At 38.7% G+C, this 72,089-nt stretch overlaps 1 protein-coding gene across 1 annotated transcript; it reads right to left on the bottom strand.

Annotated features, from left to right (window-relative positions):
* Positions 1-23,706: 23,706 nt before the first annotated feature.
* Znf287 (zinc finger protein 287) lies at positions 23,707-39,962 on the bottom strand. Its single transcript, XM_027924106.2, has 6 exons — positions 39,734-39,962; positions 38,122-38,638; positions 37,049-37,146; positions 35,141-35,267; positions 34,579-34,665; positions 23,707-25,367 (listed from the first exon to the last, which is right to left on the bottom strand). The coding sequence occupies exons 2-6, from the start codon at positions 38,522-38,524 to the stop codon at positions 23,797-23,799; spliced, it is 2,286 nt and encodes a 761-aa protein (XP_027779907.1). The 5' UTR covers positions 38,525-38,638; positions 39,734-39,962; the 3' UTR covers positions 23,707-23,796.
* Between the last annotated feature and the right edge of the window lie 32,127 nt (positions 39,963-72,089).

Raw genomic sequence — 72,089 nt, 5'->3', positions numbered from 1 at the left:
TTCCTTGCCCAACATTCCTTTCTGCTTTGCCCTCATATCCTTCAAACTAGTGCCACCCTAATTGTACCTTGGGAAATAACCTGTTCCCCTTGGAAGGGGCCTCTGCCTGAATGTGAGCCTGTTTAAGCAGAAAGTTATGAAATGTCTGATGGGAGATTCTTCATTAAAGATGTGGACATTGAGGCTCAGGGAGAGCAGGGGATTTGCCAGACGTCACTGGCCTGCCATCTGGTGGATGGATAAGAGGATTATGAAGAGTCCTCACCAGCCAGGGCTGCCCAGCATCTTTGGAGGATAAGAGAGGGGGAAAGCAGTTTGTTAAATGCACTGTCATTATTCTATATTAAAGCATAATCCAGAGCAGCAGGCTCCCAGTTGCTTGAGCTACATAATCAGTTGTTGTACAGAAATCTCTGTAACTTTTGGCAACTGCAAAGAAACTACATCAATTTTCTCTAGGTGATCAGCTCCAAATGCCATTAGAAGTTGCATTTTGGAAATGTCATAATTCATAGGCAATAGTTCCCCCCCTCCCCTTATTTTTGGTCAACTATGGTCAAAAAATGTTAAATGGAAAATTTCAGAAATAAACAATTCATAAGTTTTTAATTGTGCATTGTTCTGAATACTGTGATAAAATCTGGTGCCATACTTCTGTGTCTCACCCAGGATATGAATCATCCCTTTGACCAATATATCCACATTGTATACACTGCTACCTGTCTCAGTTATCAGATTGACTGACATGATATTGCAGTACTTGTGTTCAGTAACCTGTATATAATAATGGCTTCAAAGCACAAGAGTCGCAATGCTGACAATTTTATTTCAGTATATTGCTATAACTGTTCTATTTTACTATTAGTTATTTATTAATCTTATTACTGTGCCTAGCTTATAAATTAAACTTTATTATAGATATGTATTGAAAAATCAGCATGTATATAAAGGTTTGGCACTACCCTTTGTTTCAAACATCTACTGGGGGGTCTTCGAATGTATATCCCTCAGATAAGTAGGTACAACTCTGCTCACAATTCACTGGTTCTTTTTTATTTTGGTGATGAGGAGGGTTACAAAGGTTCACTCTGGAAAAGTGCTTTTTCTGAATCTGTTTAGCTTGAGAAATATGAAGCTCTGAAACTAAAAAAAAATTATGCTGAGAACTTTGGACATTCTAAAGGTGATTACTGAATTGCTTCCACTTATTGGGAACTGTACTCCTAGAATTGGTGCAGAAAGAGAGAGATTAGTGTGACAGAGTAGCTGGGAGAGGGAGAAAGATGAGAAAGTTCAAGTTCCCCTAAAAATTGGTTCCTGTGGCAAACAAGAACAACAGCAATAACTAGTAAGCATCAGTCAGGAGAGGTTAGGTCCAAGATGAGCAAAACTGGACATTAGTCAAAGTGGTAAGGGCAGGTTTTATTCAGTAATACTATTGCAATATAGAAGAGGTTCTGGCAGGAACCGAACTCAGCTTCTCTGAAGCAAAAGACTGAAATTTTTAAAAGATGCTGATGTGTTAAGGGAAAGACATTGAAGGTATTAAAGGCGTTGGTCCCTGTGACTGGGCCACCTGGATTTGTTGGCTGGTGCTTGTCTTGAGGAGCATCAGACTTTTCTTTGTGATGGGGCAGTGAGGCAGTATGGAGCAAAGCACCTACATTTATATCCTCAGCTTCCTGCAGAGTCTGGGTGAGAGAGAAGAGTTATCTCCCTGAACACCTAAATTATAAAGAGGTAGATCTCAGAAAAGAGTTTTGAGTGGTAGTTCTACATCTCAAAGATCAGAAAAAGTTTTTTTTTTAAAAATAATTGCAAACTTTCTAAAGTAATTGTAATGCTAAGGGTAATTTTGGTTCTATTTGCCTCTATGTTGTGACTGGAATAAACAGTGAATTCTGCTGACAGCCTAGAACTTTCTCAGGAAGGTCTTTTAATGAGGGCCAGGATCATCCTAGGGTCAGGGTCACATGCTGCCAGAAGCCATGCTAAAATCTGGCTGTCTCTCAGTGCAGAGGTCTGGATGGAGTCATGATGTGCTAAGAGTTCTACAGTTCTCAATATTGGACCCTAGAAATTCTCAGCTAAGAGGTCAGCAGGGGCTTATCTTCTTGTAGCCTCATAAAAGATGTATTTTAGTGCAGGTTCTGCAGGCAATTTTGTCATTAGAGAGGCTGGGAAAGGAGAGGGGAGCTCGTGTAGGCTTTAAAACTTCTGCCTGCGTCATAGAAGTATGCTTGAGTTAAGCAGGGTGGAGGTGTATAAATCTGCCAAAAGAGGCACTTAATATTTATGAGCCATGGCAGTCAAGTTCACTAACATTCATTGACCCCTCCTTATATTAGGTTAGCATTTTTTATTAGTTTGATTTTTGGGAAAACTTTTTTGTTGCTGTTATGGTAAAATTTGCAAACCACAAAATTTATCATTTTAATCATAGTTAAGTGACATTAAGCACATTCACATTGTTGTGCAACTATTCTCATCATTCATCTTCAGAATGCTTTTTTATCTTTTCTAACTCTGCTTGTCAGTTTTTTGTTACTGTGACAAAATACCTGAGAAAATCAATTTATAAGGAGGAATTATTTATTATGGCTTCTGATTTCAGAGGTTTCAGTCCATAGTCTGTTGGTTTTAGACCTGTGGGAAGGTAGAACATCATGGTGGTAAATTCTTGGGGGAGCAAAGCTGTTCATATCATGGCATCTAGAAATCAAAGAGAAAAAGAGGAAGGGACTGGGCAGGCCTCCAGTGACCTAACTAATTTCTATTTGTTTTCACCCCCCACCTTTTTTTTTTTTTGGTACCATGGATGGAACCTGAGGGCACTTTACCACTGAGCCACTTCTCCAGCCCTTTTTATTTTTTATTTTGAGACAGGGTCTCACTAAGTTGATTAGAGCCTCGCTAAATTGCAGAGGCTGGCCTCAAACTTGTGATGTTCCTGCCTCAACCTCCTGAGCTGCTGGGATTACTAGCATGTGCCACCACATCTAGCTGGTTCTATCTTTTAAAGACTTCCCCATAGTGCCACACACTTGCAACCAAGTCTTTAACACACAAGCTTTTGAGGGATACGTCAGATCCAAACTATAACACCCACTGAAACTCTACCCATCAAACAATTCCCCATCTGTGTCTTTCCCCAGCCCCTTGTAACCACTATTCTACTTTCTGTTTCTGTGCATTTGACCCCTCTATGTACCTCCTGTCAGTGGAATTGTGTACATGTCCTATAGTGATTGGTTTATTTCAATCAGTATAATGTCATCAAGGTTCATCCTCCTTAAATATCCTTCCTTTATATTGCTTTATATACATTCCATTGTATGTATAAACCACATCTTGTTTATCTACTCATCCATTGTTGGACACTTGGGTTTCTTTCTTGTGAATACATTTATGACATGGGTGTGTAAGTATCTGTTTAAGTGTGTGCTTTCAATCTTTTGAGGATATACTCAGATATAAAATTTCTGGATCATATGGTAATTCTAATTTTAATTTTTGAGGATCTGCCATACTATCCCAGATTAGCACTGTACACATTCTATACATTTTTGTCATTTAAAACATTTTATCATATTTGCTTTGGTTAGAATGTAAAATGGTAGCTGGTTGTGGTGTGCATGACTGTAATACAGCTATTCAGGGGGCTAAAGCAGGAAGATAATAAATTTGAGGTCAGCTGGGAAACTTAGCATGGCCCTGTCCAAAAAAAAAAAAAAAAAATCAAAGAAAAAGCAGTTGCAGTCACATTTATAAGAAAGTGAAATGGTGCAGATATACCTCAAAGAACTGAAACCAGATATTTTAAAGAAATTGAATGTGAATGTTCATAGCAATACTATTCCCAATAGCCTACAGATGGAAATAACCCAAATGTTCATCAACTGATTCTATTAATATAACGGAACAGTATTCAGCAGTAAAAGGAATGAAGTGTTGGTACCTGCTATAACATGGATGAACCTCAAAAGAAGAGGTTCTAACTGAAAGAAGCTAGTCACAAAAGGCCACATATTGTTATGATTCCACTTACATTAAGGTCTGAGAATAGGTAAATCCATAGAGACAGAAAACAGATTATTGGTTGCTTGGTGAGGGAAGATTGAGAAGTGACCACCTAGTGACTAGGGCTTCCATATGAATTAATGAAAATGCTGTGGAAGTAGATAGTGGTGATGGTTTTCACAACATTGGGAATGTACCAAAAACCATAGCATTGTAATCTTAAAATAGTTAGAATGTTGCATTTTATGTTATGTGTATATTACTCCCTTCATATATATACACACAGAGACAACCATTGCAGGCTTTTTGGTAAGAGTACCACTTGAAAACTGATATCAGAAAAAATTATCACAGAAAGATTGATTCAGAATAAATTACCACAGAATGGTTGAATCTGAGCCATTTTCCTATTCTGTTCTAATAATTTTGAATACAGCTTTGATTACAAAGTATTTCACACATTCTGAAACCCACAGAAATTAAGACACCCACATACCTGTCACATAGATGTAGCAGAGGTTAACATTTTGTCATATTTGCTTTGGATTTCTCCATTCTAAAAATCAATCATTACAAATAAAGACTTAAGGGCTGGGGTTGTGGCTCAGCAGTAGAGTGCTCACCTAGCACATGCGAGGCCCTGGGTTCGATCCCTAGCACCACATAAAAAAAAAATAAATAAATAAATAAAGGTTTTGTGTTCAACTACAACTAAAAAATAAAATATTTTTTTAAAAAACAAAGACTTAGGGCTGGGGATGTGGCTCAAGCGGTAGCACGCTCGCCTCGCCTGGCATGTGTGCGTCCCGGGTTCAATCCTCAGCACCACATACAAACAAAGATGTTGTCCGCCGAAAACTAAAAAAAAAAAATAAATATTAAAATTCTCGGGCTGGGGCTGTAGTTCAGTGGTACAGCACTTGCCTAGCATGTGCGAGGCACTGGGTTTGATTCTCAGCACCATGTATAAATAAATGAACAAAATAAAGGCCCATCAACAACTTAAAAAAAAAAAACAAAGACTTAATCTAACAGCTATACATACACAAATGATAGATATTCAAGCAGCATTATTTATGATAGTAAAGAATTGGGGACAATCTAAGCATCTATTGATAGGAAACTGGTTAAATGAACTCCAGAAGTTTACATTCCAAGTTGTTAAAATTGCTTTCTTTAAATGACAGTAGGGCTGCCAAGGGAGAGAATGAGCTATGATGATGAAATCGCTGTTTTGTTTTATAATTTTCATTGATCATTGTATTAGTATACTAGGGCTGCTGTAACAAGTGCCATACACTGGGCAACTTAAAACAACACAAATTTATTCTCCCACAGTTCTGGAGGCAAGAAGTCTGAAATCAAGATGCCAGCATTCCTTCTATAGGCTCTGAGTCCAGTATCTGGTGGCTGCCATCAACCTGGGGAGCTTCTTTACTTGTAGATGAGCACTGGATCTCTGCTTCTGCCATGACTGGCCTCCTCCCTGTGTGTCTTCTTTTTTTCAATATTTATTTTTTAGTTGTAGTTGGACACAATACCTTTATTTTATGTATTTATTTTTATGTGGTGCTGAGGTTTGAGCCCAGTGCCTCACAAGTGCTAGGCGATGGCTCTACCACTGAGCCCCAGCCCCAGCCCCATGTATACCTTCTTCACATGGTGTCTGTGTCCAAATTCCCTTCATTTCATAAGGACACAGCCATTGGATTAAGGCTCAAGCTAATCCAGTAAAATCTCATTTTAACTAGCTTACAACTGCAAAGACTATTTCCAAACTAGATCTCATTCACTGGTACTGAGGATTAGGGCTGCAACATATCTTCTATTGGGGGATACAATTCAACCCATATCAACCATGTGTTCTCATTTGTAGCCCAGCGGAGAGCATGTGTGAGGTCCTGGTTTGACCCCCAGCACATATCTCTCTCACTCTCTCTCTCTCTCACACACACACATAGACACACACAGTCTCTCTCTCTCTCTCTCAAATGAATCAAAGGTTATTTCTACTGAATAAATGATAAAAACTCATTAGATAGAAAATAGAGATAAGAGAGAATATAAGCAAAGTCAATTAAAAGGAAGAAATAAAAACTGAGGGGGCTGGGGATGTGGCTCAAGTGGTAGCGTGCTCGCCTGGCATGCGTGCGGCCCGGGTTCGATCCTCAGCACCACATACAAACAAAGATGTTGTGTTCACCGAAAAATAAATAAATAAATATTTAAAAAAAAACAAACTGAGAAGATGGCTGGGCACAGTGGCCCACACCTGTAATCCCAGCTGCGTGGGAGGCTGAGTCAGGAGGATTGAGAGTTCAAAACCAGACTCAGCAACGGTGAGATGCTAAGCAACTCAGTGAGACCCTGTCTCTAAATAAAATACAAAATAGGACTGGGGATGTGGCTCAGTAGTCTAGTGCCCCTGAGTTCAATCCCTGGTACCCCCCCCCCAAAAAAAAATTGGGAGGAGATGAAATGGAGAGATGTTGGTCATAGGGTAAAAACTGTCAGTTATAAGATAAACCAGTTCTGGGAATCTAGTGTATTTAACACATGGGTGGTGATGGATATATTAATTAATTTGTGGTAATCATTACACTATATATATAAAATCATCAAATTATAACCCTTGAATATATCCAACCTTCATCTTACAATGAAATACTTAAAATTAAATTAAAAAAACCACATCCTGGACATGAAAATAAAGCTCCTAGGAAAGCCATAATTACAAGGTAGGTATTGCCAGCAGATTTTTTTTAATAAAACTTTTTTTCTGCCTCTGCTTTTATTTATTTATTTTTATGTGGTGCTGAGGATCGAATCCAGGGCCTCCCACACACTAGGCGAGGGCTCTACCGCTGAGCCACAACCCCAGCCCCCAGATTTTTTTTGTTAGATATATTCCTTCTTCTCAAACTAGTCTTTGCTTGCTAGAAATTAATATCATTTGCATTTAAAAAATTGAGAGGAGATGAGTCATAGGGAATGAGAAATATATAAAAGGCAACCCAATTCATTCCACAGTACTATGACTGTGCAAATATTGTGATTCCATAGGCAGATGGGAAAGAGGAAAGGAGAGTTTGGAAAAGGCTGCAGGTCTGAGAATCCCAAACTGAGAATTGTCAGCAGAGAATTGAGGACCAAATTGGACATAAATTTCAAATAAGCTTTGAAAGGGAGTAACTGAAGAGAGAAAAAGAGCAGAAAAACCTCTGGGAAGGGGGACACGTGTAAAAATAGGTGGGAAGATGTGATAAGGGAGGTGAGGACTGTTACAGGGAAGGGATTCCAAAAGTGAACAGAGGCAGGAGCATCAGGAGAAGGGAAGTCAATACCATACCCCACTCTGAGTTTTAACAATGGGAAGAGGTGAGGAGACAGAAGATGCTCAAATGCCACTGGTTTCATCAAGGAAGTCAGTGTTGATTAGAAGACAACTCTTTGGTGGAGTAAAGGAATTAGTGTTGAAAAATAGAGTTCCTATAATTTGATAAAGAGTCTCTGCTTGGCCAAATTTTAGTCAGCCCTGACATATGGACTTGTGTGAGGAGAGATCAGTGGAAAGTGTTTAAATATTTGTTAAATTTTTATTTTTAAAAGAGTATTGGTTCTGGAACAAGACAGGGATGCCCTCTCTCACCACTTCTGTTCAACATAGTTCTCGAAACACTGGCCAGAGCAATTAGACAGACGAAAGAAATTAAAGGCATCAAAATAGGAAAAGAAGAACTTAAATTATCACTATTTGCAGATGACATGATTCTATACCTAGCAGACCCAAAAGGGTCTACAAAGAAACTATTAGAGCTAATAAATGAATTCAGCAAAGTGGCAGGATATAAAATCAACACGCATAAATCAAAGGCATTCCTGTATATCAGCAACAAATCCTCTGAAATGGAAATGAGGACAACCACTCCATTCACAATATCTTCAAAAAAAATAAAATACTTGGGAATCAACCTAACAAAAGAGGTGAAAGACTTATACAATGAAAACTACAGAACCCTAAAGAGAGAAATAGAAGAAGATCTTAGAAGATGGAAAAATATACCCTGTTCATGGATAGGCAGAACTAACATCATCAAAATGGCGATATTACCAAAAGTTCTCTATAGGTTTAATGCAATGCCAATCAAAATCCCAACGGCATTTCTTGTAGAAATAGAGAAAGCAATCATGAAATTCATATGGAAAAATAAAAGACCCAGAATAGCAAAAACAATGCTAAGCAGGAAGTGTGAATCAGGCGGTATAGCGATACCAGACTTCAAACTATACTACAGAGCAATAGTAACAAAAACAGCATGGTACTGGTACCAAAACAGGCGGGTGGACCAATGGTACAGAATAGAGGACACAGAAACCAATCCACAAAACTACAACTATCTTATATTTGATAAAGGGGCTAAAAGCATGCAATGGAGGAAGGATAGCATCTTCAACAAATGGTGCTGGGAAAACTGGAAATCCATATGCAACAAAATGAAACTGAATCCCTTTCTCTCGCCATGCACAAAAGTGAATTCAAAATGGATCAAGGAGCTTGATATCAAATCAGAGACACGGCGTCTGATAGAAGAAAAAGTTGGCTACGATCTACATACTGTGGGGTCGGGCTCCAAATTCCTCAATAGGACACCCATAGCACAAAAGTTAATAACTAGAATCAACAAATGGGACTTACTCAAACTAAAAAGTTTTTTCTCAGCAAAAGAAACAATAAGAGAGGTAAATAGAGAGCCTACATCCTGGGAACAAATCTTTACTCCTCACACCTCAGATAGAGCCCTAATATCCAGAGTATACAAAGAACTCAAAAAATTAGACAATAAGAGAACAAACAACCCAATCAACAAATGGGCCAAGGACCTGAACAGACACTTCTCAGAGGAGGACATACAATCAATCAACAAGTACATGAAAAAATGCTCACCATCTCTAGCTGTCAGAGAAATGCAAATCAAAACCACCCTAAGATACCATCTCACTCCAGTTAGATTGGCAGCCATTATGAAGTCAAACAACAACAAGTGCTGGCGAGGATGTGGGGAAAAGGGTACACTTGTACATTGCTGGTGGGACTGCAAATTGGTGCAGCCAATTTGGAAAGCAGTATGGAGATTTCTTGGAAAGCTGGGAATGGAGCCACCATTTGACCCAGCTATTCCCCTTCTGGGTCTATTCCCTACAGACCTAAAAAGAGCATGCTACAGGGACACTGCTACATCGATGTTCAAGCAGCACAATTCACAATAGCAAGACTGTGGAACCAACCTAGATGTCCTTCAATAGATGAATGGATAAAAAAAATGTGGCATTTATACACAATGGAGTATTACTCTGCATTAAAAAATGACAAAATCATAGAATTTACAGGGAAATGGATGGCATTAGAGCAGATTATGCTAAGTGAAGCTAGCCAATCCCTAAAAAACAAATGCCAAATGTCTTCTTTGATATAAGGAGAGTAACTAAGAACAGAATAGGGTCGAAGAGCATGAGAAGAAGATTAACATTAAACAGGGATGAGAGGTGGGAGGGAAAGGGAGAGAGAAGGGAAATTGCATGGAAATGGAAGGAGACCCTCAGAGTTATACAAAAGTACATACAAGAGGAAGTGAGGGGAAAGGGAAAAATAATACAAGGGGGACAAATGAATGTCAGTAGAGGGGGCAGAGAGAGAAGAGGGGAGGGGAGGGGAGGGGAGGGGGGATAGTAGAGGATAGGAAAGGCAGCAGAACACAACAGACACTAGTATGGCAATATGTAAATCAATGGATGTGTAACTGATGTGATTCTGCAATCTGTATATGGGGTAAAAATGGGAGCTCATAACCCACTTGAATCAAAGTGTGAAATATGATATATCAAGAACTATGTAATGTTTTGAACAGCCAACAATAAAAAATTAAAAAAAAAAAGAGTATTGGTGAGGGCTGGCATATTATAGGACAGGAATCTATAGAAACCTCTAAAATTCCCCAACTTGTGTGCAAAGTGTGACAGTGGTGGTGGGACAGTAGTTAGAAGCTGGTAATAAACAACATGGATGGCTAAGAGAGATGAGAGGGAACTGTGATCAGCCCAGTCACATTCCAGAGAAGATGACTGAGTGTCCCCAAAGTGTCCATTTTGATTAAAGTCTTGACCCTTAGGGTGGCACTACTGGGAGGTGGTGGAACCCTTGGGAGGTAGAGCCTAGTGGAGGGTCCTTGGGTCTCTGGATGCATGCATGTTCTCATAAAATAATTCTCAAGCAACCCCTGTGTCCTTGAGAGGTTTGGTGTAAGAAGCAAGCCTGGTCCCTCCTAGCCTCTCTGTTTCCTAACTGGAGATGTGACCACTTGCCCCACTGTTGCCATCCACCATCCACTATCCACAAACCACCATCTCTCGTCCACTATTCACCATGAGGCCCTCACCAGAACTGAGCCCATGCAAGGACTATGACCTTGAAATTGGTGAGCTAAATAAACAAACCTCTTCTCCTTACCAAGTGGCTCGGCTTGTGTATTTTGTTATGGTAATCAAAACTGACTAACACATCACCTTCAGATATCTGCTTTCTTCAATCCTGCTATCAAATGGTATACTGCTTGGAAACTTTCTACGATCATTTAATAATTCATTTTTATTTTTGATCTGACTCTTGTTTGATTCATAAGATGCCTTTCCTATAGCTCCTAAAAGATGGATGGCTTTGAATGGTTCTTTGCAACTCTTTGGGAAGCAGCAATGGTCCAGGGCCCCAGGGTACCCTTTCAATCTTGCGTGCTACCAACTTAATGCTTAGAAGTTTGTCACTGTACTTAAAGAAAAAAAAAACTTTTCTTTTTGATTTCACCCTTTTTGGTAAAAGAGGATGCCTTTACCCCTTTGGCAAGCTTCACAGGGGACAGAAACAGCAGCCTCCAAGGCACTGGAAAATTCTGTGGTCTTTACCTTTTCTTTCTTGGGTTTCAAGGGTGCCCAGACACTTCAAAAGGAGTAATAATGACTTCCAGTCAGAAAACCACTGGGAAGAGAGAAACTTTTATGAGAAGGTTTTATGTCTTAATGACATCTGAGGCCAGTGGGCAGGATTAAGAATGGACAAGACAAACTGCTGGGTACATTGGTTTGTCGTGCACTTCACATTTCAATAGATTTCAGGTTTGTAACTTAAAACATGCAAAAGAGAATATAACTTTAAAAAATAATGGGGGAAAAAGGACTAGTTTCTCCCCTTCCCCCTCAGATTAGCGTGATAAAATTTTACAAAACTGTAAAATAGCTGAGTATAATGAGAAGTAGTGAGGTGAGAGCAGGGATACCAAGTTCCTTATTTTCCCAAAAAGAGAAGAGTCTTTTTTCTTTTTTTTTTTTTTTGCAGTGTGGGGGATTAAACCTGGGGTCTTTTACATGCCAGGCAAATGATACCACTAGGCTATACTCCTATTCCAAAAAGAGAGTTAAAATTTGGTAATTTTGTACTTTTGATAATACAGTAGTCCCCCGCTTATCAGGTTGCTTTCCATGGTTTCAGTTACCTGAGGTCAGCTCAGTTCAAAAATATTAAATGGGAAATTTCAGCAACAAACAATTGACAAGTTATAAACTGTACATTATTCTGAGTAGCATAATGAAATCTGGTCCATCCTGCCCAGGATGTGAACCATCCCTCTGTCCAACATATCCATGCTGTGTATGCTGCCTTCCCCCGTTAGTTACTTAGTAACCATCTTGGCTATCAGATCCACTGTCATAGTATCAATGATTGTGTTCAATGACCCTTATTTTACTTAATAATGACCCCCAAAGCATAACAAGAGTGATGTTGGAAATTCAGATATGCCAAAGATAAGCCATGGAGTGCTTCCTTTAAGCAAAAAGGGAAAGTATAATAAGACAGTTTGAGGGAGGGAGGAAAGAAGGAGAGAGAGAAAGACAGAGACCAAATTCATGTAACTTATTACTGTATATTGTTGTAATCATTCTATTTTATTTGTAATTATTGTTGTTAATTATTACTGTGCCTAATTAAAAAAACTTTATCATAGTTATGTGTGTATAAAAAAATACAGGGGGCTGGGATTGTGGCTCAGTGGTAGTGTGCTTGCCTAGCATGCACACTAGAGGCACTGGGTTCGATTCTCAGCACCACATACAAATAAATAAAATAAAGGTCCATCAACAACTAATTAAAAAAAAAAAGAAAGAAAGAAAAGACAGAGTACACATAGGGTTTTGTACTATTCACAGCCTCAGGGATCTAGTGGGTTCTTAGAACATATCCTTGGCAGATATTGGGGGAACTACTGTAGAGCATTTTACATATATTTGTTCAAAGATTTTTATAAAAAAATTAATTTCCATGGAAGTAAAAGTTCAAACAATTAAGGAAAGTCCAAATGAAAGCAACTTATGCAATTATTCGTACAGTATAATCACATTCTTTAAACCATTTATATTTTTACTGTTTTAAAAAATTGGTTTGCTTTATCAAGTACTGAGATATATAGTAAGTTATTATATTATGATTGAGGTTTATTTATTTCTCCTTTTAATTTTGACATTTTCTGCTTTATATATTTTGGGGTTATGTTTCACAAAATGCTTCTCAAATTCAGAATTGTTATATCTTTCTGGTGGACTCATATCAGGAAATATCACTCTTGTTTCTAGTAATCCCTTCTCTCTTAACATTGCTTTTGGGTGGTATTAATATAACACCATCAACTTTCTTTTAATTAGTTCTTGCATTAATTTTTAGCATATTTTACTATCTCTTTTTGTGCTTTATATATTTCAATGAATTCTGTCACTTGACTGGTTTCTTGATTTTTTGAATTTATTTTTATTAGTGTATTATAGTTATACATAATATTGGGGTTCATTTGGACATAATCATACAAACATGGATTATAATTTGCTCCACTTCAGTCTCTAGTACTTCCTTTTCTATTCCCATTCCCTTTCTCCTACTCTATTGGTCTTATTTCTATTTACTTATGGTTTTTAAAATTAATGCTTTATAGATATACATAAAGGTGAAATTCATTGTGGTATATTCACGTATGTACATAGTATAGTTTGTTCAGTTTCACTCCACCATTCCTGTCTTTTCCTGTCTTCCTGCTCCCCCAATCTCTTTCCTCTGTTCCACTGATCTTTCTTCTATTTTCATGGGACTCCCCCACCCCAACTTTGATCTAGTTTACGCATACAAGAGAAAATATTTGATCCTTGACTTTCTGAGTCTGGCTTATTTCACTTAGCACAACATTTTCCTTTCCATCCATTTACCAGCAAATCCTGTAATTTCATTCTTATTTTATAACTGAGTAAAACTCCATTGTGTATATATACCACATTTTCTCTAACCATTCATCTACTGATGAATTGTTTTGTGCACTTATATTTAAAGCGCCCTTCCTCATCTGTACTCACATGTTTATTGAAGCACTGTCCTTAATTGCAAAGATGTGAAATCAACCTAGGTGTCCACTGACAGGTGAATGGATAAAGAAAATGTGGTTAAAAAATTAAAAAAAAAAAAAAAAAAAAAAAAAAAAAAAAAAAAAGAAAATGTGGTATATATACACAATGGAATATTATTCATTTGTATAAATAAAATTCTGTCATTTGCAGCAACACAGATACAAATGGAGGATGTTATGTTAAGTAAAATAAGTCAGGCACAGAAAGAGAAATACTGCATTTTTTCACTTATATGTGGAAGCAAAAAAGTTGATATCAAAAGATAGAAAATAGAATATTGTAATAAAATATTGGTTACCAGAGCCTGGTAAAGGTTTGTGAGTGGGAAGGGTACAGTCGGATAGGAGGAATGACTTCTAATGCTCTCTAGAACAGAAGGATAATTATACTTGACAACAACTAATAGAATATTTCAAAATAGAATGAAAGAAATAATATATGCCTGATCTGATCATTAAACATTGTATACAGGTACTGAAATGTTACACTGTTGTATGGTCTCAATTAGAAATAAAAATAAAGTATAAAGTGCATCTCTTTTAAATAGGATATTAAAATAACCCTAGTCTGATGAGCTTATTCCATTAGTATTTAATGTAATCATATGTATTTGGATTGCTTGCTATTTGTTTTCTACTTTTCCCACCTAATTTCTTTTACTCTTTTTCCTTGTCTCCTTTTGGAAACTCTCCAAATGTCTATCATTAAAGGACTGGTGCAATAGACTCTGCTGCATCCAAATAGTTGAGTAATTTGCAGCTAAAAGAAGTGAGAAATACCTCTGTGATCTTTAGGATATATTTTATGAGGAAAAATCAAGGTAGAGAAATGTCTATACAGTATGCTATATTTTATCTAAGAGTATAGGGGATATAAGTATATGTGTATATATTTCTTTGTGTTGAAAAGAAAATAAATCGTAAAATTAAAACAATGGTTAAGTATGGATGTGGAAGGGAACTGGGTTAAGAAATGGTTGAGTCCAGGTCCAGGGCAGGAAGTGTGCAAGATGAACCTGGTATACCCCATCATTTCAGAAAAAGAAGCAGTAAAGACAACTAGGGTTATGTCAAAGGGTTCAGGAACCAACCTAAAGGAAAAAAAAAAAAAAAACTTCCACAGGTCAAAGATAAAATGGTTTAAATATCAGTAATAATAATAACTACAATGACTTTGAAATACATGTCAGGTGAACCAATGACACTTAACAAGCAAGAGAACAAACAACTAAACAAGGGAACAAACAACTAAATTAACAAAAGCCTCATTGGTCAGTTTTGGAGTATCCTAGGGAACAAAACGGTTAAGGAACAAATCAAATACTTATAATATTCTCATGTAAATTGTACTCTAGAGTAATCAACGAATTGATGAAGGAAGTTTCTTTGTAGGAATAATAAGTTTCTTTGTAAGTGGCTGCTGTTTATAAATGAAGGAGTGATAGGTTTTTGCAATGCCTAATGAACTAAATGTAATGATTATTAATATTATCAATTTTTGCTTACATCACAAAAAGAGAAATTCAGACATCATGTGCCTTTGGATAGAGCACAAATATCTTATGAAATATTTTTGCCAAAAATTTGAACTGGATCAATTTTATTGTGCTATTACTTAATAGCAAACACATGGGGCAAATCAGCATGTAAAATAGAGCCCAGGTTAATCATCAAGGTCTTTGTTGCTGGAAGCTCACTGGGACAAACAACCATCACCTCAATCCGAGGGTCCTCAAGACAAATATTGAAAGAAATGTCAGAATTTACAGAGTGAAGAAAGAGACCTAAGTGACATACCAATTATTTTCAGGGTGTGGAACATATTTGGATTCTGATTCAAATAAACTGAAAAAAGGCCAAAATTTTTATCAATCATGGAAATCTCACTTGATAGTCAATAACATTGTGATTATTTTTAGTTTTATTATTGTGAAATAAGTTACAATATTCTGTCTCTATCCTTAGAATTTGGTACCGAAATGTTTACATATGAAGTAATATGTGCGTCAAAATAACGGGTGGAAAGCTGGGTGTGGTGGCACAACTATAGTCCTAGCTACTGGAGAAGCTGCGGTCAGATGATCACTTGAGACCAAGAGTAAACCAGCTATGGCAATATAGAGAGAGATGTCTCGAAAAATTAAAAAAGACAGATAATAAACAGGGCGGGTGGCGGTGGTGGTGTGACGGAGTAGAGGTTAGGCCATCAGAGAACTTTTAAAACAGGCCCGTGAGGATTCACTTAGAGACAATAAGGAGGCTGCTGCAATCCTCAGGTAGTGGGGCAGAGATGATGATAGTTGCTAAAATGGGGGCCAGGGCGGTTACTTCGAGAAACCACACAGTGGTTTCAGTCCCTTGAAAGCAGAGCTCCTTAAAGTAACAAGCTGATGTCCACGTGTGCACCTAGGGCCACGTGTGGGCCTTTCGCTTTCTTTAGCTCCAGATCTCCTCCTTCCAGGAAGATCTTATACAAAGTATACCTCTCATTTAAAGACGTAGTCAACATTAAATAAACCCGTTCACCCCTACCACATCACGGTCAGCAGGTCCAGGAGGGTTGGTCACCAAGGCTGGAAAAGCCAGCGTTCACCTGCCGCCCCTCCTCTCAGCACCAGGGGGCGCGCGCAGATGCTCCAGAACAGCCTCCCCGAGAGGCCCGCGCGCCGTGTGGGGCGGGGCCACGGCGACGCGGCGGTGCGCCTGCGCAGCGGAGGCTGCAGCCCCCTTTCCCAGGAACGCAGGCGCTGCGGCCCCGCTCAGCGCCCCAGAAGCCCCTTCGAGGCGGAAGCTGGGATTCTCCCGTTGTTTCTCTCTGGGTCGGGGAGCTGTCATTAGTTCTGAAGGGTATGGAGTCATAGTTCAGGGAGGGGCAGCTCTCGTAATGGGTGTGTGTGTGTGCATTTTGAACCAGCTTTAGGGCTATAGGAGGTGAGATTGGTCCCTTGGCTGTCACGTTTCAGTGGGTCTCTGGGGCTGGGAGCGTCACCTCTATGAATAGCGAAGCAGCCCGCAGGAGACTGGAGGGTTGGGCATTATTGGTAAGGAGTGGGCGAGGGGGTGTACAAAAAGGAGGTTCATTGTTAAGAATGAAAAGGGTCTCATTCCCGAGAAGCTGCGCATCTTTACTGACTTGTTTGGGGGATTGAAGTCAGAGGAAAAGGATGCCCGAGTTACATGGCATATTAGGAACAAAGTGCTAACGAATCCATGATTCCTTTTGCAAGACTTTGGCAAAACAGGCAAACAAAAGCCATTTCAGAAAAGGAAGACCACCACTCCCCTTGAATCCATTCAGATACCCCTCTCAAATAATTCACATTCTCTAAATGCTGCGTTCCTTCGCTTGACTGGAGATGAACGGTATAGGCGCACAGTCATGGAAAGGTTGGAAGAGGGTGGCATTGCGTGTCCAGCGCTCTGGAGGCTGCATGTTGCACCTGCTACTGAACAGAGGTTAATCATTCTCTCTCTCTCTCTCTTTTTGTAGTTGTAGATGGACAGAATGCCTTTATTGTATTTATTTTTATGTGGTGCTTAGAATCGAACCCAGTGCCTCACGTATGCTAGGCAAGCGCTCTGCCACTGAGCTACAGCCCAGAGATTAATCATTCTTAATCTGGACTTTTGGCGATGTGCCTTTGTACATTTTTACTTCCACGTGTCAAGGCTTTCCTGGTTGACTTTTTCCGACTCTCTCCCTTCCCCTCCTCAGCCCAGGAATGCTGTTCTTTTAATTATTTTGCTTTGTGTCTGGCTTAGCCAGTAGACCTAAATCCCCACCTTATTGTGTAGACAATTGGTGAACTTCTCTATAAAGGAACAGAGAGTGAATTTTTTTAGGCTGTAGGCTGCCATAGGCAATATTTAAACGAATAGATGTGACAGTGATCCTACAAAACATCACTGACACTGAAATTTGGATTTAAAATAATTTTAATGTGTCATGAAATATTGTTTTTAGTTTTTTTCAACCATTTAAAAATGTGCAAATTATTTTTAGCTTGGGCTGCTAGCTAGCAGTAGTTTGCCAACACTTGGTAGAGAAACAGAACAGTGTTCACCTAGAATTCAGGGAGAGAGGTGTTGGCCAAAATTACCAATAAAATAGTTTATGAAAAAAAGTGAATCAAAATAATTTGTGGCCCACTTTTCTGGACCTGGGAGAGAATAGGTTTATTTCCAGGTTCTCATTTTGATTTCGCAACTTTGACATGTAATACATACTGCTCTGTGGGAATTCTGTCAAAGTAGGTCTCAGAGTCTGTGGTAAGTTTCCCTTCCCAGCTTTTTATAGTTCTGAGAGGCAGTGGAAGAAATCCTACCAGCCTTTTGCAGTGAGGTCTCAATCAGGTTTGGTCCTTTTATTCTGATTTCTAGTTTTCATAAGTAACTTTTACTTCTTTAATTATATAATATTTTTCAAGTTAAATTGCATTCATTATTACTGTTGTAGGTACTAGAAGAGAGACGGTACCTGGGTCAGTCCTTTTACATTCTAGAGTCCAGCACATACAGACTAAGCAAATGAATGTGAATGTGTGTGTATAAGTGCTTTGAAGCTATAATGCACTTAATATAATGCACTTAAATAAATGTTGTATTTAAGAAAAAATATGATTGATAGTTTTCTTTTGCTTAGAAAATGAGCAGTTATCTTTAAAGAATACTTTGTACTTCTTCCCTGAACAGCTGTGTTTGGCCAGCACCTTGCACAATGAAGGATGAATTTTATTAGAATGAATTAGAATGAATTTTATTCAGTTAATACTTATCAAGTGTCTATTATGTATTTCTTGGTGCTGTTTTTGTTCTAAAGTGATCTTCTCCATGACCACTTTTTTTTTTGGTTCCCAAAAGGCCATAATTACCATTCCAAGCATCCTTGATAACCTCTAGTATGAGTATTACTAGAATCCCCTTAGTTGCTGGGGTTTCCTAGGACCCTAGTATAATGGCTGGTGCTCAGAATGAATATAATACTTCAGGTATAGTTTTCAATCAGTGTCCAAACAGATGGGATCATTAATTTTCAACTTCTGGATATAGATCTTATTTTGATATGGCTTAAGACTGTTCTTCAAGAATAGCCCTCTATTCTGTAGGCATCAATCCAGGCAACTTCATTGTAAAAATCAATCAGACTAAGATGATTATTGGTGAAGATGATGGCTTCGAACTTCCTGTCAAAGTTATGGGGAATTTAAAAAGAGGAGGTTTTCGGGTGAACACAATTCAGTTTTCAATTAAATTACTTACGGTTCTTATAAAAATGTTCCAGGTAATCATTGATTACATGGTTCTGAAACTTGGCAAAGATCTGGGTGAAAGACCAAAAATTGACAGAGGAAGATGCATTCTGAATTGGGTTAGTCTCATTTAAAGATTTGAATTGAAGAAACTATAGGAGAGAAGAAAAAAAAAGTATGAATACTCTAATCTCATAAAAATACATAATTTTATAAAATTGTAGGTACATATTGCTTGTACTCAGAATTTCCACTTACTCTTATTTTACAAGAAAAACTCAGCTAAGTGCTGGAGCTATGGATTCCAATTGTTATTCTGTCATTATATGACATATGATCTCTTGTGATCTCAATATCAAGGGTTTCACCTTGTCCTTCTATACAGAGTAAAAGACCAGACATTGCTTACAGGCCTACACCTATTTATACACATCACCATAGTGCACATGTTTGCTATATTAAATGGTGATAGTGTTCTAAAGGGCTAATAATTAGAGTGATGTAGAGCCACTGGGAGAAAAACAAATAGAGAATGAAGAATACATTTACAGGCACATGCAAATAAATTGTCAAAAAAGAAAGAAACATACCAGTCTTAAAGGTTTAAAGACTAAATAAAAGCTTAGTAAGAAAGACTAGTACTTAAATTTCCAGGAAACATAACCTCAGGATTAGAATGTACCAGAAACATTCTTAAGAAATGTTGACAGGAAGGGCTGGGGCAGAGCTCAGTGGTGGAATGCTTACCTAGCATGTACAAGAATAGTACTGAACAGAAAGAGGTGATGGAGTAGAAGTGAATAGCTTATAAAATAAGTTAAGATATATAATAGTTAATATAGTGTTAAATTTAGTTGCTCTCTACTTAACCCACTTGCCAGATTAACAAACTCCATCCTCTCTATATGTTGCTGATGACCTTGCTATAAGATCTTTTGTAATTAAGTTTGCTTTCTAGTACATATAACACTTGATTTAGTTTGTGTGCTTAATAAGACAGTTGTTTGCTCCCTAAATGTTTATCCCAGTTATGTAGTTATACCTTATTACATAATCAAACATTATGTAACTGACAAAATGAGTGCTGATGGCATTTCTTTATGAATTACCTTGAATGGATGGGAAGACTTGGTAATAACACTGTTGTTTCAGTGAGCATGCGTAGTGCCAGATCTTGGTTTTTAAGTAACTACTTATTTAAAGCATCTTATTAATTGGGAGCACCAAAAGTGTGGGGTGAACTTGTAGTATCTTGTGTCAGAAGGCAGCTAACTGTACAAAGACTAGACAGGGAATGTCAAAAGGACATAAAAATTACTTGGGAATTCCAACTAGCCAAATTTGAGACAGTTTAAACATCAGAAACAATGACTATAATTGACTAACACATAGTGTCATTTGTCATCACTGCAGAATAGGACAGCAAATGCCTTACTGGTAATTAAACCCATTAAAACTATATATAGGGTAGATGAACACAGTACTTTTATTTATTTATTTTTATGTGGTGCTGAGGATCGAACCCAGTGCCTCACATGTACTAGGCAAGGCTCTTCCACTGAGCCACAACTCCAGCCCATAATTAAACTCGTAAGCTAGTAATTAAAGGAAAAGAATTATGATCCCACCTCTAGTGCATTCCTAGTTGATAAGGGAAAGTTCTGTTTTATAAAAGTGTACCATTTCCACAAATATAGAAATATAGAAATAATAATAACAACCATTTTGCAAACCTTGTGAAAAAATGGACTCAGGCAAGGATTATTGTTGGGTGCTAATATGACTAGGTGAAAAGTTGTTAGCAAACAGGATATACATAGTGTCGGTCCACAGATTGCTAATTGCTACAGGAAAAACTGCCTTTACACTGAAGATCTGGTGTATATCATCTCAATACAATGATTAAATGTCACATTGACAGTTAATCTGATAATTGAGACTTTTGATTTTACAAAATGAAATACATCTGTGAAGTGTGTGAAGCATTAGTTAAAAGTGTTTTAACTTGAATCCAATCCAGCCTTTGGCTTTACCTTCTAATTTACAGAAAACAACATACCACATGCAACAAGCAGTTAAATCCTGAATTTTTTTTTTGTATTAACTTGTATTAACTGACAATTAAGTTGCTCTTTTTCTTTTTTGGTGCTGAGGATTGAACTCGGGAGCACTCAACCTCTGAGGTACATCCCCAGCCCTATTTTGTATTTTATTTAGAGAGTTGCTGAGGCTGGCTTTGAACTCATGATCCTCCTGCCTCAGTCTCCTGAGCTGCTGGGATTACAGGTGTGGGCCACCATGCAGAACCTGACTTGCTCTCCTATAAGAGGAAAAACTAAAGGACTGTTCTAGATAAATGAAACAGACATAAAAATCAAATATAATGTGTGAGAAATATGTGTGAAAATTGACTAGCTCAATGGGAGATATTTGAACATGGACTAAGTATTTAGGATTATGGAAGTTCATCTTTTTTGAGCTATTGTGATTATGTAAATGATCTTTTTAATGAGATGCATTTAGAGACAAAATGTAAGTTAATTTATAATTGTTTAGTTAAAAAACATGGCAAGATGTTAATTTTAAAATCTAGATGGGTATAGTTCATTTCGTTATTTTAAAATTTTTTTCTGTGTATTGACTGTTTTCCTAATAAAAAGTCATGGAAAATAAGATTATTTGCTAAAAATCTGTTGAATTACTCATAAGTCAGACAATTCTAAAAGTGGGAAAAAACACACAAAGATCTAGGATTCTGCACTATTATTCTATTATTTTATAAGGGCATCAATTGCCTCTGTGCATCAGTGGAAGACTATAAATGCATTATTTACATAAACCACACAAAGGCAGGAAATACAAAGTAATGCAGAGAAAGGCGCTATGGGTTGTTAATACTCCACACATTCATTCCATTGGAAAGAAGCTTTGTGTAAGGGATGAAGTAACATAAAAAACTATCTTAAATACAACTTATTTTTTCACGATAACTATGGAATAAGCATAATTTGAGCATTTTGCAACCTGCACTTTGTGAAGGATGATACCATGAAATCAAGGATAATTAATGTCAAGAAAAAGGAAAGCAACAATTTTTTTTCAAGAAAACATTCAACAACATAGCCTTGAAGATGCTAGCACCCCAGTCTCTCCTTCAGCACCTGTTTGCAGGATAAATAGCAATGTTTAAGTGAAGCTGTATGGTCAATATATGCTTAAATTGATATTTATGGTACCAGAATTTATATCAGTTTCCCCTTAGTTAGCTCATAAAAATCTTCTTCTGCAAAGATGTCCTAGATTTCTGATTTTCCATTTTTTAAGCAATCCCTATTACCCAGTAAATAATATTTGTTAAACATTTGTTTGATGCATGCACAAAAGTTATTTCCAGTTCTACCAATTTCATTCCATGTCAGTTGATTCTACCTTGTTACTCAACTCTAATTTATATAAGTTATTCATTAATTCAACCAACTTACATTGATCATGTGCTATATGCAAGGCACTAGAGGAACAAATAGAGCAAGATGAAATCTCAGCCTTGTATTCTTAGAATGGAAAGCTATGGATATTAAGTACATAGTATTTTTACCTATTTTTGCCAGTTTTCCTTTTGTTAGGACCCATAAACTTGGTTATCATTGTTTAATGATTACTGTGTTAGTTTCTGCATCAGTGCTTTTTCCAATGAATTTTTTTTCCTGATGTTAAGAATAACCTCTACTTCCACAAATGAAGGATTCCAGTTATTCCTTTAAAATCAGTCATTTCTTATAAATGGGCCAAGTTTTGCTTTTTTATTTCACTACTTCCTTAAATAAAGGAAGTCCAATTATATTATCATGTTATATGATACCTAAGTATTCTTTTTCCTCACTGTTTTTACATTTCCCCAACTTACTATACTGAACTCAAGTCTGTTTTCTGCTTATTTTCCTCTCACATTATTTACAAAACTTCTTTAATTACTTCCTTGGCTTGGGCTAAGGTGTAGCATTTGGCAACCCATTTTAGCAGATTTCTTATGCTTATTCCATGGCGAATTAGTTAAGATTATGTCCTTTCTCATTATTCTAATAAGCTTTGTTGTTTAAATCAGCTGTGATTTTCAGCACTGTACAAGCCTTGAAAGGATCCAATCAGGAAGTCTGGGGCCAGGGCACAGTTGGTACTCAAATGTGTTTCAAAGGAATAAATGAATTTCTCACAGCAGAAGAGCCACAGGGGAAAACTGAATTTAGGAGTCAGATGAAAAAAATGGGAACTGTATGCCTAATTTTTCCTTCAGGATAACCTTGGATGTTAAAATCTGGTGAAACTAAGGCTAACCTGTTTTAAAGATTAATCTTGGGGGTCTTTAATATTTGCCTATTTAAATCTGTACACATCTAAGAGTTATATACATTAGTTTCTCTGTCCTAACAGATCATCTTTCCTTAAACTTCACTTCCTTTAATATTTCAGTATTTGAGGGAAAGTGCAGTTAAATGTTGGTTGCACAGAAATCTTTGAGATAATTTCAACTGTTTTTTTTTTTCTCCAAATCTATTGGATCCATATTACAGTTATGGCATAATAGGAAAAGGGAAAGTAACCTTTAATTATTTTAAGGCTTCCAAGCTGGGAAGAAATGAAGGCCCCAAAGAATTTTTTTTTCTTTTCTATAATTCCAAGGTTACTCTCCAGTGTGAAATATACTTGATGGATACTTTCCCAAGTAACATTCATAAGGCCTCAAGAAGTCTATGAAATACATTGAGTTGATGAGTTACAAGTTTTTGAATATCATTTCATATTTTTCTCTGAAATGAATTAAGCTGATATCAAATAAAGGCTAAGTCAATGAAGTTTCCTTTTTAAATTTCATATAAAATTTAAATGAGTTATATCCATATTACTAATACGGATACTTCTGCTGAGTATCTAACATATTGCACTTCTTCAGATTTATTTTTAATGTTTTAACACACAGAGCACACAAAGTAAAATTTAAGGATCAAGTTGAAAAACCTAAATGAAGTCTCCCATATCCATTAATTACGATGTTTGACCCCCGTATGAACACGTTGATGCTGAATAAGGTTTGTACTCTGAGTGAAAGATTTACCACATATACGACATGCATAGGGCTTCTCTCCTGTGTGAATTCTCTGGTGTTGAATAAGGCATGTTCTCTGGCTAAAATCTTTGTCACATTCATTACATTTATAGGGTCTCTCCCCAGTATGAGTTCTCTGATGTTGATTAAGTGATGAAGAATAAATAAAAGCTTTCCCACATTCATTACATTTATAGGGTTTCTCTCCAGTATGAATTCTTTGATGTTGGGTAAGATTTGCACCCTGTCTATAAGCTTTCCCACATATATTGCATTTAAAGGGTTTTTCTCCATTATGAATCCTTTGATGTTGAGTAAGATGCACACTCTGGCTGAATGCCTTCCCACACACACTACATTTATATGGTTTTTCTCCAGTATGTGTTCTATGATGCTGAGTGAGGTTTGCACTCTGGCTGAAGGCTTTCCCACATATATTACATATATAGGATTTTTCTCCAGTGTGAGTAGTTTGATGTTGAATAAGAGTTGAGGAATGAGCAAAGGCCTTTCCACATTCATTACATTTATAACACTTCTCTCCAGAATGAATTCTCTGATGTCGAATAAGGTAAGTGCTCTGACTAAAAACTTTCCAACACTCATTGCATTTATATGGTTTTTTCCCAGTATGTATTTTTTGATGCTGCAGAAGGTGTGTACTCTGACTGAAAGTTTTCCCACATTCGTTGCATATGTAAGGTTTTTCTCCAGTATGAACTCTTTGATGATTAATCAGTGATGAACTATGACTGAAGGTTTTACCACATTCCAAGCATTTATATGGTTTCTCTCCAGTATGTGTCCTTTGATGTATAGTAAGGTGTGCACGCTGGCTAAAGTCTTTTCCACAATCATCACACTTATAGGGTTTCTCTCCAGTGTGAATTCTCTGATGTATGGTGAGGTGTGCACGCTGGCTGAAGGCTTTACCACACTGGTGACATTCATATGGTTTTTCTCCAGTATGCATTCTCTGATGTGCAATTAGGGATGAGATATGCCTAAACTCTTTCCCACATTCTTCACATTCATAAGATTTCTCTTTGGCATGGGTACTTTGGTGTTTCAGGAGGGATGGGTATTTCCTAAATTTTTTCCCACACACATTACATTTATAAGGCTTCTCTCCAGGAAGTATTTTCCCATGTACAATACCATATGAGACATTACTGAAGTTTGCCTTGCTTTCATTATAGATAGAAGTTTTATTATCTGATTGTGTATCAAACTGTACAATTAGGTTTGAATGCTTTTCAAAATTATTTCTATATATATCATATTTACTAAGATATTCTTCTGTAGGATCATCTTCTTGTGAAAAATCAGACTTCAAACTGAAATCATATTCATTAGTGGGAAATTTCTTGAAGACGTTTGTTGTTTCTCTCTCTAATCTGTCATCATAGTCATATGGTTCTTCCAATTTGATGGTCTGGGTTCCATCCTGTTTGAGTTTAGGAATATCTTTTACTGGAGTACATGTTTGGGCTTCAGTTTCCCATTCTGAAAATGAAAAAACAATATAAAAAGTCTTCCTCTGTTTGGCAAAAAAAAAAAAAAAAAAATAATAACAACATGAATAAAGTGCCTAAAGACTATAGCTCTGACAATCTCAATAACTTGATCCTTAAAGTTTAGGAAAGGAGAATAAAAGGGCAGCAAAACAAGAGACTAAATTATTCAAAACAGAGAAGCTCCTCACTCTTCAGCCTGGGTACAGAGTAAATAAAATAGACAAAGCTAAGTCAAGTGAAAACAGAAGATATGGCTATTTGGGATAAATTACTTCATGGAGTAATTTATACGTTTTCATAAAGTAAGCATGCTGACTCTACTCCCTCTTTCAATCTACCCTGCATAAACCCATATAACATTCCTAAAGCAATCTCATGGAATACTTTCTGTGTGTGTGTGTGTGTGTGTGTGTTTAGGGGGTACTGGAGATTGAACCCAGGGGTGCTTTACCACTGAGCTACATCCCCAGCCTATATATTATTTTTTATTTTGAGACAGGGTCTTGCTAAGTTGCTTAGGACCTTACTAAATTGCTGAGGCTGTATTTGAACATGGATCCTCCTCCCTCAGCCTCCTGAGCCACTGAGCAGTATCATAGCTAGTATACAGACATATTAAATGAAGTTGAAAAATATCTCTAGTGTATCTTCAGTAGCCTGAGGCAACTGCTCTCAAAGTACAATCTCAAGAGTAGCAATAAAAAGCATTACTATTCCCTGGAAATGCATTAAAATTATTGGGTCTTATCCAGACATACTGAATTAGAAACTATGGTGGTGGGGCTGAACAATTTGTTTTAGCAAGTACCAAAAAGTAGTTTTGCTGCATGCAAAGTTTGAGGGCCACTGGCTTAAAAGGGTTAAAGGAGGAAAAACAGGACTAGGAATGTAGCTCTGCAGTAGAGCACTTTCCTGGCTCTTGCTTCTATTTTCAGTACCAGGAAACAAAATAAAACATAACAGAAAAAGAAAAAGCCCAAAATACCTCCATTTGGCATTCAATCCCCTTATAGTAGAAAAATAGTCCTCTTCTACTATATCCCCTACACTTCATATTCTGCTTAACTTAGTTTGAAGTTATCCACTATTCCCACAGGGCCTATAGGTTCTGTGCTAATCCCAAACTCTAGGCCCCCTTTTATGATACCTTCTCTACCTATTATAAAAAATGGTTATAGTTCAGCTCCTTCTTAGAATCTAAAATATAGTGTAGGTTGATTCATATATGAAATTGTCTTTTTTATAGGTCAAAATGGCTGACTGTCAACAATTTTGGCATGGTTCAACCTAATATAATATTGAGCTAATGATGAAATTTGGCCTTATATGATTATCTCACAATTTTGTGTGCTTCTTATATTTTTAACTTATACATAAACTCTGGGAATAGCTTCTGTTTCTTTTATATTTCCTTCATAAAATTGGCTCAAGACTTTGGATATGGTAGCTACTCAATTTTTTTATACCTTTATTTAATTTATTTATTTTTATGTGGTGCTGAGGATCGAACCCAGGGTCCCACACTTGCAAGGTGAGCGCTCGACTGCTGAGCCACAACCCCAGCCCTGCCACTCAATTTTTAACTGATAAAATAAATAAGAATAATTTGTAAAAAGGTAAACTCAAATCAAAGTGTGCACACACACACAAAAACAAATACACAAGAAACTGGCTATGAGGCAGTCAAGTATATATTTGTTGATGCCTATTATGTTTCCAGTATGATAATTTGAAACAAATTTCATGTTATAATCTTTTGAAATGGTGGGAAGCGTATAACTTGTAAGTATTAAGAATTATATACTATAATATCAAATATAGAATTTAAAATATAGGAAAATAGTCCTAGATAGTTCAGAAACTTTTTAAGATGCAGCTCAAAGTACAATAACTTTATCAACATATTCCTTCAGTAGGAGAGTATATAGATATTGAAAATCTTAGCTACATAAATCAGTAAGAGACTTGCTAGAATAGAGGGTAGTAGAATATTGATAACTGATAAAAATAGATCTAGGTACATTTATATGAAAAGGTGTTGAGGACACATGGTTAAGTGAAGAAAGGCAGGTATGTAGCAGCAGGTAGAGCAAGATCCCACCTATGTAAAGATATGCTCTATGTATTATAGACAGGTACAGAAAGACACTGATAATTTAAGGAGAGGAGATACTAGTAATGACCCAGGGGAAAGAGACACATATGAAATTTGCTTCCTTGTAGTGCTTGAATTTACAAACTACTTTTACTCAAATACATAAATCATAATTGACACAAGAAAATATTTAGGAGTAATGTTAAATGAAAAAAGCAGAATCATAGCTAGTATACAGACATATTAGATGAAGTTGAAAAATAATAATTATAGGTTTTATTTTCTAATTTTCAATCAATTTGCTATATTATTTTTCTGCTATTAAGTACTAGAAATGTTATTATACTGTTATAGAAGGAAAAAAAAATTAAAACCAACTTTCTCAAACCAAGATTTGTTACCCTGCCCCAAAATAACAAAATGAGAATGTAAGTAAACACATACAAAAAAAGGATGGGCTAGTACCATAAGCTCAGTTTAACTTCTATCTAATCAGAATCAGTCTATGGCAATCTGCATATACCTGAAAAGGAAGTATTACAGTTATTTTTTTTAAGTGCTGGGGATAAAACCCAGGAGCTCATAATGTTAGGCAAGTACCACTATCTACCACTGAGCCACATCCCCAGCCCTATAGTTATAATTAATAAGCTTAAGCAACAAGTTTGAATGATGACCATGAACACAATACTACTATAATAATACATTTTTTAAAAAATCAGGTTATTAGAAATTAAACAAACTGAGATCAATAAGCAGGGCTTAAAAATGTGTATATTCTTAACCAAAATGGTTGTAAAAAGTGGTATCTGTTGGCTAATATTAGACCAAACAGTGGTGTAATATTTCTAATATAGAAGATCAACACTGACTTAGGTAATCAAGAAAAGCCTCAGTGGAGAGGTATGATTTGAGCTCAGCCAGAAAGAATGGCTAGGTCCTGTATAAACATAAAGAACTATGAAAGTTCTAAGACTATAATGGCTACTAAAGACCAAAAGTAGTATTCTATTTATGAATTACCAAAGTTTTCATTTCCTGAAGCAAAACTGGTTAGGTATTCTAACTAAATGTTCTATTTATTATATATCTCTGATCTGGAAAGACAGTAAAATCCTCAGAGGCCAAAAATCAATTAAAAGCAGGAAGGCAGCTGGGTACTGGTGGCTCATGCCTGTAAACTCAGCAGCTAGGGAGGTTGAGGCAGGAGGATCAAAAGTTTGGAGACAGCTTCAGCAACTTAGCAAGACCCTTCTCAAAATAAAAAAGAGGGCTAAGTATGTGGCTCATTGATTAAGTACCCTGGGGTTCAATCCCAAGTACAAACAAACAAACAAACAAAAAACTCCAAACAAATAAAAACAATAAAACAAAAACAAAAAGCAGGAAGGAAGGCAGTTACAGCTGAAGTTGGTTGTTTGAGATGGCTCCTTCATCCCATAGATAACCTTGAGCTTCCATTTTGAGTGTGCAAAGGCTCATGTGTCAGAAGCCCAACTAAAAGTGAAGCTGGGAGGAGTCCCTTGCAAAGAGGATTAAATATGATGCAAGAATAACAAAACCCCAAAAAACTAACCTCCATAGGGGGAAAGAAATAACTTGCCTTTCTCAGTCTTGGTGTTTGTTCTCTTGAAGGAGCAAAATCTTTTCTTAAAATGCATAACTACAAACTGCCCCTTCTTGGGCATTGATAGCTCTAATTTGTGCTCTCTGAAAGGTCTAAAAAACTTCTCATGCTGTGAAGTTAGGTCTAAGTACTCCCAGATTGGCAGCATCTCCCCAGACACTATACTAATTCTAGTCCAGGCTCATTTCCATTATAGTTCATGCGTTTTCTCACTGTTTCCAGTGTGCTGAATTGATTCTCCAATGAATTTAGTGTGCTACAGGTATATTTTGTACCATTTTGCCAACTAAAGGCCATAAATTATGAAAAAGAATTAGTTTTTCAAATAGTATGAACCTTGAAATACCTAATTACCATAAGTTATTTTTTTTAAAATAGTGAAGCAATTCACTCTAAGGCAGTATAGACTATTCTGTTATTATTGTTTAACTATTACAATTAATGTTATATTCTAGCATCAATATTGGTAGACATATAAGTCTAAATAAGAAAAAAAAAAAGAATAGGAAAGCAAGATGTGAAAGAATGTATCAATGATTTATTTTTTGCAAAGAGAAAATAGGACAGATAAACCAGAAACAAATGAATATGGTTATCTATAGGTAGTGGATGGGAAAAGTGTAGAAGATATGGGAGTGCATATCTTTTATATAGTTTTGGCTTCTGACCAATGTTAATGTTTTTACATACTCAAAAATGTAAAATAAAAGATAATTTAGAAAGAAAACACTCCCCTTAATGGGATCTATTCCAACGACTAAAAGGACTGCAAAGAAGCCTTGAATATTCTAGACAATTTGGTAGTGACCTTGGTATAATTCTGAAACTATTTCTGTGTGTAACATATGATAGAACAAATAAGTAAATATATCGATTATGGTGAAAAACAGCTTATTCAGTGTATGGGAAAGAAGGCACAAAATACAATATTGAAATATACAAAATGAAAAAGTCTTCTGCTATTGGATTTGAATTAAGAGTTATGAGTAAGAACTCATGACTTTAAAAAACAAACAAACAAACAAAAAAACCCAAAACTGCTGGGCACAGTGGCACATGCCTGTAATCCCAACAGTTTGGGAGGCTGAGGCAGGAGGACTTTAAGTGAGGAAACTTAGTGAGGACCTAAACAACACAGTGAGAACCTGTCTTCAAATAAAAATATAAAAAAGGGGAGGGGGATATGGCTTAGTGGTTAAGCAGTCCTGGGCTCAATCCCTGGTAACAAAAACAAACAAAAACTATAGGGCTGGGGATATAGCTCAGTTGGTAAGGCCCTGGGTTCAATCCCCAGCAACACACACACACACACACACACACACACACAGAGAAAACCAACAACTATATATAAAGTAGATATAGGCATATGTAAAACTGAATCCCATTGTTATGCATAATTATAATGTACTAATAAAAAATAAGAAATAAAAGAGTCAAAAAAATGTGGGAAAAAACGCCCCAAAACTTCTGACAACATGGATGACCCTTTGAAGACATTATGCTAAGTGAAATAAGACAGTAAAAAAAAAAAAAATCAAATATTGTATGATTTCACTTATATGCTATATTTAGAATCATCAAATTTATAGAAACAATGTAGAATGGTGGTTACCAGAGAGTGAGGGAAGGAGAAATGAGGAGTTGTTATTTAATAAGTACAGACTTTCAGTTTTATAAGATGAAAACGTTGTGGAGATTAGTTGTACAACAATGTAAATTATTAATCACTACTGAACTTGAAAACGGTGAAGATGGGGGCTGGGGCTGGGACTCAGTGGGTGAGCGCCTGCCTAGCACGTGTGAGGCCCTGGGTTCCACCCTCACACCACATATAAATAAATAAAAGTATTGTGTCCACCTAAAACTATATATATATATATATATATATATATATATATATATATATATATATATATATATATATATATATTTTTTTTTTTCCTCCTTGGAGAAATTCCAGGTCTAAGGTAAGTAAAAGGGGAGCCTAAAGAATATCTATTATACCAGAAAGCAAGGAAATGCTCCAAGACTAATAGTTGTGTTAGAGAGATGGTGGCCTTGGTTTGACTGACTCACGTTGCCCAAATGTGGGACAGCTGGGTATTAAAACCAAAACAACAAAATTACTGGAATGAGTAAACTAGCACTTTGAATCTTAAAAAATTCCCTTAGTCCATGTGTGTGGCTCATAAACATAAAAAATGGGAAGGAGGAAGACCTATTCTTTTTTTTTTTTTTTTTTCCATTTCCTTCCTGCTCGATAGAAACGTTATATTCCTAATCAGTTTTCCACTACAGATTCCTCCGCCAGAAGCCATAGTCCCTGCGCTTTCACTTCTGGTCCACCATTTTGTTGCCTCAATTTCTCCGCGGGGCGGGTAAGGGCCCTCAAATATGCATACGTGAAATGGCCAACTGCGGATGGAGTTGTGGATCAGTGGCCAAACGCTGGCCTCATTTATTTTTATATGGTGCTCAAGATCGAACCCAGTGGGGTTCGATCTTGAGCACCACATAAAAATAAATGAAATAAAGATATTGTGTCCATGTATAATTAAAAAAAAAAAAAAAAAAGTAACTGTTGCTGTTAGGGATCTTAACTACATAAGGAAATGGGACCAAACTGGCGGGCCTGGTGAAGGTGGAGCCCACCAGGAGGTAGGAGGCAAAGAGACACGCAGAGAGGGTCACAAAGCTGGAGGGGAAGGAGCCTTAAGAGGCCGCCGGCTTCGCAGCACGACCCCAGAGTGCTGGGTGTGCAAGGAGAGGCGCCCCCCAGCCAAGTGGGGCAGAAGACTTGTTCTTTTTCTTTCTTTTTTTAAATATCTTTTTATTTTTTATTTTTATGTGGTGTTGAGGATCGAACTCAGCGTCCCGCGCATGCCAGGCTAGTGCACTACCGCCCCTGGAAGACCTGCTCTTTACTGGAGGATGCTATTAATCATTTAGAAGAGACTATGAATCAAGAAAAAAAAAAATCACAGTTTTGCAACCAGCAATGTAACAAGGCAAGGATCATCAATGGATATTAGGCAAGGATCATCAATGGATATTAAAAACCTTAAGTGAAAGGCTGTCAAGGAATAGAACAGTTTGTGCCCTCAAAGTATCACTCCATAGACTACTTATTTATTAAATGAGGAAAAAAATAATGCACCTTTAAAATGAAGTGACCTGTAGACACCACCTTAAACAAACTGAGCATCATCAATGAGGAGATAAACTAGGAAATGAGCCTCTTGAGGAAGTGCATGGAAAACAACATCACCTTTGAAATATTTTTGACAAAATGTTTAATCTGAATTTAATTAAGAGGAAAAAAATCAGGCAAAGCTAAAAGAAAAAAAAAAATTCAGCTATTTATTGTCCAGGATAAAATTCGTTATGCTCCTCCTGAACAGGACTGACCGTGTACAGACCAAATGTAATTCCCATATTGGAAGAACCATGGATGGTGTTAGAAATTTTAGAAGGCCCATCCTTCAGGGACAATATGGGCATTCTAACAGTAAAAACAAACAACAACAACAACAACAAAAAACTGGCTTGGATCCTTTAAAAAAGGTCAATAGTCATGAAAGATTAAGTGGTGCATGTTTGTAATCCCAATGGCTTAGGAGGTTGAGGCAGGAGGATCACAAATTCAAAGGCAGCTTCAACAGTTGAGTGAGGCCCTAAGCAACTTAGCAAGATCCTGTCTCAAAATAAAATATAAAAAAGGTCTGGGATATGGCTCAGTGGTTAAGCACTTCTGGGTTCAATCCCTGGTACAGGGGGAAAAAAAACAGAAAGGAAAAAAGGTTGAAGAACACTTCTATGTTAAAAGGGACTTGGGGCTGGGGATAGAGTTCAAGTGGTAGCGTGCTCGCCTGGCATGGGGTGGGGTACTGGGTTCCATCCTCAGCACCACATTTAAATAAATAAATAAATAAATAAATAAAATAAAGATGTTGTGTCCACCGAAAACTAAAAAATAAATATTAAAAATTCTTTCTCTTTAAAAAAAAAAAGGGACTAATGAGGGCTGGACTGGTGGGTCAGTGGTAGAGCACTTGTCTGTCATGTGGGAGGCACAGTGTTCTATTCTCAGCACTGCATATGAATAAAGATCCATTGACAACTAAAAAAAAAAAGGGGGGAGGGGACTAATGATGTGAGATAAATAAATGGAACATGAGATTTCTGACTGGATCCTAGACTGAGGAGGAAAATATCTATAAAGGATATTTGAGGAAATCTGAATATTTGGCCAGATATATCAATAACTATTGTATAAATGTTAAATATCTAGAGAGAGAATGGTGGTGTGCTTATGTAGAAGAATGTTCATGCTTTTAGGAGATATTCAGGGGTAAGATATTATGACTAAATTTCAAATGGTTCAGTGCAAAAACAAAGGTGTGTGTAAAATGTCTAAATGATAATTAGTGATTTCAGGTAAAAAGTATATAGTTGTTCAATATATTGTGTAACTTTTCTTTAGGTTTGAAGTCTTAAATAAAATTGTGGAGGAGAGAAGAATGAACGGTAACAATCAAAAAGGCCATCAATGGGGACAAGTTCAATAAATTATAAGACAACCAATAAAATATGATGCAGATATTAAAAAAGAAATGAAAAAGCTCTTCACACGCTCATTTGGAACATTTTTCAAGAGATATTTTCAGGTAAAATATGCTAAGAACAAAACAATATGCATAGTATGCTACTGTTTATGTTGCAAAATGGAGGAAAAAATTTTCTATTAACTTTATGTGCAAAAAAACCCAATCACCCATTCAACTCCAAATAGATATCTGAAACAACTGTTTACCTATAATACAGAGCCAGATTTTATTTAAAAATAAAAAAAATACTAAAATCATGTTAAAATCCAGGTTTTATTGTGGAGATGAACAGTTGTTCAAGACTTACCTGGAAGGAAGCCTCTATAGGAAAACAGTGGTTAACAGTCAAGATCTAATAAGAGTGATTGCTGCTGGATGATGTAGCAACTGGGTGAATATGGTATGTAGGTGGGAGACTTTTGTCTCTATATATGGCTTTATATATTTAAAAAAATTTTAATTTTGTGAATATATAAGTTTTAAAGTAATTTGGAAATAAAAAAGAAGGAAATTAAGAAAGTGGAGACGGGAGATATAGGGGTTTGTTAATTAACAGAAAAAAAGAAACTCAAATGTAAGTTTTGAAAATGGAGCAATGAAAGTCCCAGAGAAGCTCTAAAAGATGGTACTTAGGGGTCACATAGGATAAAATGAGAAGGGACACAGGGGAAAGGTACCAAAATAATATTTGAAAACTCTCTTCCTTTTTTACTTTCTTCTATAAAAAGCAATACTAAAACAGCTCAGAATTCTTTACCAGCTGTTATGACTTTGCAAAGAATGATTTGGCCATATTTGATAAATAATTTCAAAACATTTTGGATATAGACTATTAAGTGCAAAGAAGCTCATGTGCTGGCTTTTCTCTTACCTGGACTAGGGCCTTCTAAAATTTCTTTTATCACCATCCATGGTTCTTCCAATATGGGAATCACAGTTGGTCTGTAGACGGTCAGTCCTGTTCAGGAGGAGCATAACGAATTTTATTCTGGACAATAAACAGCTGTAAAAAATGTATTACCTGACTTCTACTAAGACTTCTATAGGAAAATAACAGTTCAGGGACATGATTTAGTAAGATACTTAGGTCTCATCCTTTTCAGAACAAGGATTAAAAATTTCCTGCTACCCAAGAGAATGTATGTCTGGAGATCCTACGGAAGAATTCTTTCCTTTGAGCAGTAGAGAATGGGCAAGACAGTGTTGAGTAGCCGTCAAGTGGCAGCACTATGAAATTGTGCATTAAAACTTTCATTAGTTATCTTTTATTTGGGAAAAGAAGAACACAGTCATTTTTGTGCCTGAATGAGATGAAACACTTATCTCTAGACCTTATTTTTAGCCAAGTACTTCAGAGCCTTCTTAACAACTAGGGGCAGAAACATACCCTGGGGGGGCGGGGCACTGGGAGGAGAGGTGTGGACAATCCTTACCTAGAGAAACCATGTTCCAATAGTTTTGTAATGTCACTGTCTTGTACAATTCCTTCTGTACAGGACGCATTAGCTCCCAGTCCTCTTGGGTGATGTCTACAGCCACATCTTTGAATGTCACTGATTCCTAAAATATCAAATACAACTTAACTTGGCTCAAGAACTAATGGGAAGGGGGGCAGTAAGACTGGGTATGCATGTGGTGGTAGGAATAGGGGATCACAGAATATTAAATTTTAGGACTCTAAAAGTTTGTCTAGTCAAAACCTTCACCTAATGTATAGACCACAGCATCCTTCAAGGGCCCTAATGAGAAGTTTAAAAATAAAGGAAAATTTCTTTTTTTCAATTAGTACTAGAGTACACACTGATGGTTTTCGTTTAAAGAAAAAGGGTAGGCCAAGGGATATAGTCGGTGGTGCAGACAGCACTTGCCTAGCATGCTCAAGTCCCTGGGGTTTGATCCCCAGCACCACACACACTCACTGCCCCCCACCCCACCCCCCAAAAAAGAGGAAGAAAAATGAGGAGAAAGAGGTTTTGAATTTTAAACACATATGACACAGAGTTAAATGATTTTCAAGTTTTATCCTAAGAATAAATTCAACATGTTATAATAAACATGTTGGTTGTGGGTTGTGGGGTTGTGGCTCAGTGGTAGAGTGCTTGCCTAGCATGCATGAGGCACTGGGTTCGATCCTTGGTACCATATGAAAATTAAAAAAAAATAAAATAAAGGTCATCTACAACTAAAAAATAAGAATAAAAAAATACATTTATATGCTCTATAATATAAATGTAATGTTCTTTTAAAAAATAAAACTGAAACCAACAACCACACTGTTGAATCACTGCACTTTTAGATGCATCTCTCAGTTCGGGAAGGTTAGTATCCCTTTTTGCTCCCTTTTAAAAAAATTTTTGTTAAAAATATTTCTTGATTACTGTTACCTGTTATTTTTTTTTTCAAATAATTATCACAATTTAAAAAAATCACTTTGGGATATTAAAGTCACATTAAATTTATAATTGAGAAAGAAGTGATTATAGTTTCTTTTATGTCTTATAAGATGCATAAAATATGAAAGATGCAAAATTTATACTATGCTTAGTTTTAGATTTTTTAAAATTTTGTCATCTGGTTTTTATGTATATGTAAAAGAGGGATACATTTTTGCATGTTATTTCTGTGGCAGTCATTTTACTCAAATTTTCAATTACTGTTTCTAACAGTTTTTCCCTTGATTTTCTTAGTTCTCTAGGTAAATGTTCACATCATCTATAAATAATCATTTTAATTTGATTGTCCAAGGTTTTTAATTATAGGCCATGTATTTTCCCAATAAGTCTTTCTCTTAAGGTGGCCTAAATTGCTATTCCTTAGTGCAATACCTCTCATGATCAAGATCACAGAATGCACACAGCCTTTAATTACTTGTTAATGAGGAAAAATAATATTAGCAAATATTATTTATTAATCACTTAATAAATGGTAGTAAAGGGTAGCCAAAAGTCTCATAATATTTTATTCTTACAATCTTAAGAAGTAAATTCTACATATTGAAAATGAGTAACTTAGACTAAGTGGGTAAATATCTTATTCCAAAATCATGAATTCAATGGCAGAGCCAGGAACCAAAACCTGGATTCCACCTGGCCATGTAGGTTAATCTCTTAACCTCTATATGGTATTACTAACTTAAAAGTCAAGGAGTGAGGAAAGGCATATTAAGGGAAAGCGAGCACATTTACTGAACAGTTCAAGGTAATGAAGGAGAGAAACTCAGGTTTAGGTCCTAGTAGTTAGGGCTTTTGAGGGTTCACCAGCTATCGAGTAGGATTCACAACAAAAAATGCTCTCTCATACTAAGAAGGCACTTTAAAATCACAAAAGAAACTTAAACTCACTTTGGTTACCAAGTCATTGAGCCACCCTGCCTGGAAAGCATGCCTTCCTCTGGGATCTTCCTCTTGAATCACCTGGGAAAGAGCAGCGTTCTGAGGAACTATGGAAGAGAAAGAAACCATTATGGATATTAGCCCTGTTCAAATAGCCTAGGAAATCCTTCACCAAATACATGCCTACACTATTCTCTCTCTTTTAATGGGACTCTCTTTTAACCCAGGGACTCACACATGCTAGGCAAGTACTCTGCCACTGAGCTCCATGCCAGCCTTTATAAAGTTTTGAGAGTCTTGCTAAATTGCAGAGGCTGGCCTTAAATTTATGATCCTCTTGCTTCAAACTCTGGAGTAGCTGGGATTATAGGTATGGGTCAGTGTGCCTGGCTAGATGCTTAGACTTTTCTTTTTAAAAAAAATTTATTTATTTTTATGTGATGCTGAGGATTGAACCCAGTGCCTCACATGTGCAAGGCAAGTGCTCCACTACTGAGGTACAACCCCAGCCCTAGACTTTTCTTAAAATGAGAAGTGAACAGAAAGCTGAAAAAGCACTCATACTTCAAAGTCAGAGGACAGGGCCAATCACTTGTCCTAAGACATCAATGCAGAGTTCAAAAACAAGTCTGCTCTGGGACTGTTAAGTGTACGTAGAAAATTCAGTATTTTCTACTAAATCCTTATTTGATCTAAAATGTGTGAATTGTCTCTTTCTTAAGATGAGACTATTCTTTGGAATTTCTATCTTTCTGGAAATCACAATGCAAGTGATTTATTAGTAGAGTGGTATAAACCTCTGCGAGTTACCTTTCTGGGGATTCACACAGAGGTTAATTTGATTGTGTCAAGTGAATCTCTCCCGAAACTTCTCCTCTGGCTTTAGATATTGTGTGTTTGGTTTAAGCAATCTTGAAGGGGAACACTATGTAGTAGGGAGGCTCATGTTAAAGCCTGTTCTCACTCCTTAACTCAATTATCTTTCTTCTCTCCAATTTCTTTAAAGGAGCTATTCTCAGAAGTACTAATTCTCTTCTCTAACCACCCAGGGATTCCTCCCCTCTCTGCTCTACAATTCTCACCTTCCTCTTCTAGAATCTGAGTCAAATCCTCTACCAGAGTCACCACTTCCTCGCTGCTCTCTGGATACTGGGACTTTACCCAAGTCCTAACCTCCCCAGGCAGGATGGTTAGGAACTGCTCCAGCACCAGTAGTTCCAAGATTTGTTCCTTTGAGTGAATCTCAGGCCTCAACCACTTAAGGCAGAGCTCTCGGAGTTGACTCAATGCCTTTCGAGGACCAGCCAGGTCTGGGTACAGAAAATTCCTAAAATTCTGCCGACAGGTCTCAGTGTCACGCAAGAGTCTTGAAGTAAGGGTTTGCTTCTCAACATTGTGGGTTCCACTTTGAACTTTGTCTGGCTTCCACATTAGAAGGATTTGTGAACGTGAAGAACTGGTCATCCTCTTTCTTGAGGCTAACATATCTATAGACAGGATAGTCAATCTGGCAATATCCTTTATTTCTCCAGTAATTAGCCAACTGCTTGAAGTCTTATGCTACAGCCATAAAACCATTTTTATCAAGGGCTGCTGCAGCTAGGGGCAGAACAGAATATAGGTAGAGTTAGTGGCCTTAGTTACAAAATCTGAGCCCAGAACTTGCAGGGATGAATGAGACCCTGAAACACAAGAATGGACCACAAGGTCAAGAATTTCTGGTGTACTCTGCTATACACACACACACACACACACACACACACTCCTCTGTATGCACAAATTAGTTTGAGTTTACTTCCGTCTTCTTCCCTTTTATTCTTGGACTTGTAAGAGAACTTCATTGTGTTTAGGGGCAGTGGGAAGGATGGAGCTACCACAAAATGGTGTTAGAAGCTATAATTTAAAGAATCCTGAGCAAAATGACTAACTTCTAATTTGTTGAAACAAAAATTAAATATATATTTTTTTTAACAGAAAAATATGTTTGAGATTTTAGTCACTGATGTAACAGAGGCTGTAATGACTTAACTGGTCCTCAGGAATACAGCAAACCTACCGTTACTGGGAATAAACTGGGAAGAAAATTTCTTCTTAATAAAGTGCTCAGGGTTCCCAAGGGAACTGTCAGAGGAAAATGGCAAGCCATTTATCTGATTTGCATGTTAATGCCAGACTATTCTAGTTTTTCACTATCAGAGGCCTGAAAAAACAAGCCCTTGGACTGGGAAGCAGTGGAAAAGATTGTTATGATTGGAAAACATTTCAGTGCTTCAGGAGGAAACAGTTCCTTAAGGACACTTTGGGGACCAGGATTCCAGAAGAGAACCTCCTTAGTGGCCTGATCTGCAGGAGAACCCACACCCACCTGTCCCCTTGCTCCAGCTCTCAGACCTACTCAACCACAGTCGTGACACCAAAGAGAACTGTTTACAAGGCTCTGCGAAGATGCAATGGCCTCGCCTGGCTTGCCTCCCCTTCCTGGCCGGTCCCTTTCAGAGGAAGGCAGAAGGCAGCGGGGGTACAGCCAGGACCCCAGCGACTTGCAACGATGGGTACGCGCGTCCCCAGGCTCCCCACCCCCAGCTTCCACTCCCTGTGCCTTCCCTGCAGGGCGCGAGCACGGCGCCCTGAGCGTCGACGGGCTCGGGGGTCTGGCCTTGATCTCACGGACACTCGCGCCAGGGACATCGTTACCTGTCGCTGGGACCCCGTCACTCCGCAGCCAAAGCGGCCCGAGAGGCCACAGGCAACAATGGCGGCGGCGTCACGGGCGCCTGCGTGGCGGGCTCTGTTCCGCGCTGCAGAGGGACCTCTGGCTCTGCCACTTCTTTTTTCGGGAAGGATTATGCGACTCCAGAAGAAGGCGCACGTTCCAACCCGGTGCTGAGAAACCCGGCCTGAAACCCCCTCGCCTCGGCTTCGCCGCGACCTCGCCTCTGCGCCACTGCGCATGTGCGCCAGGAGAACGCTGCGCGCTCGCAGAGCCAATCGGAACCAGAGTTCTGGCCTTCACTTCCCGGGGGCCCTGGACCTGTCTCCATGGCAACCTCCTCCACCCATCCTCCGGACTGGCTCGTCAGCCTGCAAGGTTTTGAAGGGAATTCTCAAGTTTGTCTGGGTAGAGACAGGTCTGATAGAGAACTTGGATGTCGGAGAGTTACCAGTGGCTTGTAGAGTGCTTGTTGGTGGATGCCCCGCGCCAACTACCCAGAGAAAATGGCATGCCAGTGTTCCTAGGGAAGGAAGGACAGGCAAGATGTGGATCTAAAAAGAGCAAAACCCTGAAGGGGTGTTTCAGGATGTACTGGGCATAGACACTTAAGGGTTCGGAGTATCTTCTCAGGAATTTGACAGAACAACATATTCCAGGTGTTCCTGATATCTACTGCTCTGTTAACCACTCCAAAAGGTAGTGGTTTAAAAAACAACCACTTAGTTATGTTCTTCGATGGTGAGGGTCAGGAATTTGGAAGGGGAATGGTCTGGGTGGATCTTCTCTATCTCACTGTGTCTAGCTTCTGTTGAGATGACTTGATGCTGGAGATGTTCACTTTCCAGATGTTTTTTTCACCTACATGTTTGGTACTTGGGGTACCAAGTAGATGGCTTAAGGATGAGCTCAGCTTGGATTTAATCTGAGTGCCTAAGTGTGTTCTCTTCAACACAATAGACTCAGGTAGGTGGATTTATTACCTGAGGGGCTCTGGGTTGGAGTGTTCAAGTGAACAAGAAGGAATACCTGTGTCTAATTATGACATACTTTAGAAGCCACCTAGTATCAATTATAATTTTGGTCAAAGCACTCACAAGCCTTCACAAAATCAAGTAGAGGCAGATGTAGACATCTTGGGGGGGGTGCCAAAGAGAATATCACCACACTAAGGAAATATTAATAAAAAGAAAGTTGGGAAGTGTGATGGTTTTTTGATGGGTCTACTTGGCTAGGCTATAGTTCCCTGCATTCACCGTAAACACTAATCTAGGTATTGCTGTACAGGTCTTTTGTAGATGTGATTAAAGTCCAAAAACTCAAATTGAACTAAGTATGGGAGATAATCATAGATAATTTGAATGGACATGATTCAATCAGTTAAAAAGTCATAATGCAGAATTGATCAAGGCTCCCCTGATGAAGAACATCTACTTACATACCCTCTCTTTCAGCCTGCTCTTCCTGATGGGTCACCTTTGAACTTGTGTAGTCATCCCCCTCAATTGAGTAAATAAATTTCTTGAAATAAATCTCTTATATAGCTTACTGGTTCTGTTTCTCTGGTTGAGTCCTGACTGATACAAATAACAATCCTAATATCTGGTAAAATAGAATCTAAGAACCCAAGGGAATGAATGTTTTACATTTGTAAAAACAAATATCGACAGAGAAGATATACTCACCATATGTATATATACCTAACAAAAAGGCCTCAAAATACACCAAATGATAACTGATATAACTGCACGGAGAAAATATAAATAACTACTGAAGCTAGAAATTTTAATATGCCCTCTAGTGCACACTATGATGTGTCATCAGGATCTTCCTTTGGGTTGATGCATTCAATTTCCTAGTTGCCAGTGTGTTTGACAGCTGATAGTTTGCCCTTAAATAAATCCTTGGAAGTTATACTGGCTGATTAGAACTGCCTCTTACATGTTGCATCTCCTCCCCAAGGACGGTCAATATCCAAAGACTGTTCAATACAAATGTTCAAAGATCTGGTCCCCTTGCCTCAATTTTTAAACTCTCTAAAAGTCCACCCTGGCTTAAGAGTTCTTCTAGGGACCCAAGGAATCACACAGCATTTCAGCTAATTCCCATGCCCAGTCCTTTTTACATTTTTCTATAGAACACTAACCAATAATGCTCCTGCCTGCAATTTTCCATTTCAGAACTCATTTCTTGGGGCTGTGGCTGTGGCTCAGTGGTAGAGTGCTCGCCTAGCATGCACGAGGCACTGGGTTCGATCCTCAGCACCACATAAATGTAAAATAAAGATATTGTGTTCACCTAAAACTAAAAAAATAAATTAAAAAAGAACTCATTTGTTGAGGTTTTGCCTTATGCCAGTTGGTATCATCAGTGATTCTAGGAAAGGAAACTCTTAAAATGTGATTCAAACTGGATTACCTGCCTGTATGCTGGCAGTGAGGACCCTATCACTTGTGACTGATGGAATACTGATAGTACATGTCAGGTTTCAGCAGTGTAATTGTTATTGATGAAAAGGAATGTGCTGATGGATTTTATATCTCAGGCTTTGAGGTGGAGAGAAGTAATAATTCTAAGGACTATGGAATTAAGGAGTGTATTAGTCCTGTTTTATTACTATAATGAAATGCCTTAGGCAGTATACTTTATAAAGAACACAGGTTTATTTAGTTCTCAGTTTTGGAAGTTGGAAGTCCAAATAGTATGATATATGTTCTAGCTAGAGTCTCCTTTAGCTACATAACATAATATCAGGAATGCATGTATATATCTATGTCTGTGTGGTCTCTTTCACTCTCCTTATAAAGCCATCAGAATTCAATCATGGCCCCCATGACCTAGACTAATCTAATCACTTCCAAAAAGAACTGCATTTTTTAAAAGTTATTTTTATTTATTTTCATGAGATGCCGAGGATTGAACCCACTGCCTCACACATTCAAGGCAGGCGCTCTACCACTGAGCTACAGCTCCAGCCCAAAAAGCTCTGCATTTAAACACCATAATTAGACTACTAAGTTTTTACCATTTTAATGCCATTAACACATATTTTGGGGACTAAACTCCTATATAAGTATAGGGAGACAAATCATACCCAAACCATAGCAAATGGCTTACTAGGAGCTATTGACAAGGAAAGGCTGATGGTGATTAATGACCAATTTAGAGAAAGTGTCAGAATTAGAGGGTTTTTGAAAGTTGGTGGCAAAAATGCTGAGAATCAGGTACTAGGACTGTATTAGGATTGCATTAACTTCAGCAAAGCTTGAATTCTCAACTGCAGCAAGTTTGCTTTGTCAAAGTCAGGACCCTGCTGGGAAAGGAGTAGAACTGTGAGATTGGGAATGAGAACATTTTGATATATGCATGCAAACACCTTTATTTATTTATTTAGCAGTACTGATAATTGAACCCAGGGATTCTCTACCACTGAGATATGTTGGAGCACTTTTTATTTTTATTTTTTAAATTTTGAGACAGGGTTTTGCTAAGTTGCCAAGGCTGGTCTTGGACTTGTGATCCTCCTGCTTCAGCTTCCAAAGTTACTGAGATTAGAAGCACATGCCACCATACCTGTCTAAAAATGCCTTTAAATATCAATCCTTCCCAATTCTCTGTGCCTGAAAAAATGGTCCACTCTTCCAGGTCCAAAGTTACTTCTCTGTCTTGTTTGAAAATTATGCACATAGAGACCTCTATGTTGCAATAAAACTTGTGCTTCTATAAAGATCTCCATTTTCTCTCTATTTGACCACTATATAAATAAATAGAGTCAAGTAACCACAAAACTCAACAGGTGAAATTCTGGGCCTGATCAGGGAGGAAAACAACCTATTCCCTGGTGTTGCTGCAGACCTGAGCCTATATGTATTTGTAGAAGCCAGGGCAGTATGTATGAAACTGGATCCTGAGGATTCTGGATCAAAGAGGTAGAACCTATAATCAAATACTGGAGAATTTATTTTAAAAAAGAGGCATATTCCCATAATATGGAATTTAAACACTCTAACAAGGATGTCAGGGGGTAAAATTTTTGAGAATTAGAGAAATAGATGGCTCACACTAAGCAGAAATAACCAGTTTTGCTTTACAAAAGTTAAACTGGGCATACTAGAGTAGGCAGTGTATGCAATTTTGGAAAAATTATCAGCTGACTGTGTTTCATTATAATGCCTGGAGGATAATTCATTGAGATAAAAAATGTGCTTTTTAGAGGGGCACCAGCATCACTGAGAAGCTCAATAGTGTCTTTCCTCTGTAGGCTGAGGCTGATGGTAGGAGATTCGTTGCAGAGCTGGGCTTCTTGAGGATGGCATTTGAACTTCAGAAAAAAGTAAACTCATTGTGGCAAGTATAATGAGAAATAAGATTGAAGTGAAAAGCAGGGAGAGAAAGTATGAAGGGGTGCTCTATCTTTAGTGAGCTATGAAGAAGATTAACAGAATGTGGTGTCTCTATGGGAAAGACCTTTGGGCAACAATACGGATAATGATCAGTTCATACAATCAAATCAAATAAAGGATGTATGATCAAGAGACTGAGGCTAATAAAATGTAACAATCTCTAACCCGATTTCCAGATCCTACTCAGTTTTCAGCCTCAAATCCTATTGACTAAAAAGCCATATCACCAGAAGGCCTCACCACATCAAGTATGTGTAGTAATGAGTTTCCTAGCCCTCTCATCCCCAAAAGACTTATGTCCATTTACTCATGTGCACTTAAAAAGGTACCCAGAAGTTTCAGGGCTTTTGAGTATAGGGTCTGGGTTGACATTGATAATTAGGGACCTGAAGCCACATGGAGATCTGAATGTTAGAATGGAGGAATATGGGATCCAGGTAATGAATGGAAGTCTGTCTCTTGAAAGATCCACAGAATTCAGTCCCATCCATTAGTAATTTCCCAAGACCTTGAATGTATAGTAGGAATGTGTGAATTTTAATTGACAAGCAAGGGGCTGGGGATGTGGCTCGAGCGGTAGCGTGCTTGCCTGGCATGCATGCGGCCCAGGTTAGATCCTCAGCACCACATACAAACAAAGATGTTGTGTCCACCAAAAACTAAAATAAATAAATAAATATTAAAAAAATTAATTGACAAGCAAAATTGGTTTCTTGGTCTTCTAAAAATGAGGAAGACCAAGTGGAATACTCTGAAACTACTTTCCTACCCCATCCTTGTTCAAGACATAAGTTAAAAAAAGAAGCATCGAATCCCAGAGGGAATGGTGGGGATTCAGGCCTCTCTTAATGACAGGTGCAGGGTGGTGTTACTTATTGTATCCCTATTGGGTTCAACAGTCAGGCTTGTAGATTACTATAAAAATCAAAGAAATTGCTCAAATTTGCTAGAACCCATTAAAATACTCTGAAGTACATAATATTCAGTCATTGATATGGCAAATGTATTCATCTGCCAGATGAACAAGAAGTGGCAGGAATGTTGGAGACCTTGGTAAAACACAAGTCCTAAAAGGATGGAAATAAATCCTACAATTTCCAGAGCCTATCACAAGAAATAAAATTGTCGGGGCCTGATGGTAAAGGGCATGTCAGGAATTTGCTACCATGTAAAGGATGGATTATTGCATCTCATACACCCCCACCTCTTAACAAGGAGGCACAATTCCTGATAGGGTGCTTTGGGTTCTGGAGGTAGAATATTCCAACTTGTGCAAGATGTCCTAAGTCATTTACTATGTGACAAGGGAGATATGGGAACTTGTCAGCTTTGAATGGGGCACAGAGCCAGAAAAGGCTAGGCAGCTGGTCCAGGCTGTAGCTGAAGCAGCATTTCCTCTTGAATCATATGACCCAATATCTCGGACAGTATTCATGGTATATGAACTGGAAAAGACACCATGGGAAGTTCATGGTAAGCCCCTGTGAGAACCACAATGGAGATCACTAGGATTGTAGGTCATGTTTTGTTATCTTTTGCTGAGAATGATAAACTATTAAAAAAAAAAAAACAGCTGCTAGCATGACACTGGGTAATACCAAACACATGACCGTTGGACATCATATGACCTTGACTAAATCTGCTAATCATGACCTGGGTTCTTTCAGATCTTCCAAGTCATAAAGTTGGGTGGATCTGGCAGTAATCCATAAATAGGATGGAAATGGTGCATCTGAGTTTGGGCATGATTCAATAGAGATTTCATTAATACCTAAGGATGATAAAATTCCAACAGATCAGAAGATGACTGCCATCGAAAAAATAGTTTGGCATACAGAAGCCAAGAGCAGGGAGGCACATCATGCCATGTAGGGCCAAATAAAGGACTGGAGTAAGTTAGGAGGCAGAGAGGAGCTTTTATTGTGGCTTCTGTGGGAAGGAATGGGTGAGGTAGGGTAAACAAGCTTAGATTGGCACATTTGAATGATTTTGGCATCCCTACTTGTCTGATACTTAGGGACAGAAGGGGGAGAAGGAAGGAGAAGGAGAAAGAAGCAATTATTTTTGCTTTTGGACCTGGAGTGATTAGAGCAGGTGAATAGTAGCTGAAAGATAAAGAAGGTGATTGGAGTTGTGGGCTCTGGACTGATTGGTTTGCATTTGAAACATGCACTTAGGGGTGAAGTTTTTACTGTCTCTACAAATTGGCTAGCCCTGGTAGGAGCAGTCCTTCCAGGGTCAGCAAGGGCCCAGATGTCAAAGCATTAGAGGGAAGTCAAGGCAGGAGGACTACTTGAGCTTAGGGGTCTGAGACCAGCCTGGGTAACACAGCAAGAATCCATATCAAAAGTAAATAGCAGTATGGAGATTCCTCAGAAAACTTGGACTGGAACCACCATTTGACCCAGCTATCCCATTCCTTAGTTTATACCCGAAGGACTTAAAAATCAGCATATTGCAATGACACAGCCACATCAACGTTTATAGCAACTCAATTCACAATAGCTAAATTATGGAACCAACCTAGATGCCCTCCAACAGATGAACAGATACAGAAAATGTAGTACATATATACAATGGAATGAAATTATGGCATTTGCAAGGAATTGGATGGAACTGAAGACTATCATGCTAAGTGAAATAAGCCAATCCCAAAAAACCAAAGGCCAAATGGTTTCTCTGATAAGTGGATGCTGATCCCTAATGGCGGTGGGTAGGGAAGAATGAAGGAACTTGGATTGGGCAGAGGGGAGGGAGAAGTGAGGAGGTGCTGTGGGAATGGGTAGGACGGTGGAGTGAGACATTATTATCCTATATGCATGTTGCTTACACTATTAGTGTGACTGCACCATGTTCAGCCAGAGGAAGGAGAAGTTGTACTCCATTTGTGCACAATGTGTCAAAATGCATTCTACTACATTCTACAATCAGAACAAATAAAAAAATAAAAATACCTAAAAAAGTAAATAAAATGTCAACAGAAAGAATATTGAAACTAAGAGGTATAGTTAATATAAGGCATAAACAGGACTAAAGGGCACAAGCTGTATGGGCAGGTGGTTCAAATTTTTATGGCATCCATCCAACAATGATGCTCTGACACCTCTTGCTCAGTGCACATCTGTGATACATGGTGATACTACTTGAGCTTAGGGGTCTGAGACCAGCCTGGGTAACACTGCAAGAATGATGTGATGGGGGAGAATGGTGATGGGGGAGACTGTTACCTTAATGAAGGAAGAAAAACCTCAACCTTGGTTCACGGAGGAGTTGACTTGATATATGGGTACTAGGTGATAATGGATTCTTACTTTTCAGCCTCAATTAGGGGTGGCCTTGAAGGACACTGATGAAAGGATATCCTTCCTGTGGACAGAAGGTATAGTGGTACACCTGGTCATTCATTTCATGTGTGAAGAGAAGTAGACAGAAGTAAGGATATCCATGGGCAATGATGCCTGGCTTGGATGGTTGGTTCAAGAAGATTAAAAGAGGGGAGACAAGGAGATCCATGGGGAGAGGCAAGTGAATGGATCTAGAGGAGAAGGCATGGAGAGTGACAATCGATATGTGTTAGTATTCACTGGAAAGAATCCTCTATACAAGAAACAAAGACCACCAAATAGAAAGACTTGTCCAGTCATTACCTGCAAATCTCTGCCATTATCCACCCTAGTGCTGGCCCAAAACACTTAGTGAACAGAGAACCCATGGAAGCAGGAATGGAGGCTGTGAATGGGTGCATCCAGTACATTACCACTCACCAAGGACGATCTGACAATTACTGCTATGAACATCCAGCCGACTACAAAGAACAACGCGAATGCCTGTGTAGCACCATTCCTCAAGGAGTCCATCAAGTCATGTGATGAGAAATTAATGACATAGAACACTTTCTACTCTGGAAGGATCAGAGTTACAGCTTTACTGGAATGGACACAGATTTGCAATTTGAAGTCATATTTCCTGTCTTCAGGGTTTTTGGAGAGCCCTTTCTACAACCTAAGGTCCCATGTAACATTCCTGTTATCTGGAGGATGTGAAGAGGCCAGAATGGAGTGCTCTAAACAAGGGAAAGACCAGGATTTGAATCCAAATTCTGGTACAGGCTCTCCATGCGATCTCAAATCAATCATTTAACTATCTTGATTCTCATTTTCTTTCTCTTTATTAAGATTTACATTTCTTTTTGGTGGTAGTGAGTATTGAACCCAGCTCCTGAGGTTATTTCAACCAGCTTCAGGCTTAGGCCACTAAAACTGGCTGCTTAAAGAACAACACATAAAGAGGAAGGGGTTAACAACACTCAGCCTTTGCTCCTGCTCTCAGTATATAACTCAAAAAGAAATGAAAAAAGATAGCTGGACATATACAGTGACCGTCCATTCTCAACAATTTTGATCACCTTGATTCTGTCATTTTTCATTAGGAATCTTTGTGTGTGTGTGTGTGTGTGTGTGTATTGTGTGTGTGTGTGTATGTATGTATGTGTTTGCTGTGCTGATTGGTTCATGAGCATATATAAATATAAATATTCATTTATTTTTTTGCATTTTAAAATGTAGTTATTTTCCTTGCCTTGTCTTTTGAGGGTTGGGGCTTTTTTGTTTTTGTTTTGTTTCCATCTTTTTGTTTCTCTTTATCTCTTTTCTTTTCCTCTTATCAGACAAATTCTATTGTTCTCCTTCTCACCCTTTCCTTTGCTTCTCCTATTTTTTCTCTTCCTTTCTTACACCCATCACCTGATTCATCTCTTCTGTTTTCTCTCTGTTCACTTTTTGAAATTGTAAGCTGTTTTCTACATTGTTAGCACATTTTTTCTTTTTCTCTTAATTAACTATATTTTTACCATCTTTTAGAATTGATTTATATAACTCCTGTTCCTACTATTAATGCTCATGAAATTATTATTGCTGTGGATAATAAAGTTGACACCTGCTATTGTTGGCTTTAAAGCCAGATCTAGTTCATAATTACTGTTTTTACTATTGACTATTGCTAAACCCACCATTCCTGTTTTTTGTTGTAATGAATGTTGTTGATGTCATAGTAGGAACTGGGTATTTATTTTAATGCCATATATTGTTTTGATTAGTTTTTTCTGTTATTTGTTTTTCCCTATTCTGAGATATGCTGGGAATCTACAGGGACACTACAAGTTTACGGGGGGTAGAGATTCTACTGTTGAACTGAACTCAACCAAAAGATGGTGCACCATATTCCACACACAAATTAATGACATTCAATCTTCTGCTATACTTTAATACAAAGAATAGAGGAGACAAAACCCCAAACTAGTGACAGGCCCCAGGTAGAAACAGGGGTGGAACCCCTGGTCCTGCCTATAGACATCAATTGCTACAGAAAAAAAGAGACAATTAACAAAAGGCTATGAATACAACACCTATGAGGTAGAAGACTGTGCCCTAAAAGGCCCACATATAAGGGAAAAAGAGAAAGACCTTCCAACAGATGAATAAAACCCAACACAGAAATACAAAAAATATGAAAAAACAAGATAACTTGACGCATCATAAAGTTCATAATTCACCAGCAACTGACCCCAAAGATATCAAAGTGGATAACATATCAGATAAAAAATTCAAAATAATCATTATAAAAATGATCAATGAAATCCAAGAAAACACAGAAAAACAACTAGATGCATTAAGGAAGTTAGTGTAGGATATGAATGAGAAATTAAACAAAAAGAACTATTAATAAAGAACCAAACAGAAATCTTGGAAATGAAAGACACAATAAATCAAATAAAATGTTCAATTGAAAGTCTCTCTAATACAGTAGATCATGCTTAAGTCAAAATCTCAGAGCTGGAAGATGAAGTGGCCAGGATTGAACATTTAGATAGTGTTAAAATAAAGAAAATAAGTAACCATGATTAGAATATACAAGAACTCTGGGATAACATTAAGAGACCAAATTTAGATAGTAGAGGGAACTGGGACCAAACACAGAGCAGGCCCAGCGGCCTACTGAGGGGCAGAGCCGCCCCCCACCCCCCTCGCCTGCCAGGTAGGGGAAGGGTGACCACCGACAGAAAAGGCCCAGTGGCCCGCGGCGGGACAGAGCTTCCAATCACTCCTGCAAGGTAGGCGGGCCTGCGACCCACCGGCAGAAGAGGAGCAGCCGCCTGCTGAGAGGCTGAGCCGCCCACTCCCCCTGCGCCGGCATAGTAGAGGGAACTGGGACCAAACACAGAGCAGGCCCAGCGGCCTGCTGAGGGGCAGAGCCGCCCCCCACCCCCCGCGCCTGCCAGGTAGGGGAAGGGTGACCACCGACAGAAAAGGCCCAGTGGCCCGCGGCGGGACAGAGCTTCCAATCACTCCTGCAAGGTAGGCGGGCCTGCGACCCACCGGCAGAAGAGGAGCAGCCGCCTGCTGAGAGGCTGAGCCGCCCCCTCCCCCTGCGCCGGCATAGTAGAGGGAACTGGGACCAAACACAGAGCAGGCCCAGCGGCCTGCTGAGGGGCAGAGCCGCCCCCCACTCCCCGCGCCTGCCAGGTAGGGGAACTGTGACCACCGACAGAAAAGGCCCAGTGGCCCGCGGCGGGACAGAGCTTCCAATCACTCCTGCAAGGTAGGCGGGCCTGCGACCCACCGGCAGAAGAGGAGCAGCGGCCTGCTGAGAGGCAGAGCCGCCCACTCCCCCCCGCGCCTGCAAGGTAGTCGGAACTGAGACCACCATCAGAACAGGTCAGACCTGCAACCGAGAGACAGAACAGGCCCAGTGGCCTGAGGAAGGGTAGAGCCGCCCCCCCCCCACGCCTGCAAAGTAGGCGGACCTGCGACCCACTGGCAGTACAGCCCCAGAGGCCTGCAGAGGGGCAGTGCCGCTGCCTGCGCCTGCAAAGTAGGCAGAACTGCGACCACCGACAGAACAAGCCTAGCGGCCCGCAGAGGGACAGAGCCGCCGCCCGCGCCTGCAAGGTCGGCGGACCTGCTACCGACTGGCAGAGCAGGCCCAGCGGCCTGCCGGTGTGGTAGGCATATTGCCCCAATTGGAGGAGGGGCAGAGCCGCCGCCCGCGCCTGCGAGGGAGACTTTGCAACTATACAAGACCAATATAAATATATAGGGGGAAAATTCAATAGCACAACAGTTTCACCAAGAAGAAAGGAACGCGAACAGTATGAAGAGACAAGGAAAGAAAGGACCACAAGCATTGCAGGTCAACTCAACATTAGAAGAGGTAATAGCTGCAGCTGATGGAATGTCAGATAAAGAATTCAGGATATACATGCTTCAGATGATCTGGAGTCTCAAGGAAGACATCAGACAGCAAAATCAGACAATGAAAGATCACTTCAACAATGAATTACATAAACAAATCCAAGAAGCAAAAGATCAACTATACAGGGAAATAGAGGTTATAAAAAACAAACAAACAGAAATCCTAGAAATGCAGGAAGCAATAAGCCAACTTAAAAACTCAATTGAGAATACTACCAGCAGAGTAGAACACTTAGAAGACAGAACATCAGACAATGAAGATAAAGTATTTCAACTTGAAAAGAACATAGACACCTCAGCAAGACTGTTAAGAAACCATGAGCAGAACATCCAAGAAATATGGGATAACATCAAGAGACCAAATTTAAGAGTCATTGGGATACAGGAAGGAACAGAGTTTCAAACCAAAGGAATGAGCAATCTATTCAATGAAATAATTAGAGAAAACTTCCCAGACTTGAAGAATGAGACAGAACCCCAAATCCTAGAAGCCTACAGGACGCCGAATGTGCAAAATCATAAGAGACCCACACCTAGACACATTATAATGAAGATGCCCAACATACAGAATAAGGAGAGAATTTTAAAAGCTACAAGAGAAAGGAAGCAGATCACATTTAGGGGTAAGCCAATCAGGATAACAGCTGATCTTTCAACACAGACTCTGAAAGCTAGAAGATCCTGGAATAACATATTTCAAACACTGAAAGAAAATGGGTTCCAACCAAGAATTGTGTTTCCAGCGAAATTAAGCTTCAGGATGGAAGATGAAATTAAAACCTTCCACGATAAACAAAAGTTAAAAGAATTTGCAGCTAGAAAACCATCTCTTCAAAACATCCTTGGCAAAACATTACAGGAAGAGGAAATGGAAAATAACAATGAAAACCAACAGTGGGAGGTAGGACACTAAAGGGGGGAAAATAATCAAAGTGGAAAACAAACCATGTTTAGTAACATAAATAAACAAATATGGCTGGAAGAACAACCCATATCTCAATAATAACCCTAAATGTTAATGGCTTAAACTCACCAATCAAGAGACACAGGCTAGTAGAATGGATCACAAAACAAGACCCAACAATATGCTGCCTACAGGAGACGCATTTGATAGGAAAAGACATACATAGGCTGAAGGTGAAAGGTTGGGAAAAATCATATCACTCATATGGACTTCGGAAACAAGCAGGAGTATCCATACTCATATCAAATAAAATAGATTTTAAGCCAAAGTTAATCAAAAGGGATAAAGAGGGACACTACATACTGCTCAAGGGAACCATACACCAACAAGACATAACAATCATAAATATATATGCCCCAAACAATGGTGCAGCTATGTTCATCAAACAAACTCTTCTCAAGTTCAAGAGTCTAATAGACCACCATACAATAATCATGGGAGACTTCAACACACCTCTATCACCACTGGACAGATCTTCCAAACAAAAGTTGAATAAGGAAACTATAGAACTCAATAACACAATTAATAACCTAGACTTAATTGACATATATAGAATATACCACCCAACATCAAGCAGTTACACTTTTTTCTCAGCAGCACATGGATCCTTCTCAAAAATAGATCATATATTATGTCACAGGGAAACTCTTAGACAATACAAAGGAGTAGAGATAATACCATGCATCCTATCTGATCATAATGGAATGGAACTGAAAATCAACGATAAAAGAAGGAAGGAAAAAGAATACATCACTTGGAGAATGAACAATAGGTTACTGAATGATCAATGGGTTATAGAAGACATCAAGGAGGAAATTAAAAAATTCTTAGAGATTAATGAAAACACAGACACAACATATCGGAATCTATGGGACACATTGAAAGCAGTTCTAAGAGGAAAATTCATTGCTTGGAGTTCATTCCTTAAAAAAAGAAAAAACCAACAAATAAATGATCTCATACTTCATCTCAAAATCCTAGAAAAAGAAGAGCAAAACAACAGCAAAAGAAGTAGAAGGCAAGAAATAATTAAAATCAGAGCTGAAATTAATGAAATCGAAACAAAAGAAACAATTGAAAAAATTGACAAAACTAAAAGTTGGTTCTTTGAAAAAATAAACAAAATCGACAGACCCTTAGCCATGCTAGCGAAGAGAAGAAGAGAGAGAACTCAAATCACTAACATACGGGATGAAAGAGGCAATATCACAACAGACACTTCAGAAATACAGAAGATAATCAAAAATTATTTTGAATCCTTATACTCCAATAAATTAGAAGATAGTGAAGGCATAGATAAATTTCTTAAGTCATATGATCTGCCCAGATTGAGTCAGGAGGATATAGACAACCTAAACAGACCAATATCAATTGAGGAAATAGAAGAAACCATCAAAAGACTACCAACTAAGAAAAGCCCAGGACCGGATGGGTATACAGCAGAGTTTTACAAAACCTTTAAAGAGGAACTAATACCAATACTTTTCAAGCTACTTCGGGAAATAGAAAAAGAGGGAGAACTTCCAAATTCATTCTACGAGGCCAACATCACCCTGATACCTAAACCAGACAAAGACACTTCAAAGAAAGAAAACTACAGACCAATATCTCTAATGAACCTAGATGCAAAAATCCTCAATAAAATTCTGGCGAATCGGATACAAAAACATATCAAAAAAATTGTGCACCATGATCAAGTAGGATTCATCCCTGGGATGCAAGGCTGGTTCAATATACGGAAATCAATAAATGTTATTCACCACATCAATAGACTTAAAAATAAGAACCATATGATCATCTCGATAGATGCGGAAAAAGCATTCGACAAAGTACAGCATCCCTTTATGTTCAAAACTCTAGAAAAACTAGGGATAACAGGAACATACCTCAATATTGTAAAAGCAATCTATGCTAAGCCTCAGGCTAGCATCATTCTGAATGGAGAAAAATCGAAGGCATTCCCTCTAAAATCTGGAACAAGACAGGGATGCCCTCTCTCACCACTTCTGTTCAACATAGTTCTCGAAACACTGGCCAGAGCAATTAGACAGACGAAAGAAATTAAAGGCATCAAAATAGGAAAAGAAGAACTTAAATTATCACTATTTGCAGATGATATGATTCTATACCTAGCAGACCCAAAAGGCTCTACAAAGAAACTATTAGAGCTAATAAATGAATTCAGCAAAGTGGCAGGATATAAAATCAACACGCATAAATCAAAGGCATTCCTGTATATCAGCGACAAATCCTCTGAAATGGAAATGAGGACAACCACTCCATTCACAATATCTTCAAAAAAAATAAAATACTTGGGAATCAACCTAACAAAAGAGGTGAAAGACTTATACAATGAAAACTACAGAACCCTAAAGAGAGAAATAGAAGAAGATCTTAGAAGATGGAAAAATATACCCTGTTCATGGATAGGCAGAACTAACATCATCAAAATGGCGATATTACCAAAAGTTCTCTATAGGTTTAATGCAATGCCAATCAAAATCCCAACGGCATTTCTTGTAGAAATAGAGAAAGCAATCATGAAATTCATATGGAAAAATAAAAGACCCAGAATAGCAAAAACAATGCTAAGCAGGAAATGTGAATCAGGTGGTATAGCGATACCAGACTTCAAACTATATTACAGAGCAATAGTAACAAAAACAGCATGGTACTGGTACCAAAACAGGCGGGTGGACCAATGGTACAGAATAGAGGACACAGAAACCAATCCACAAAACTACAACTATCTTATATTTGATAAAGGGTCTAAAAGCATGCAATGGAGGAAGGATAGCATCTTCAACAAATGGTGCTGGGAAAACTGGAAATCCATATGCAACAAAATGAAACTGAATCCCTTTCTCTCGCCATGCACAAAAGTTAATTCAAAATGGATCAAGGAGCTTGATATCAAATCAGAGACACGCCGTCTGATAGAAGAAAAAGTTGGCTACGATCTACATACCGTGGGGTCGGGCTCCAAATTCCTCAATAGGACACCCATAGCACAAAAGTTAATAACTAGAATCAACAAATGGGACTTACTCAAACTAAAAAGTTTTTTCTCAGCAAAAGATACAATAAGAGAGGTAAATAGAGAGCCTACATCCTGGGAAGAAATCTTTACTCCTCACACTTCAGATAGAGCCCTAATATCCAGAGTATACAAAGAACTCAAAAAATTAGACAATAAGAGAACAAACAACCCAATCAACAAATGGGCCAAGGACCTGAACAGACACTTCTCAGAGGAGGACATACAATCAATCAACAAGTACATGAAAAAATGCTCACCATCTCTAGCAGTCAGAGAAATGCAAATCAAAACCACCCTAAGATACCATCTCACTCCAGTTAGATTGGCAGCCATTATGAAGTCAAACAACAACAAGTGCTGGCGAGGATGTGGGGAAAAGGGTACACTTGTACATTGCTGGTGGGACTGCAAATTGGTGCAGCCAATTTGGAAAGCAGTATGGAGATTTCTTGGAAAGCTGGGAATGGAGCCACCATTTGACCCAGCTATTCCCCTTCTGGGTCTATTCCCTAAAGACCTAAAAAGAGCATGCTACAGGGACACTGCTACATCGATGTTCATAGCAGCACAATTCACAATAGCTAGACTGTGGAACCAACCTAGATGCCCTTCAATGGATGAATGGATAAAAAAAATGTGGCATTTATACACAATGGAGTATTACTCTGCATTAAAAAATGACAAAATCATAGAATTTACAGGGAAATGGATGGCATTAGAGCAGATTATGCTAAGTGAAGCTAGCCAATCCCTAAAAAACAAATGCCAAATGTCTTCTTTGATATAAGGAGAGTAACTAAGAACAGAGTAGGGTCGAACAGCATGAGAAGAAGATTAACATTAAACAGGGATGAGAGGTGGGAGGGAAAGGGAGAGAGAAGGGAAAAAGCATGGAAACGGAAGGAGACCCTCAGAGTTATACAAAAGTACATACAAGAGGAAGTGAGGGGAAGGGGAAAAATAATACAAGGGGGACAAACGAATGTCAGTAGAGGGGGCAGAGAGAGAAGAGGGGAGGGGAGGGGAGGGGAGGGGTGATAGTAGAGGATAGGAAAGGCAGCAGAATACAACAGACACTAGTATGGCAATATGTAAATCAATGGATGTGTAACTGATGTGATTCTGCAATCTGTATATGGGGTAAAAATGGGAGCTCATAACCCACTTGAATCAAAGTGTGAAATATGATATATCAAGAACTATGTAATGTTTTGAACAGCCAACAATAAAAAATTAAAAAAAAAAAAAAGAGACCAAATTTAAGAATCACTGGAATTGAGGAGGTTTGTGAGTTCCAGGTAAAGGAAATTGATAACCACTTCAGGGAAATAATAATGGAAAACCTTCCAAACCTTGAGAATAAAATGAACATGTAGATACAGGAGTCATTAAGAACCTTAAATAGACAAGATAAAAAATGAACCTCTTGGGCTGGGACTGTAGCTCAGTGGTAGAGCACTTGCCTCACAGGTGTTAGACCCTGGGTTCGATCCTCAGCACCACATAAAAATGAACATTGATATAAAAATGAATTTCTCCATGAAACATTATAATTAAAATGCTTAACATACAGAATGAGGATAGAATTTTAAAAGCCTCAAGAGAAAAATGTCAGGTCACATGTAGAGGCAAACCTGTAAGAATCACTTCTGATTTCTCAGCACAAACTCTAAAAGCCAGAAGGGCTTGAAATATGTGTTCCAAGTGATGAAAGAAAATAATTGTCAACCAAGACTGCTATATCCATCAAAGCTATCATTCAAAATAAAATAAAAGCCTTTCGAAATAAGCAGAAACTAAAAGAATTTATGACAACTAAACTAGCAGTACAGAACTTACCAAACAAAATATTTCACCCAGAAGAAATAAAACAACAAATCCCAGAGGTCACAAATAAACAGATCTCCTTTAAAAAGTAGCTAAACAAGTGGGAAACAGAACCAAATGAAACATTATAAATAAATCAAAATGGCAGAGATTAATCAACTTCTCTTTGTAATAATGTTAATTATTATATAGGCCAATTAAAAGACATAGGCTGGCTAAGGAATGTATATGCACCCTAGTGGGTATTTCATATGATAAAATAGTATGGAGGCCTAAGGAGAAAGACAGATAGCCTAAGCCTAACTTCCAGGAGCACCAGGCCTCAGGCCACTTCCCAAAGGGGAAGTAGGAGACCTAGGAGGTGAGACTACAAGGCAATAAATTGTTCCCCACCCGACAGTGATGTGTGAGGTCCCCAAAGTAATAAGACTGATTCAACCAACACATTTTTTCCCATGACTTAGGCTGAGAGTATTCAAAATAAGTATGAATGTATACTGTTTTTTCCCACTGCTATGGATAGAACCCAGGGCCTGGTGCATGCTAGGCAAGCACTCTGTCACTGAGCTGCCTCCCGAGCCTAAAAGTATATACTTTTTATATGAAAGTATGAAAAGTATAAAAGTTCCATTCACAGGTGAGGAAATGGAGGCTCAGAGAGTAGACATGACTTAGCCAAGGTCACTGGCAAATAAGTATAAACTTTGAGGTTCTACTTCGAAGTATAAACTTGATTTTTTTTTTTTCAGTTACTAACAGTCTATTTTGTGCTGCTGCTACAATAAAATACTCTAGGCTGGGTAATTTATAAAGAATAGAGATTTTTTTTAATAGTTTGGGAGATGAAGAAGTCCAAGAGCACTGGTGCTGGTATCTGCTGAGGGTCTTGTGCTGGGTCCTACATAACATGATGGAAGGGCAGGTAAGTGCATTGGAGCAAAAAACAAGAGAGTCTGTACTCACTGTATCTCAGTTCACTTCTGCAATAACTGCCTTAATCCACTGATGACAGTGTTTCCAGGAACTACCTTCCTCTTCAAGGCTCCATAGCTTCATGATCTTACCATGGCAAAGAAATCCCAACATGAGTTTTTGAGGGGACAATCACCCAAACTATACAAACATGGTAGCCTTGCAACCTTTTTCTCACCTACATGGCCATCATTTCTTCAGCTGGAAAGGAGCCAAAGTAATTGGACTAATTAAAAGAAGGGTCAGAGGAGACATTAGAATACTTAGCAGGTTTAAAAAGTCAATGTTGGGGTGGGGGCTCTGGGAAATTCTCAGCTATAATGATGGAAATTGGAAAGACTTCAACTGGAAGGTGGCATTGAGGCGAGGGTTCTCTAGCACCTGCAGAGTTAGAGCCACTGTTCCCCCACCTATAGACCTTCTTTTCCCCTGCAGATGCCTAGGCTTTGCCTCTAGTCCTTGACTGCGGGACAGACATTTTTTTTTTTTTTTTTTAACAGCATAGGTTTCTCTCTGGCTTTCTCAATGGAAACTGGGAAACAATGTGTTTTATGAATTAGTTCATTAGTACTAATTCGGACAGTGGAAAGCCTTTAACTGGACTGACTCATCAAATGGACATCCAGATACAGGAGTCATTAAGAATCTCAAATAGACAAGATAAAAAATGAACCTCTTGGACTGGGTTATGTATCCATTTGACATATAATTTTATGGAACTATTTGGCATATAATTTTATTGCCAGTGTCACTTTTGGCTCTTAATAACCACCCAGCCCTGGAGGTAGGACAATCCCCACTTTATACACGAGGCACAAAAAGGTCAAGGACTTTCCTCCAGCCCCACAACAGCAGTAGCAGGGTCTGTGTCCACGCTCAGGTGTCTGGAGCCAGCACCCTTCTCATTTCCTCCCTGTCTCCTTGGCTAGGATGGATAGATGCTCATGCTCCACATCGCTGTGAAAACTTGAATTCAAGGTAGTTGTGTGTATCCACTGCTTCTCTTTCCCAGGAGCCAGAGGCTAACAAATTTTGCCTGATTCTGACATAAAAGGAGAAGAATTAGAATGTCATAAGAGCTCTCAACACTGGACTCTGCAGCGCCCCCAGTAGTTGGGATGTTGAAATGTATTTTTCTTTCCTATGAAAAGCTGTGTTATGCTTCTTCATAAAGGTTCAGGTCTCCAGTCAGCTCAAATAATAAGGATTACTTTACCGAACCCCTAAAAGTGCCCACACTTTCTCACCTACATGGCCACCTGCTTTTCTGAGGCCTCAGGGAAGCAGTCTAAGCTACTGAGAGCCCAGCAGATACCCTACTTTCTCAGGCTTGGACCAGGGTATGAAAGGGGTGTGAATTGCCTCATTCTGGGGTTTTCATCTTATTTTCTGGTTTGCTTTTTGGATATTACTCATTTGAATTTTTCCATGTTATACTTCAATATACAAAACACTAATAAATGAGAGAAGCCCTGGGTGGTGGGTGGATTAGGTCAGGCATTTCTAAACAGTTTTATTGGGTTATAATGAACATACAATAAACTGCACATGTTTAAAGTGTAAAATCTGACAAATTTTTTTTTTAAAGTTATAGATGGACACAATATCTTTATTTTGTTTATTTATTTTTATGTGGTGCTGAGATCAAACCCAGTGCCTCACAGGTGTGAGGCAAGCACTCTGCCACTGAGTCACAACCCCAGTCCAAAATCTGACTGATCATGACATGTAAATTCATCACCTCTATGTGATAATGAAGACTTACATACATCACCCTGAAAGTTTCTTTGTGGCCACTTGTAATCACTTTCTGACTTCCCAACCTAGAAACCACTCATCTGCTTTATGTTGTTAGTGGTTAGTTTGCATTTTCTAGAAGTAATGTATCTGGAACCATTTGGCATATAATTTTATTGGTAGGGTTTATTCAATCGACGAGTATTGTTTCTTTTTGAGGAGTATGATTTTACTTTATTTTTTATTTGTTATACACAATGGTAGAATGTGTTTTGACATATTATACATACATGGAGTATAACTTCCCATTTTTCTGCTGGCACATGATGTGGAATTACACTATATTCATAGGTGCACATAGGAAAGTAATGTCCAATTAATTCTACTATCTTTTCTATTCCCATTTCCCCTCCCTCCCTTTCATTCCCTTTTGTCTAATCCAAAGTGCTTCAATACTTCCCTACCTGATCCTCTTTTTTTATTAGTTGCTCAAGACAATACAATGATCTTGACATATCATACATTTGATTCAAATGCCTACCTGATCCTCTTATTGGAGTCAGCATCCAGATAACAGAAAAAATATTCCACTATGGGAAGCAGTTTGAAGATTCCTCAAAAACTTGGAATGAATCTACTATTTGACCTAGTTATCCCACTCCTCAGTTTATACCCAAAGGACTTAAAATCAGTATACTACAGTGATACATCCACATCAATATTTATAGAAGCTCAAACTGCTTCCCATAGTGGTTGCACCAATTTGCTGTCCCACCAGCAATGTATGAATGTACCTCTTCCCCCTGCATCATTACCAACATTTATTGTTACTTGTATTCTTGATAATTGCCATTCTGACTGGAGCAAGATGAAATCTCAGTGTGGTTTTAATTTGCATTTTTCTAACTGCTGGAGATGTTGAACTTTTTTTATATATATATTTTGATCAATCATATTTCTTCTTCTGTCAAGTGTCTGTTCAGTTCCTTGCCCCTTTATTAATTGGGTTACTTTTTTGGCATTAAATTTTTTGAATTCTTTGTATATCCTAGAGATTAGTGCTCTATCTGAGGTGCAAGTTGCAAAGATTTTCTCCCATTCTGTAGGCTCTCTTCATGTTCTTGATTGTTTCCTTTGCTGTGAAGAAACTTTTTACTTTGATACCATTTATTGATTCATTTTTTCTTCTTTTTTAATTAAAAAGTTATACATGAAAGTAGGCTGTGTTTTGACATATCCTATATACATGGAGTATAACTTCCCATTTTTGTAGTTGTACATATGTAGCATTACACTGGTCAAGTATTCATATAGGAACATAGAAATGTAATGTTGAATTCATTCTAGTGGCTTTCCCATTCCAGTTCCCCTCTTCCCCCCATTCCCTCCTGGGTGAACCTCCACTCCTCCATTTCCCTGCCTGTTGAAGTCAGCATGTGCATATCAGAAAGAACATTTGGCCTGTGGTTTTTTGAGATTTGCTTATTTCACTCAGCTTGATAGTCTCCAGTTCCATTGATTTACCAGCAAATGCCATAATTTCATTCTTCTTTATAGCCCAGTAGTATTCCATTGTGTAAATATACCATATTTTCTTTGTGCATTCATCTGTTGAAGGGCATCTAGGTTGGTTTCATAGTTTAGTTTTGTGAATTGGCTGCTATAAAAATTGATGTGGCCATGTCACTAAGGTATACTGATTTTAAGTCTTTTGGGTATATTCTGAGGAGTGGGATAAGTGGGTCAAATGGTGGTTCCATTTTAAGTTTTCTGAGGAATCTCCATACTGCTTTCCATAGTGGTTGCCCCAATTTGCAGTCCCACCAGCAATATTTGAGTCTATCTTTCCCTTCACATCCTTGCCACTATTTATCATTACTTGTATTCTTGATAATTGCCATTCTGACTGTGGAGTGAGATGAAATCTCAGTGTATTTTTAAAAATTTGTTTTCAGTTACACATGACAGTAGAATGTATTTTGACATATCAGACACACGGAGTATGACTTCCCATTCTGTGGTTGTACATCACGTGGAGTTACACTGGTCGTGTATTCATATATGAACATAGGTAAGTTATGTCTGATTCATTCTACTGTCCTTTCTATTCCCATCCCTCGTCATTACTCCCCATTCCCCCTGACCTTTGTCCTCTTGCATCTGTTTTATTTAACATAATATTCTCACATTTATATTGTGGTACGTGTCAGAATTTTTAAGGCCAAATGACCTTCCATTGTAGGCACATATTGAGGCAGGAAAATAGATCTCCCATAGGCAGCCAGGATAAGGGCCTTAGAGACAGCCAGGAGGAGAGGGGGACATCATGCCAACCTGAAAGGAGACATAGGGTCTGAAAGACAGCCTGTGATTTGCAATCCCCTGCCAGCATTGACCATAATGACTTCTTCCTAGTTAGAATAGAGAGAGAGAGAGAGAGAGAGAGAGAGAGAGAGAGAGAGAGAGATAATTTTTTAATATTTATTTTTTAGTTTTCGGGGGACACAACATCTTTGTATATGGTGCTGAGGATTGAACCCGGGCCGCACGCATGCCAGGCGAGCGCACTACCACTACCGCTTGAGCCACATCCCCAGCCCCGGGAGTTCCTCTTTCTAATAGTGTTAAGAACCAGCAAGTGAGATCCATCTTTTTAATTATGTAAATTAATTATGTAAATAAGGGATTGAAATTGTGCATTTCTGATTGACTTATTAGGCTCAGAGCATGAAGAGCTTAATTGGTTCATGTTGGCATCCCTCACCCCACCAATCATCTGTGTTGGGTCTTCAGATATGCCTTTAAAAACCCCTAGACCACAGACAGCTGTTGACATCCCTCTTTTGGGGCCTCTCACCCTTGGGAGCTCTGCTTTCTATTACTCCATGCTTTCACCCTTGTGTCTGTGGATTTCATTTTTTTAAAAAATTTACCTGATAAAGTACCCCACTGCCTAACTCCCTGTTACAATATTACATTTTGTATATTCATCCATTCTTCTATGGACATTCGGGTTGTTTTCATGTTTTGACTGTTATGAATAATACTGTTGTGAACATGGTTGTACTAGCACCTGTTTTTCATTTCTAATGTATCTATACCCAGGCGTAGAACTGCTGAAGCCTATGGCAATTTTAATTTTTCAAGGACAACGATATTGTGTTTTTAAGGTTGTATTTCATTGGTGGCATTCCATTTTTCAATAATGGAATAATTTTTCATTTATTTCATTATGATCGTCCTGGACCAGGGTGTGGTCCCTAAACTTAGACCCTACTTCCTCTGACCCCTTTCTGTGTCAGATGGGGCAGCAGGCCCAAGGGACTTGCTCCAGGGTACAGTACAGTTGGAGTAGATTCTACCGTGATGCGAACTGTCCAAGGACCATCTCCTTTTACCAAAGAAACTGGTCTTTAGGTCTTTAGCGACCCACGATTCAGCCACACCATTCAGGCCCCAAGCTCTGCCCAGGTGTTTCCCACAGCTGGCTCAACAGTGGAGTGCATCCAACTCCTCTTCCATTTTCAATGCAGAGCATGTGGACCCGCTGTTACCCTGGTGGGCGGGGCTGACCATTGATTGTCTGAGGCTGGCAATTGACCTGTGTGGGTGGGGAGAGCGGTTGTGGGTTCACTGTGCTGAGGCTTCTGAGTCTGGAACGTGGTGCAGAGGGTGGCCACCTGGTGTGCGCGGAATGAGCTCCTTGGAGCCTCGGTGGCACTCAGAGACCCTGGTCTCAAAGTCTTGTCAAGTCTGCCTTGGTCTTCCTCAGATCTGACTGCTCTCCTCTGTCCTCAGGGGCCGGTTCCCAGATCCCTGGCTCTGTAGATTCTTTAGGAAGACCCTCATTGGGCTCTCTCTCTGCTTCCAGAGCTCCAGGCTCTGTTTTGAAGTCATTGTTTTGTATTTTCACTTTTCTTTGATGACTTTGAGCATTTTCAAAGACAACTTGGAAATGCTCTGTTGAAAGCAGGATTGAGGAACTGGGTCCTGAACACCTCCTGTCACCCCTCCTCCCCTTTTCCATGACCCTGGGAAGCCCCTCCACGGACCTTTAAGGTCAGAAGGAGCTCAACCTATGGGGCCCTGCTGCTTCCAGCAGAAATTGCAGACTTGAGCAGGTTCAGCCCACTGTAAAAATTATTTCTGCACCTTAGGCAGGGCTTCCTAACCCCAGCGTTAAAACTGTCCAGGGTGATTTTCATGATGATTACATGGACTGGGGCAGATTGGATGTGTGACTGGTTGTGCTGGTCAGTCCACACAGAGATCCTATAATTCAGAAGGGCCACTGCACCTTTGAGATGAGACAGTGGCCTTTAGGGCACAGAGGAGCATGCCTGTGAGAACCATTACTGGCTCTGGCTCCTCTGTCTTGAGCCCCATTCTTGACAGGCCTGGTGCACCGATTGGGGGATCTTCCTCATCTTCCTTCCTCTGCAGCCCTCCCTGGCTCTTTCTGGCTTTGGTCCTGACCTAGACCTTTACTTCCTCCAGGAGCAAGTCTTATTTTTAATTTGGCCAAGGCTGCTTCTCATGCTTTAGGGCCAACTCAGTGGTCTCTATAGTCAATAAAGCCATTTCTGAATTTCCCAGACAAAATCAGACATCTTCCACAGACTCCTCTTTTGGTTTTTAGGGATACTGTTGGGGTTCTGCAGCCTAAAATACAACCAAGAATCAAGACACAACTGTGTTTGAAAACAACTTGGGTGTATTATTCATTGTGGCCAGGGAAAACACCATGGACAAAATTGGGGTTGTCTTGGTTAAAGGGGTGTTAAAAAAAGCTCTCAGATAAGATTTGGATTGTGTTAAGGTATTTGGGGCAGAGGAACTTTTTTTCTAAAGAGGTGCTGTAAAGAAGCAGGGAATTCTATCGATGGTGGCCTTATTGCATCTTATCTAGGAGAAGGAAGACTGGAGAGAGGTGAATGCTGATTGGGAGAGAACCAGCAATCACTTACAAAGCCAGAACAAGTGAGGTTTGGTGACTTCTTTGAATTAAACTATCTCTAAGTTTTATCTGTGTAAAGCCATAGTGACAGATTGGATTTTGTTGTTGTTGTTGTTGTTCTGATCACTTGTACTTTCATGTTGACCTGGTTGGATATTGACACTCTGTGAAGTTGTTTATGTTCCAAAGGGACAATTGGTCCTAGCTGTGAGGGCCAGCCCTGATCTTAGCAACTCCTTGTCTACCCCCATAGTCCCAGAACAGCTGTTGGCGGACAGGGCTACTTTCCTCTTTCTTTCTTTTCCTTCCTTCCTTTCTTTCTCCCCCCCCCCCCCTCTTTCTTTCTTTCGTGCTGGGGATTGAACCCAGGCAGGGCCTTGTACATGGGAGGCAAGCACTGTACCAACTAAGCTACATTCCCAGCCCCTGTTTTCCTCTTTCTTGTACTATCTCAGGGCCAGATCCTGAAAGATTCCTTCTAGGAAAAGACTTCAAAATAGTTTAAGTAGAAAGAAAAAGAAAGAAGAGTCTATGGTCTGGGCAGGTGGTCAAGACAGGCGCTTTATTAGAAGTAGGCCTCATGTGCCATTTGTGCAACAGCCTGAAGGAATTAGTTTTCAGAGAAAAGTAAACTGGGAAAGCAGGTACAACAGTGGTTTAGGGCCAGGTTTTGGGGTGGGTACTTCTGGGGGAATGTAAAAAAAAATAGGTAAGCCTGCACTGCATATTTTAGTGAGCATGTCAATCATTGAGATACCTCTGTCCATGATGGGGCATGAGATAGGGATTTAGGATAAATAGAAAGATATACTGAATATTCAGTCCTGACTTCAATCTTCTCTTTTGCTCTAGCTGGGGCTGTCCGTTTTTCCTGTGCATGGTCAAGGTGGGGGGCCTTTCTCCTGGGTCTTTACCTTGCTGCTGCTGGGGGCCCTTAATATCTTGTGCAGAATGCGTTTGTGGGTCCATCCCTGCAACCAACTCTTGTTTACTGCATCCCGAGCATCAAGTGCCTTGCAAGGTTCTGAAAGCGGCCTTTTCCAGAGCCTCCAAATGAGTGTCTGAAATTCATGAATATGATTGTTTCATTCTTGCCCTTTGAGAAAAATTCCAGATTGGGTTCACCTGCTGACACAGGTCAGCAACTTGTGACTGTACCAAAGGCAAAGAGGATTTATCTTGTCAAGAATTCAGACAGAAGGGCTAGCAAATTGGGAATGAAGGTAGGGGAAGGGTGAAAGTATTTATAAATAGCAGGCTCCTGGTACAAGGATCCCAGGGAAATATGTCATAGCTGTTCCTACCCTAGGATGCCTTGTTCTGATTGCTTTCCTTTTAAAATTTTTTTTTCAAGAAATGAATTTTAGAATGATTTCATATTCCTGAGCACAAATTCAATCTGTTTCTCTCCCCATAAAATGTGCTCACATGGTTTCACACCTGTTGAGGTAATTTATAAAGCAGGGTGACTAGGTCTTTCTTCTCCAGCCATTAACCACATTGCTTTATCCCACTAATCTATAGCTGTCTTTATTCATTCTTAGGAAGAATAAGACAGACTTTTCCTGAGGAGTGTAAAAAGCTAGGAAAAATGTTGAGAGCCACAGCCAAAGGGGCCCCAGCAAAATTCCAGCTGCCAGCTGATTGGCTCCTCTGCGGTGATGTTCATTGGGCTGTTTCCCCGCCCTTTCAGACCTCGGAGCTGCTCATTGGGGGACTCTTTTGGCTCTGCCCACGTGACAAAGCCAATAGGCCTCAAGAGTAGGAGGAGTGGGGGGTTGAGAGGCTAAGCCGGTGGTGGCAGTTGGGCTCTGAGGGAATTCCTGAAGAGCTAGTGTGGTGCAGAGTGTGTGTTCTAAAAACAAAGTTCGTTTCTGCTTGATAAATGGCTCGTGAATTATGCCCAGCCAGACTGCGGCAGTAAACCTGAACTGTATATTTTAGCATGTCACATGACAGTCATTGAGCTACCTCTGTATGTATGTGGTGGGGGGATGAGATAGGGATTTAGGATAAAGAGAATCTTAAAGCAAACACCCACAAGCCATTGAAATGCAGAAAGCACAGTTGTAAGTCTTGAGGTACAGCAACATGCTCTTGACTTATGCCCTTGTAAAATAAGGGAAATGTGCAAGTAAAGGAAAAACTGGTGCAAAATTGTGTAGTTCCACCCTGCTCTACCTCTTGTCCAGCCCTTAGCACCAGCCCTCTATAAATCTTAACACCCCATATCAACAGGTGATTTTCTCTTCTCTGGAGATAGGCTGCATTCTCTTTTGAGTGTCTACTCCTTGTTTTACTCCAAAGGTGTTCTCTCTTGAATATGTATACTGTGATTCAGAAATTGAAGGTTGGTTCTGATCAAAGAAACCCCATGCAGGAAGGTATCTCAGAAGTACCTGGAGCTCTAAGTCTGGATCCACTTCCTTTGTGCAACTCCAGATGGTTCAACTCAGGACACATTTGTCCCAGTCCTGCCCCAGGCTGATGACTAAAACACTTGGTTTAATACTGGCTCATATGATGGATGGATGCCCAAATTTTAAAGTCATTTTCAATGACACTGTTTCCCAGTGTGATCGTATCACTTTATACTCCCAGCTGTAAAATTTTCAATTTCCAGGGTATGAGGTATCCAATTCCTCCAGTAAGGATTCCTAATTCTTACTGTTGGTTTTTTAAGCAGTTTAAAATTTGTTTTTGCAAAATTACAATGAATGAAGTTTATTTGCATTGCCTAAAACTAATTATGTTTTGCCTTGATGATCATTTAAAACATGAATTAAAAATGTAGAAATCACCTGTAATCATACCATCCTGATTGTTTTTATGTATTTTCCTTCAGAAAATTTCATACATATGTGCTAGAACACATTTTGCTTAGGAGATACCATAAGAATATAAATTACTCTGTTAGCTATTTGGGTTGTTTCTATTTTACATAAACATTTTATTTTACATACATTTGCAAAAACAATGGATCATTTGCACCCTTTACTCAGTCCCCCCCCCCCCCCCCCAATGGTAACATCTTGCAAAACTGTGGTTCAATATCACTATCAGGAGGATGATGTTGATACAGGATGCAGGACATTTCCATCACCTCAGAGCCTTCATCTCGTCCTTTTAACAGCCACCCCACTTTCCCTCCTGGCAACTACTACTATCTTTTGCCATTTCTATAATTTTATCATTAGAGAATATTACATAAATCAATCCTATAGTATGTATTCTTCTGTAATTGGCTACTTTTATTCAGAATAATTATCTGGAGATTCATGCAGGTTGTTGCATGTATGCATTTTCATTCCTTTTTATTTCTGAGTAGTTTTCCATGTTATGGATATAGCAGTTTGTGTGTTCAGTCATCTACAAATGGACATCATTTGGGTTGATTATAATTCTTAGCTATTACATATAAAGGTGCTAGAAAAGATTGAGTATAAGGATATTTTGAGTGTGTGTGAACATTAATGTGCTATTTTCCTTTCATATGTTCTCAGCAATGTATTTGATGTATCAAATGGCATCTTTTATTTTTTAAAAATTTACCAACCTGTTCTCTACAGTGGTCGTGCTATTTTATATTCCTACTAGCAATGTGTGTGTGATCCATTTTTTTTTTTGCCTTTTCACCAGCTTATGGTGACTTTTTTATGTCAGCTATTCTGATAGGCATGCACTTGTATCTTCTTATGGTTTTAATTTGCATTTACCTAATGGCTAAAGATGCTGAACATATTTTCATTTTCTTTTTTTGTGTACTCTGTGTTCATTTAAAGATGCTTATCAGGTCCATACTTAGTCATGCTAATAACTTAGAAAAACAAAAACTAATCAAACCGAAAGAAGGAAGAAAATAATAAAGATTAAAAAGATGGAGATAAATGAAATAGAGGATAAAACTAATGTTATAGGGTTACATAAGATTCAAAGTTTTTGCTTTGAAAAGATCAAAATTCACAAGCATTCACCTGGACTGAACAAGAAAGAAAAAAAAAAAAAAAAAAAAAAAAAAAAGAAGAAGACCCCAAATAATGTAATTAGATTTTAAAGTAGGGGATAACTATAGACCTTATAGAAAGAAAAGGAATCGTAAGAGAATATTATGGACAATGTGTGCAATGAATGAGATCGCCTAGGTGTAAAAGTCAAATTCAAGGCCAGTGAAGAATCAGCAGGCAAGCTGGCTCCAAGGGCCAAGTCGTCATCTTGCACAGTCAATGTGAAGTCGTTGTTCTGCGCCCCGACCCGCCGCCAGACGACGCTGGACTTGCACAGTGAGCCTATGCTCTGGTACTAACTCCCTGGCGAATCTGGAGTTCCCTCAGGACTATGTCCAGGAGGAGTCTCTGTTCAGTTTTGGGACTGGCTGGCGCCTTGTCTACGGTGAGGAAGCAACCTGTTAGAAGCCCCCACGGCCACAAGAGGGCGCCGAATCCCGCTTTCTGCCCCAGGCGATGCTCTTGCGTGTGGAGCCTCACTGCTCCAGGATCCCTCAGAAATGAGCCTGGGAAGCATCTCCTCCGCAGGGGTCCAGCAGGCTCCCAGTCCGTGGTGAGAAAAAGGCCTGTTGGAGGTCCTGACGGCCGAGGAGGGCCCTTTGTCCCCAGATGCTCAGGGACGTTTCCTTAAGTAGGCTGTCCCAAGGATTTGTTCTTTCCTTATGTATTTCAGCAGGACTTGGAGAGGAAAAAAAAAAAAAGACCATCTATTGCAGGTGGAGGTGGTTTCTTGGGAGAAATCCCCTGGACACTTGCAGAGAGAGGGACGTCCACAACTGAGGACAGAATGGACCAAGCACGAGACCTTCCCGTCGGATGAGCTGGGGACACCAGCTGTCCTGGGCTAGGAGCATAAGAGTCAGAGGGTGGTGGCCCATGTGTTTTTATAATTGGTGTTTAATTTTCTCCCCCACGTGAAAGCAGTTGAAAAATTATGGCGAATTGAAGTGGGTCCACTAAAACTCATGACTATGTTTTAGGTTTCAATATTGCATTTATATCAAAATCAGAATTCGGTATATTTACTTTCCTGGCTTTTATGAAAGCAAATAATATTTTTTTCCAAAATATACTTATTAGTACTTCTTTTCAACTGACAGCAATTCTATGTTTGACTTTTGCTTATGACCCAGTGATGAACATTAATTACATAATTTTAAATTAATTTCCACTGGCTGAATTGTGTTTCATAGGACATCACTGGACATCACAGCGCTGGCTTCATGAAAGAAGGTTCCATTCATGAGTAATTGCTAGGGAGTTTAAAGAGACAAGACTCTTATTACCTTTAATACCAGCTCCAGGTCGGCTTCTCCTAGCTCCCGCCTCTAGCCACCTAATGCGGTGGCAAGGTTTACAGAAGAGAAGAAGAGAGGAAGAGAGGAAGAGGAAGAGGAAGAGAGAGAGAGAGAGAGAGAGAGAGAGAGAGAGAGAGAGAGAGAGAGAGAGGGAGAGAGAGAGAAAGAAACACGCCAGGGAGTGGGCTTTTATTGGGGAACAAAAAATTCCAGGGAAAATTCCATCTAATGAAGGTTAAGGGGGGCAGCATCCCAAGGTCAGGGGCATGGATTGGGTCTTCAGGCAGTGGCCAGGCACGCCTCTGCACTGACAAGTCCTCAGACCTTGAGAAGGGTGGGGACTAGCTCTGACACAGCTGTGTCTAAGTGCCTCTCACCCAGTCAGGGAGGTAACTCAAATCACATGGGAGGATGGCCTCCCACAACCAACATTATTTTGAAATATATCAAGTCAACGTCTAATTCTGGATAATATTGTGCTGAACAAAATTTGTCAATCTTTTAGAAGATTAAAAAATGGTGATATTTTATACCAACTATTGCTATTTTATGATGCTTAAGGGTATTAAATGAAATTTGTATAGAATTTAAAATGCAAGCCAGTCATGAATTTTGTAAATTAGATGGATTGGATGAGCTAAAATTTCCCCACTTAATATTTAAAATCTGAAGATACTCAGTTTAATTTTGTATATCTCTGGGCAGCGGTGAAATTGGGATGTCTGTTAACTCCTTTGAAAAATGATATATGCCTATCTCACAAATTAAGTGTAGGTTTCATTCTAGTATCATCATTGTTACTGTGTTCTTTTACATTTCTTCTTTGTTCATTTTTGAATTTGAAAAAATATGTCTTATAAAAGTTTGTCTTTAAACATACTTGCAAAGTTACTTTCACTAGTTGTAAGCAAGGGCATAGATCTAATAAAGAATGCAAATTTATTTTTGTCAGATTTTTATTGTAGTTCAAAAATTTATTTAACTTCTACTTCATTCAGAATGCCCTCCTGTATTGGATGGGTTGCATAGAAATTTCTACTCTATACAAATGGTGGCTTTCATTTCAGCCTAGTGAGTTTCCTTATTTCATATATCTATATATGAATATATAATATTTATTGTATATATTATAATATATACAATAAGTAAGATGTAGTATATTACATAGACATGAGAGTAGTGGATCAGTGTTAATTTTGGGGGGAAATACTCTGAATTTGCTCTGCTTCCTAGTGCCACAGAGACAGGGAAATCCCAGCCTATCATAATCGCTGAGTATTTCAACTATACTTCCCTGCCACAATGAAGTGAGTACCTTGTTCCATACTAAAACATCCCAATAAAATCACAGAGGACTGACGACAGAACAAGGACATCCAAACTCTGTGCAACCATGTCTGCTGACCTCTGATGAACACAGGTATGAACAGACTTACTTAATCCAGGCACAGGAAGAAAAGCAGAACTGACACTGGAGCCGTATTCTGCGGTCATGGAGAGTGAACTGAAAGAGATTCAAGTGTGGTGTGCAGCTTATTTGGAAGAGAGAGCTTTACAAGCAAATGCCCTTATCCACAGAGTTTGAGATGGGGCAGAAGTAAACAGTTTCAGGGAATTGAATGGAGGAGTAGTTTATGTGGGAAAATGTAAATTAAGCAATCCCACATTTCCACAGATGAGACATCAAAGAAGCCTAGGAAAAACACACTTCTTCCAAGAAGTTCATGTTCTAATTCTGTTTTGGTTCCCAGAAGAAGACTTAAAATACTCATTGGATTACAGTACGAAGAGGTTGCTGGTAATTTTAGCACTTCTATATTTTAGGTACTTTAGCCATGCCTTTTTTATTGCTAAAATCCCTCAGGGAATACATTCCAAATAATATCTT

The sequence above is a fragment of the Marmota flaviventris genome, chromosome 17 (genome assembly GCF_047511675.1).
Source record: "Marmota flaviventris isolate mMarFla1 chromosome 17, mMarFla1.hap1, whole genome shotgun sequence".
Taxonomy (NCBI): Eukaryota; Metazoa; Chordata; class Mammalia; order Rodentia; family Sciuridae; genus Marmota; species Marmota flaviventris.
The sequence above is the reverse complement of the archived record's forward strand: the minus strand, read 5'-3'. Positions and strand labels throughout refer to the sequence as shown.

Coding starts and splice junctions, on each gene's coding strand:
- Znf287 (XM_027924106.2), bottom strand. CDS start 38,524: ATGTTAGCCTCAAGAAAGAGGATGACCAGTTCTTCACGTTCACAAATC. Junction 37,147..38,121: donor TCAGATTCTAGAAGAGGAAG/GTGAGAATTGTA, acceptor TCTCTTCCATAG/TTCCTCAGAACGCTGCTCTT. Junction 25,368..34,578: donor TTTAGAAGGCCCTAGTCCAG/GTAAGAGAAAAG, acceptor TTTCATTTTCAG/AATGGGAAACTGAAGCCCAA.